This window comes from Schistosoma haematobium, chromosome 3 (assembly GCF_000699445.3).
Source record: "Schistosoma haematobium chromosome 3, whole genome shotgun sequence".
NCBI classification, from domain to species: domain Eukaryota; kingdom Metazoa; phylum Platyhelminthes; class Trematoda; order Strigeidida; family Schistosomatidae; genus Schistosoma; species Schistosoma haematobium.
In genome coordinates this window covers 45456378-45507271 of record NC_067198.1, presented here as the reverse complement: position 1 = coordinate 45507271, position 50894 = coordinate 45456378, and the positions used below count along the sequence as shown (strand labels likewise).

General features: G+C 38.7%; 1 protein-coding gene across 1 annotated transcript; it reads left to right on the top strand.

The window, feature by feature from the left end:
- Nucleotides 1–925: 925 nt before the first annotated feature.
- On the top strand, nucleotides 926–30197 carry RWDD1_2 (RWD domain-containing protein 1; the record flags this gene model as incomplete). Its single annotated transcript, XM_035729509.2, has 3 exons — nucleotides 926–1107; nucleotides 18421–18603; nucleotides 28933–30197. Exons 1-3 carry the CDS (start codon nucleotides 975–977, stop codon nucleotides 30195–30197), a joined length of 1581 nt encoding a protein of 526 aa, XP_035586610.1. The 5' UTR covers nucleotides 926–974.
- Between the last annotated feature and the right edge of the window lie 20697 nt (nucleotides 30198–50894).

The following is a 50894-nucleotide window of genomic DNA, read 5'->3' as shown; positions in this document are numbered from 1 at the left end:
ATGACAAACATCAGTCTTACGGGAGGTCGCAATCAATTGTAGAGAAGTGTCGAGAAAATAGCACGACCCCCCTGATGAAATAGTTAAACGCCAAATAATTAGTCCCTAGTGAACGAAAAGTTTCGACTAAACCTGAACGCCGTAATTTGTCAATCAATATGAAATAAATTTTGGTGATTTTCTTTTTTGAAAAAAGCTTCCAAAATTTAAAAAATCCCCAAACACTTGCCTCGCCCATTAGATGATGAGACACGGTCCACGAGAACATGCCCCTGATATTCTAGTGAAAGTATTTACCTCCAAGTGAAAGATTTTTTGTCCGGGAGAAATCGGTTCTCAACTTATACGATTTTGTGAGTCAGATTTCTTCGGGCCATCGAAGTTGGTAGCCTCTGATAGATTCCCAAACTAGCTTGAAGGAATGTTATACATTGATGGTGTGTATACAGAGGTATGTTAGAGAGAATCTAGAACGTTTAAGATGTAAGTAGACGGTTAGGCAATCGTATAAGATACTCTTATCTTAAGGTATGTAAGCGGTTGATAACAGCAAGCAATAACGCACGCTTAATATTAAGGCCAACTGAAAATCGAAGAAAATGGTAGGCAACATGATTTCAGGTAGATTTTGTGACTCCGTATAACGATCAAATATCCACACAGTGTTTGTTGGAAATTTATTAAACTGATGTCAGACAAGATGAAAGTCTAATAAACTTCAAATTCGAATAAGCCATTATGCAACGCAAGTCCAGATAAAACATACTTATTGTAAACCTCGTAAATAACATCTGCTTACATTACAACAAGCTAAAACAAAATAAGAAACTTAAACAATTTTTAGGCATAAACGAAGCAAATTGATAAGCATGAACAGTGACAAGCTCAACGTAAGTGTGTTGTTGTTTTGAAAGGCTAAACGAATAATACTTCAAGGTTGTTAGAGGGACGTCTCGAAACGTTGCGCACTTTAAATGGCTGATGAGAAGCCACGAAGAAAACTAATTTTACATTTTGATGCCAGGAATACTTTGTTTCTGTCAGATAAAAGTTATCGTTTCACTATTGAAGAGGCACTGAACAGTTACATTTCTGGAATTGTATGGGGTAAGCAAAATGGTAATGAGTTTTTACCCGTTATTTCTCAAACCTCAGTTTGCTGACTTTTTGAGAGTTCAAAAAATTTTTAGAAATATTTTGGGAAACAAGCGCCATAAACCTCAAGACATCTATCATTGACATACAAGAAGAATTGCACTGGCCCCAAATTTGTGCTCTTGGCGCAGTCCACTAATCACAGTTTCCCAGCTAGATAACTTTGAGTTCACCCGAACTCTTTGCTGACGCCCAACTAGGAAGTCTTTTATCCACATCAATAAATTGCCTCCAATCCCGACTTTTCTTAACTTATATAACAGCCGGTTGTGCGGAGCTTTGTCAAAAGCTTTGCTGAAATCAAGGTAGGTTACGTCTACAGGTAGCTTCTGGTCTTTAAGAGCGCACCAGCTTTCACGAGCCACTAATAAGTTAGTGAGACAAGAGTAACCTATTCTGAAACCGTGCTGCTTCTCCGAAAGTATCCGGTTTTTATCGAGATACTTAAACAGCTCCTTCCGAATAATCTTTTCTAAGATTTTAACAACCACACTAGTTAGGCTAACGGGGCGGTAATTCTCAGGTTTGTGTTTCGTACCTGTTTTGAAGACAGGACTTACTATGGCGTTTTTCCAGTCTTTGGGTAAACGATCCTGAGTTACGGATAGGTTAAAGCACATACTTAAAGGGTTCGCAACGAATTTGGATAATTCCTTCAGTAGCCTAGGATGTAATTCATCGGGCCCCATGGATTTACCTATGTCGAGCTTATTTAGTAGACCAAAGACATCGAGTTCTTTCATGGTCACACTATCCAGTGTATGTGTGTAGGGATCTGTATGTGCTGATGGTAAGAGTGCTTCTATGGTATATACATTGCTGAAGTAGTTTGAGAGCACTTGAGCCTTATCAAAGTCGTCCTCCACTAGTGACGCGGCAGTACTGTCTCCCCATAGGGCAGGAATGTTTCCTCCTCTTTATATTTTGTTAACTCTATCTAGTCACTCATTTTATGGATCTCTTGACTTTAACGTCACCCACATGTAACAAAACTGAAAGGTGTTCTACCTTTTGTACACCGATTACTCAGACTAAAGCCAGTTTCTTGTTTCTTATTTATAGACTGAATTAGTTGTAGCGTCCTTCCATTTTTTCGGCTTTGATTGCCATTCGTTTGTTGATCGTATCGTTTTCAATGACTATATTCTTTGGGTAACCTGATTTAATATCATTCACAAGAACATAGGTACATCCGCCTTTTGTCCAACGCTAGAAACTGAGTTCCGAAATAATCTTAAACGTTTTCGTTTCTATGCTGATATTGTTATCAACTCTGTTACTATGAGAATAGTCTCGATAACTTTATCCTGCTGTGATAACGTTCACTGAGTACGAGAAGAGGTGCACATATGTGTCAGGTTTTAAGTTACATATAACTAATTAAATATATCCTCCAGATTTCGAATAGTTTGGAAATAAATCTCATCAAGACCACTGAAGCATCAGTAGCTTGTTTTTTAAGAGGAGTGTCTTGTGAAACGCCATTCGATATTTATCCCTAACTTTGCTGTTTAGTGTTTATTCTCTCCCATTTATTTGCCTGTTTAAGAAATTTACTGGTACTTAATATGCTAACTTTACACGGTTGGCCATACAAAACTGTAGCTTAAAGCCAGTAATAAAGGGTTATATATAGGATCACTATCATCAATAACAAATTCTACGAAACCTATGCATTCTCTCATATGTATTGTATCAAGTATATCATTTAATTATGTCTGTAAACACAGTATGCTATGTATATATGAGACCAGAATAACTTGAGGCTTTCGTTTAAATATAAAAGGATTAAAAGTCAAACAGGCAATTTACTTCTAGTCTAAATAACCAAATCAATTTAATAACTATTAAAGAATACAACCTAAAAAGCCAGGTTTAGGTGATATAAAAAATTATCATATCAATGATATCACAACCGTGTCTACGTTGAATCGACAAATAAACTGGTTTATTAAAAAACCAAAAGACAAATATACGATGGGATGTTTGAAAATCTTAGGCATCAAAAAGGATAGCGTAATGTATGATGAGTTAGAAAATGATAAGATAAAGCTCAAACGTATGGTAAATGACTGTCTACTTGATGAGTATGGAAAAGGCGAAGAATTTATTTGACAGCATGTGGGGGTGTTTATAACAGACGATTAAGGAATCTAGAAAAATACCGGAAAAAATACTAACAACTAATTTACAGAGTTTGAAAAATTATTTATTAGAGCCACTGTAGAATGGGATTTGAGATGCAGCATTTTGCAAACAAAATTATGACCTGAACGGATGGGTTTTTAACCTCTTTGCAGTGCATACGTTATCGAACCACGCTCCATTTAGATGATTTTTAAAGGTATGTCGTGACCGAAGATTGGATAATTTTTTAATATTGAACCACCAACCGTTCTTCATCATCCGTTTGAAAGCCACGCAAAACAATACCCAAACATTTGTTTGAAAAGTGCTTGGTTTCTTTAGCCAATATAACCTGCTCCACAAGGTCGAATGAACTGATGTAAATTTTCCAACTCTTCGTGAGGCTAAAGTGGCTATAAGTAATCTAAAGTGATGGGGAGCAGAAGGACTTGACGGATTAACCTCTGAGATTTTAAAATGTGATGGTCCAATTTCGGCAGTTAGATTAACTGAAATCTTAGCTAACATTTGAGAACTGGACGAAGTCCCATCTTACTAGTCTCGATTGTTGATCGTCCCAGTCTTTAAGAAAGGACAAAAATCGCCCAGTAATAGTCACAAAAAGATAATTTAGTGTCTAACATGTTAACCTCACTAATACTTCGACGCCTATCTAGAACTCGTGAAGAGCAAACTTGAGCAAAAGAGTATGGTTTCAGACCTAGACGTGAACGTATAAACCCTTTGGCAGATTCTGAAACATAAACAAACTTTTCAACGCCTAACTATATTCATCCTCTTAGACCTCAAGGAGGCGTTCGACTCTGTTGATCCTAGAGTTCTGTGACAGTGTTTGTCGTCAAAAGGCGTAACAAAGAGGTGTACATTGATTTTGTACATTCTCTCTACTTGAACACTAATGGTCGAGTCAGAGCTTATAGAGAACTGTCACCGGAATTGTTTACTTTAAGTCGCGTTTGTCAAAGTTGTCCGCTTTCTCTATTTCTATTTAACCTTGTCATACATATGGTTTTAGGAATAACACACTTATCATCTGAATTTTTGGGGTTGATCTTTTACCAGAAGATTCATCTATTCACTTCAGTAATGACTTGCGTCACCGCATGAATTAGTGATGGGGAGTGAAGTAGCTGAAAGCATCGACCCCTCCACTTATCATCGATACTAATGGTCTGGTATCTGACAAAATCTTGGCACGACTTCGAAGGGCTCGATTGTCTTCTGCTAACTTACGTCACTTGTGACGTAGGCGAAGCATCCGTCTTTCAAACAAGGGGATAGTTTACTGCGCAGCACTTTGTTCCGTTCTATATTTTGGATGTGAAATAGGACCATTTAGAGTAGAGAATATCTTGGGTTACTGGCATTTAATCATAGATGTCTACGAACCATTACTCACGTATTTTAGGACTATGGAGTAATCAACGTCTAGGTTAAGAATAAAGCACCAAATAAAGGTGGGAAATTGATCGGTGAGGTAGTAAGTCTTCATCAATTAAGGTGTTGGGGACATTGCCTACCTCCACAGGCGATGTTTTCTCGTGTAGAATTAGACTGAAAGAAAGATAGGGACGGTCAAATCAAAACATGGTCTCAGTCCATGAAGTCGTTGGCAATCGGGCCTAGCCATGTAAATAGGTATTGACTACCTGGTTGAGGTCTGTACGGTCATCGTAACCAACGGTTAGGGACTTTGAAACGGCTCATAATCGTTTGCAATGGCTCACGTGCATCCATTCTTTGTCTTGCCTCAGATTCTAAGCTCTTGAATCCCTCATAATTTTCTTATTGTTTTTATTTCACCGATTTATATTTTCTCGAATTGTAACTTCGATGTCTAGTCTTTTCTAGTGCCACCGACACTGCTACTACGTCTGCTATTCTGGTATATAGCCCGAAAACTTCATTTCGGGTTCGGCAACTTGAGCCGATATACATACTTCCCAGGTTATACGATGATGCAAACTGACTGATCGACTGACGTACATTACGTCACCTTTTCAAATTCCTGAAATTTCCAAACACTTCGTATACTTCATTTTTCAACATACCAATTCATTCGTTGATTTAAAGTAGAAACGATTAAATAGCTTAGTTGAATAATATCATTGACAAGAACGTTTTTTCGTTGAACGGTCTTTTATTCTAATTTAATGATATAACAAGTTACTTTCGTTGTGTGATATTTAAAAGGAAAGCGTTTCAAAGAATGTACGAATTTCAAGAAAGTTCACATCTGAAATGACTATATCTCCATTCTTTCCCCCAAGTTTATATCTTAGTAGTAATACATTTTGCTTAATACTGTTCGAGCTATTTTTAACCTTCTATGACTTGAAACTTTGGATTTGGTTTACTGTTATTTACTGAATAAGTATAACTGAAGGTGTACAAAATAAGTCTATACTCTGTAAATAAGTATTATAATGACAGGCATTACACGTAATTAACACTTGTATAACCAGAACTAGAGACCTTAGATATTATTCATTTGTTTAATTCGAATGTTTGTTGTCAATTTAAATGTGATAAAGGGTTTCTTTTTAGCAAATTTTGGGTTACGATCTATTGACTTGAGTATGCTTAGTCATATATCAGTAGATTGTAGGGTATTTTTTGGGAATTTATTGTAATTTTTAAGTTATATTCGCATAAATCGATCCCAGTTGAGGTATCGTTGAAAACTAATGGGCATCAAACAGCTGTCAAGTCATAGTATACAAACCCTGGATAGTGCAAACGTACGACTCAACGGGGAATCGGCAAATGAAGAAGTTCCATACTAGTAAGGAAAAGCTCTGTAATGTCCCATGGTTTTCAATCGTATCAGACTAATATCGCGTATCACTTGTATTATAGACAAAAACATATGGTGTTGGATTCCATGTCTTGTGTCACTGAAAGAATGTTTACACTTAGGTGCCACCCAAATATCACCAATTCAAGCTCTAAATTTTAGTTATATTATGGTCGCGTAATTTCGTGGGTTGGTTGAGGTTAGACATTAACACCATTGGATGCGGCTCAGTAGGTTAAGCGTTCGCGCGTGAGACTGAAGGCCCCTGGTCTGAAACCCGCGAGCGGGATCGTGGATGCGCACTGCTGAGGAGTTCCACAATAGGACGAAACGGCCGTCCAGTGCTTCCAGGTTTTCAATGGTGGTCTAACATCAATCGGTTAATGATCTCAATCAAAAACTTATATTATTTAGTTTACTCTTTTGAATTGTGTTTCTAAAGATGTTAACATTTATACGCTTCTCGCTGATTAATTAAGGAGATACCTGTATATTTATATTTCATCAGATTGATTCATTAAATCTATTTACGATCCAAATACCTTTATTAGGTACTATTTCGTCACTCAGATTGTGATCTGTGATCGTCAATGAGTATTTCAGAAGAAAATCTAGAGTGTTTTAGGTTCTGTCATTGTCACTACTTATTGATAAGGAAATTTTATGTTTCAAGAAACATACATAATAAGTTAAAGATCTAAAGATCTTTCTCTTTATTATAGTTTCGGTTATTAATCATGATCTCTTACAGCTATGAATGTTTGACTTTATAGCTTAATAAATCATGAGTGATATTCCCTATGAATACAGAAACTAAGAATTTTTGGTGAAATATATGAAATACTAATTAGGGATTGTTGACTTTTGTTTAAGAAAGTACTTTATTGAGTAGAATATCTTCTATCAAATGAATTAAGTAAAGTAATAATAGATATAACAAGTTCTTGAAAGCTCTTGTAATGTTCGATATTTGACTTACTACTTGAATAATTGTCAATGAACTAAATTTAGAAAATTCACTTGGTATTGTTTGCTTGAATCTTCCTGTTAGCGGGACATAGACTGGATTAAAGCATGCTCAATGCACGATTGCTTTCGTGCACGCTGATTGACTAATTCTTGTCCAGTCAGCGTTAGTCAATACTTAGTGAACACTCTAGAAATCGTCTCATGTGAAAAACTATAAATATACTAACTTTTTCCCTATTGTACTTACTTACTTGCTTCTTACTTCCATCTAACCTTGTTATTTGGAATATAATCTCTTTCCTGTTCAACCGTGTTCTGATTTGAGGACTTGTCGAGCGAATTGGTGTTCGAGAATACTAAACAGTAACCGTAAGCGAAAAATATAACACTTCCCATTGATGGTTAGCACTGCAATTGATCAGTTTCTTATTGGTATATGTGCATACTGTGCTTATCGCCTCGATGTAACCTTAGTTCACAAGCATTATATACAAAGATGGATAGTGGCTAACAGTGGAATCTAGTTTGACACACGTTTCGTTCTATTTGGGGCTCGTCAGCTGGATGTGTCAGCATCTCAAAGTTGATGTTCACTCTTGGACTCGAACCTAGTACCGTTCGCTTGAAACACCATAGCGTTATCCACTTAGCTACTGAGTCTTGATAGCCACTTATTTGTGCAATGGGGTAAAGTTTAAATTCAATTGTTATTGTTTGTTTGAATCCTCCCATTGATGTTTAGCACTGTAATTGATCAGTCTCTTATTGACATATGTGCATAGTCTGCTTATCGCCTTAATATAGCCTTAAATTTAGAAAAATATCAGTGGTAGAGCAGAAATATGAAACAATTAAGCAGTCAAAAACACAGTCTAATCTTTGAAGACTTTCAGTAGTATTTTTTAATAATGATCATGAATATGGAATAAGTCTAGTGAATGTTTAAACACACTAAAAATGTATTTACTGTAAAACATACTACTTATGAATCAATAATCATTTACTTATGGGCTAAGAATAAATAAATTACTAAAACGTTACAACTTGACTATCAGTTGTTTGATAATTCTGTATTTGGATTGTTTATTGAATTACTTATGATAAACTAATTACGTGATACTAAATATTGTTATATTTCATATTCTAAGGTATTTGTATACATGGATATATAGACTTAGTTTAAGCAACCTTTAGACCACAATCACGTGTTCGTTGTTTATATAATAATTAGTGACTGACTAAATGTCATGTCTTGTGTTTAATTCAAGAGGTTTTAATAATTTATACAAACTGCATATTTAACAAAACAATATTTATATACTTAGGCCTGTTACTCCCAGTGGAGCATAGGCCGCCGACCAGCATTCTCCGACCCAATCTGTCCTGGGCCTCCTTTTCTAATTCTATCCAATTATTGTTCATTCTTCTCGTCTGACCATATGGCAACTCGAACTGATGCACGTACGTACGAAGTTCTACGTTGCTGATGACAGACTGATTAACTCATACTCCTTATGTCTGTCTTTATTTCTCGGCCTAATGTGTTCTCTGGTCTTCCTCTTCACCTCCTTTGGTCTTGAGGATTCCAAGTCAGGACTTGCTTTGTTATGCAGTTGAATGCTTTCCTCAATGTGTGTCCTATCCACTTCCAGTGCTTCTTCCTTATTTCCTTCTCCACTGGAATCTGGTTTGTTCTCTCCCACAGTCGATTGTTGCTGATAGTATCTGGCCAATGGATCCGAAGTATTTTGTATGGACAACTGTTAATAAACGTGTGTCTTCTGGATGATGGCTCTCGTAGTTCGCCAGATTTCCGCCCCATACAGCAGAACTCTCTTCACATTTGTATTGAAAATTCTGACTTTGGTGTTGGTTGACACTTGTTTTGAGTTTCAGATGTTCCTCAGTTGTAGAAATGCTGCTCTTGCTTTGCCGACCGACGCCTTCACATCTGCATCAGATCTACCGTGTTCATCAATGATGGTTCCCAAGTATGTAAAGGCTTTTACATCTTCCAAATCTTCTCCGTCAAGTGTGATTTGATTGGTGCATGTTTTTTTGTATCATAGAATCTTGCTTTTTCGTTTGTGCATGTTGTGACCTACTGTTGCTGAGGCTGCTGTTACACTAGTCGTCTTCTCCTGCATTTGTTGTTGAGTGTGCGATAGAAGATCCAAATCATTTGTGAAGTCTAGATCGTCCAACTGCATCCTAGCTATCCACTGTATCCCGTGCTACCCCTCAGATTTTGACTTCTTCATGATCCATTAAATTACCAAGAGAAAGAGAAAGTGTAAGAGTAAGCAACCTTATATATATATATATTTGACATTGTGGACAGGAGAACATTATGAAAACTTATTCGACATTATGGAGTACCTGAGAAAATCGCCAACATCACGCAGAATTCATACGACGGATCACACTGCAAAGTGCTGCATCGAGGACAGCCGACGGGTGCATTCCAAGTAAGGACCAGAGCCAGACATTGGCTATCTACTCTCGTTCTTCCTCTTTCTTCTGTTGGTTGACTGGATTATGATGATCTCGACATCAGAAAGAAAATGGAATAAAATGAACTTTGCAGATGACCTGGTCCTTCTAACCCATACACATCAGCAAATACAGACGAAGAAAACTAGTGCAGCAGCAGACTTTGCATCATTAGGCCTTAGCATACACAATGGAAAAAGCAAGATCCTCAAATACATCACAGAGAACACCAACACAACCACACGTGATACACTAACTCTGAGAGATTTGGAAACATTCACGTATCTGGGTAGTATCATCGATCAACAAGCAGGGTCCGATGTCAACGTAATGACAAGAATTGGCAAAAAAGGATAGCACTCCTACAGTTGAACAACATATGGAACTCAAACCAACTATCTGAAAGCCAACATCAAAATCAAAATTTTCAATACTAACGTCAAGACAGTTCTAATGTACGGAGCTGTAACGTGGAGAACTACCATAATCATCATCAAAGAAGTACAATTATTTATAAACAATTGTGCACGTAAGAGACTCAGTGTCCTTTGATCGGAAGAGTACAAACTAGCTTTCAACTGAAGAAGAAATCAGGATAGAACGCTGGAAGTAGTTAAGGCATACATAGAAATCATTAACCTGCATCACAAGGCAATCCATAACTCAGAATCCTGAAGGGAAACGGAAAAGAGGAAGATCAAAGAACACTGCGTCGAGAATTGAAAGCAGACATGAAAAAGATGAATAGTGACTAGACACGACTGGATAGGATTGTCCAGAACAGGATTGAATGTAGAATGTTGGCGAGCGGCGTATGGATTAAGTTGAATCACAATACATAGTGCAAATATATTCTTTTGGGCTTACACTTTATTTTCTTACCACTTTCGGAAAATTTTATGTAAATAAAAATGTGGTGTGTGCTACTCATGTTGACATAAGTATTATATGATGTTAGTCGTGAACAGGTCTGGCAGCAGGGAGATAAGAGGATCGAACAGTAAAGAATCGAAACAGAATGCAATTTGTATGAAAATGCAAGGACAATAAAGTCCGAGTCATTTTAAGACAATTAGTGGACATTTCGCAAATTATGTATTTACTTTATGATTGTTAGATTTTATTAACACAGTCCTGTAATTTCGAGTCAAATACATTCGATTGTTCCCACTGGTGTTCTTGTTCACTACAAAAAGTGTTGATGAACTGTCGATTCGTTCACCACTGTAGAAACGTGAAACTTTCCCCAAGTATGCTTCATACACATGCGTGAGTTATTAAAGAGGAAGAATGTATTTATAAATTCTGAGCAAATGAACTTTCAAGTACATTCAACGTTTCACCTAACAATCTACTTCAAGCTTTTTCAAGGAAATTTAATCAAACATCATAATTATCGAATATAAATAGGTACCTTGGTGATATTTATGATAAATTCATTTGATAATAAAACTCTTATTATCAGAAGGGGTTTTGTGGAGATTTTAGAAATTTCAGCGACTGAAATCATGAGTCAATTGAAGCTAGACCACCATGGAAAAACTGGCGCGAGACTGATAGGTCCTGGGTTCGAATCTCGCGGGGTGCGGGATCGTGGATGCGCACGACTGAGGATTCTTATACTAGGACGAAACGGCCATCCAGTGCTTCCAGGTTTTCCATGTTGGTCTAGCTTCAATTAACACATGATTTCAATCAGTGAAATTTTTAAAATCTCCACAAAACCCATTCTGATAATAATCATCTGCTCACTAGTGACTGATCTAAGGTAAATTAACGCCCATACATGAAAAAGAAGTCAAATTGAGCGTTATAACAATAGGTATATTTAACTTATTCAAATTGATTACTTTTGTTTTTATCAAATAATGAGATCATTCCCATCAATTATATTTTAGGCTTATCTATATGTGTATGCAAAATATTGTTTAATAACAATAGTCAAGTATATTGTATGCATATATCTGTATATTTCTTCATTTGACATGGAACAAAACATGGAATTAAACAAATCTTACGAGCGGGGTCGTGGATGCGTATTGTTGAGGAGTCTCACAATAGAACGAGACGACCGTCCAGTGCTTCCAGGTTTTCAATGGTAGTCTAACATCAATCGGTTCATGATCTCAATCAAAAAAAGAAGTACATGTACACATAAATATAGATAGTAGTAACGTTGAAATACTAAACCTGAAGGATAACTAAACTGACCTTCAGAAGATTTCATCCAATCTGATGTTTGAACTGACTCAAATTTAATTCTAACCCTAAATTGAACATTAACTGTAAGTAAACTCGTATCAAACTATCATTTCAAACAGAGATTAACGGTGGATAGCAGTAAAATCCAGAGAACGGGTTTCTTTCGATTTAAGACTCGTCAGTTGGATCTACCTGCATGACAGCGTTGATATTCACTCCGTGACTCGAACCCAGTACCGTTCGCTACAAACACATTGCCACTGAGTCCTGATAGCCACTTAGTTGTGCATTGGGATAAAGTTTAAAATCATTACATATTATTTGTTTGAATCATCCCATTGATGCTTAGATCTACAATCGATCAGCAAACGGTACTGGATTCGAGTCACAGAGTGAATATCAACTTTAAGATGCAGTTACATTCAGCTGACAAGTCACAAATAGATCGAAACCCGTATTCTGGTTTCCACTATTAGGCGACTATCCATGTTTCCTTATGAATTAAGGAAATATGATCACAATATGCACAAGATGCTTATATACCAATAAGAGACTGATCAATTTCAATCTTAAACATCAATAGAAAGATTCAAGTCAAACATAACCAAATATATTTTGTAACTATTTTCAACTGATTCAATACTAAGTTGATCTTGGTTAAATTTAGACAAAATGAATAGATTGAAGTATCTAAAAACGGGTATATAATTAGTCATAATATATTATGTTTATATTATAAGATTCAGACTAAATCTGTTTCAAGATGAAATCATTCAATTACTTCTTCTTCTTCTTCTTCTTCTTTGGTATGAATTCATTTCTTTGTCATTGAAATATATTCAAACTTATGTATCAAGGATGTTATGGTAGTCACAACCTCAGAGTTATTATTTTAGAATACTTGAAGTTATAGTGTAATGTATGAGAACACACATGTTAGACGAATTGAAGTCTTTGTAAAATCTAAGATCCATACAGACTTGATTGTACCTTCGGTCTAATATCAGTTATTCCCAGATCTCGTTCTACTCTTACCCTTCTGGCAACAGTGATCTCATTATTGCTTGTTAACTCGTGTACATCTCAACACAACATTGCAGAGCGTCTTACTAAATTCTGATAATCATACAGTAAAAACTTAATTTGCAAAATAACAATAAATTGTCTCAAAATTGACTGTTTCTTTAGTAAATGTCAATCCATTGTCTCAGATTTCATTGTTCTTGCATTTTCATACTAATTACGTTTTGTTTCTGTTCTTTCCTGCTTGATCTTCTACTGAATTACATTCTATTCCTGACTATCGTTATATACTACTTATTTAGCAGTATAAAGCTAAAGTTGACGGTTTGATATTCGAAGAGATTAAGTAAAAGATTCTCTGAAAGAGTTCATTGTTGAGTACTACATAAGATTTTATTGACTTCATAAGCGTTACAAGTTTGAAAAACCGACAAATATACAGGAAGACTATACATCATACTTAATGTATTTCTTTCAGTAATATATATAGTATTTTGTATATACAGTATGTTGAATAGTGAATACAAAAAAATGAATATAGTAGATAGAGATTACTTGATATACAGAGATCTTTATAATTAAAGTCACTTGAAACTAGACCACCACTGAAAACCTGGAAGTACTGGACAGCCGTTTCGTCTTATTGCTTGACTCGTCAGCAGTGCACATCCAAACTTACTCAATGAGTTTTCAATGTGAAATCAGAAAGTGAAATTTTCTATTGAAAATACTTAACATCTATTTTTTATAGACTCATTAGTATGTTGTGATTTAAAAACCGTCTTAAGTTGCTAACATACTTTTAAAATGTTTTTTTCTGGGAATTTTCATCGTTCAGCATAATTATACAATGATTATTATCAGAAGGGGGTTTTGTGGAGAGTTTTAGTAATTTAATAGTTAAATTTATGAGTCATTTAGAGCTAGACCACCATGGAAAACCTGGAAATACGAGACGGCCGTTCCGTCCTAATATGTGACAACTGAGAAGTGCGTATCAACAATCTCGCTCGTGGGATTCGAACACAGGACCTGTCGGTGTCGCGCACAAACGCTTAACCTGTAGACCACTGAGTTGTCTTTCAGTTGTGCTAATGCCAAACTTCAATCAGTTCATGAAACTGCGCCACCGTCCATCATCCTCTTCAGTGAGTTACTATCTCACAACACACCCAGTTGAACTCCACTGGTCACGGCTTCTCACTAGAAACCCAGGAAATACATCTTGTAGCCAGTCACTAGTGAGCACATGATGATTATCATCAGAAGGGTGTTTTGTGGTATTGAGGACGAAACGGCCGTCCAGTGCTTCTACACTTTCCGTGGTGGTCTAGCTTTAATTAACTTATGAATTCAACTATACAATGATTGATAAATTTGAGTAGTGGTAGATTGTAGTTAACTTCCACAAAAAAATGTCCTTACTATAGGTATATCATTTGAAAAAATTTTGATATTGAAATTGTTTGATTCCTATTCCCTTATGATTGGTAATAAATTGCTTTGGTAAGAATCATCTCACAATCTTGGTTATTAAATTACGTGAGAAAGAGACCTTTTAGTTACAGAACTTCCTCCTACTTTCAAAAAAATGTGAACAAAAATTACAACAGAGCCACTATTAGCTTTTATTTTAAGCTTTGTCGGTAAAGTCACAAGCAACTGTGTTACATCATCTTTAAGAACCTACCCGAATACATAATACAGATGCTTCACAATACTAACATGGTGTTGCCACTGAACGTTAGCAATACTTCATGGACAACAGTGATCAAACACAGAGAGTGGCTTAACACCCTCAACACGAGGAGGCTAGATTTCACAAGTATAGGGCGAATTCTTCCTACTTAAACATTTTAAACCGGACTTTTTGCAAGTGAATTAACATGATGAAGATCACAAAGATATCCCAAATTGGTACATGCTGCTCTAGTTACCATTATACACAAAATGATCTTATTAGTCACGTCACGACAAGCACTTACACAGCAACCGGAAACAAAAACTTCTCAACCACTATTAACTCCTGACCACCAAGACTGAGTGAAAGCTCAGGCACCTTCCAGTATTTTAAAAGTAAATTCCATCTGTAGAGTGAGATGTACATACCACACCTACATATACTGACCGCCAACTGACTAGGCGCGGTATGCATAACTTAAGTGTCATCTCAACATCGTCCGTATGATCATAGTTGCATAGATTTTCTTCAAGTAATAGATATATATAATCAGTGCCTACTTCCACCAGCACTGCTTCCGGACTGTCATCAATGGAAAGTAATAGAGAGATTGGGCAACACTGCCTACCACCATTACTTGAATGAAACAATGGAAACCGATGCTTGTATCCCAATCATTTGAACACAATCAGAATTAAACTTATATGACATAGACTTTTAAGATTAAACAAAACTAGAAATCATGAATTAGGTAATTTTTAAATGAAAATTTCAAATCAATGTCTAGCCATTACTAATTAGGTTGATTTGTTTGTTTGTTTTTTTCAAAAAACCCAAAGTTTTCTAGGTCACCTTAGTGTTTGTTTTTTCGGTCTTTTCTAAATAAACACAATGAAGATCCGTGTGAACGTTTTTTTTAAAAAAAAAACACCCAGTGACAAGGTTTGTCATGACATTTTAAGATAAACATCTTAGTTAAATGAATAAGGTTAGAAAAGGTGTGTGTGTTTTTTTTAATTATAAATATTAATAAACATCTAGTATCTACATACACTAGTATTGTGGTGTGAGCTACTTATATCCACATCAGTAGTATATATATTGATGTTCAGGAATAGAATGTATTTCAGTAGATCTGATAGGAAACAATGGGAACGGAAAGTAATTGGTATTAAAATGTAGGGAAAATGAAATTTGAGACCATGAACTGATATTTGAAAAAGGAACAGTCAATTTTGAGATGATGGATTGATATTTTTCAAATGAAGTGGATACTGTTTGGTGGAACTTCATCAGTTGAGATGGCTGGGACACGTGTTACACATGTACGACCACTGACTGCCATGATGTGCAGTGTTTTGTGGTGTAGGAGTAGGTTGGAAAAAAGCTAGAGGCGGCCAGACCAAAACATGGCACAAATCCATGGAGTCACTGACAAGTAGACTGTGCCATGTTGGTAGGTGTAGACTGCCTGGTTGGGGACCGCGAGATGATAGCACTCGGTGATTAGAGATCTTGAATGACATGACTCAAAATCGTTTGCAAGGACGCAAGTGCATCCACTATTTGTGTTCTCTTAAATTCTAATCTTCTGAATTCTTGATGTCCTTTACTTTCTTTCCAAGTTTATTTCACTGGATTGTACTCCTTGAATAACATCTCCAAACTCTAATCTTCCCGATTACTGCTTATACTCTTACCGCCTCTACCAATACGGGATTTGAATCGACAGCTGCATTTCTGTGCTAGTGCAGCATGACAACTTGAACTGATATACGTACATACGAAGTTCTACGTTGTTACTGACTGACTGACTGTATTGTATAGTGGTTAACATTGGAATCGTGAATATGTATTTCTTTCTATTTGCGATTCGTCTGTTAGATCTACCTGCATCTGAAAAATTTCAGTATGGATTCAAAAAGCTCGTTTGACTATAGCAAACTTACGTCACCTATGGCAAAAGCAAGATATTCGTGTATGAATTAAGGGATGAATATACTGTGTGATAGTTCGTTCTGTTCTACTTTACGGTTGCGAAACGTGGCCATTAAGAGTAGAATATACTCGTAAACTAATAGTATTTGACCACAGATGCCTTGAAAATATAGCTCGCATCTACTGGGTTCACCACGTAAGTAATAGTGAGGTTAGACGCAGGGTATTATGGATTGATGATAGTAAATCAGTTGATGAGATTGTGGATCTTCATCGACTGAGATAGTTGAGCCACGTGTTACGTGTGTTTGAACACTGGTTACTACGATGCGCAATGCTTACTAGTGTCGGAGATGGTTGGAAGAAGGCTAGGGGCGGCCAAACCTAAATGTGACATCAGTCCATAAAGTCACTAAATTCTGGTCTGAGCTATGTTGGTAGATGAAGACTACTTAGTTGGGGTCCTCGTGACTATCGTAACCATTGGTTGGAGACTCTTGGTGACATGGCTAAGAATTGATCAGAATGGCGTCGGTGTATACACTCTTTGTCTTCCCGTAAACTATGAGATTAAAACGACTTTATATGTCCCTTCCTACCAACAAATTCTTTCTTCCTGTACTATATCCTTATATGCAATCTTTCTTCTCTATATTACCATCACTGAAAAAACTATTTACCTCACTGCTATGACTTTATGTCCGGCTTTTTATCACGTGATTTATCCACCAATCAAACTACGACTTATACAATCTTAGCACTGTGCCAGACCAATGACGTTCGACCGATATGAGCAGCCTAGCGTCATATTTGGTCTTATGTCTGCCTAACCCGTCCACTTGTGTCCAGAACACTAATACCAGCTTCTAATATGCGAATCGAATCGAATCTTTTATTTCACACATACTGGGTTTCTATATCAATCAAACAGACCGCAACGCACCATAAAACAGGAAATAACATTTGTACACAATAAAGCCAAAAAGTGGCTGTGAACGTGGGAGGCAGTAGTCAATAAACCGACCATAGCTTAAGAACAGTAAATCGTACAATAATAAATTATAGGTCAAAATTAAGCTTATAATAAGAGGAATATAAATATATATAATCTAATTATTGAATAGTTATACCATAAGAATATGCAGATGGTATTAGTCCATCAATCGGTCTCAGAAGTTACTCGTGATTTAATCTTCACTCGGATATAACACTCACAGATATCAGTAACATAGGAATCCGCTGAAAGCTCAGTTATCGCATATTACAATCCCCGATGGTTTGAACTAACAGTCATTCCTCAACAGATTAAAAAAGTGAGTATGACATTTTATCATATTTATCTGATGACCATAATCTGCATATATAAGCAGGGTGTTATATTATACCAAGAATTACCCTATTCACCTTGTTTAGTGTTATTATCTTTTTTACATCAGTCAACGGCTAACATCAATAAGACAGTTTCATGAGCATTTGTCATTCAGCCACAACATATTATTGCATTAATCTATAGATCATTATTTCACTGATTGATCTTGATCATTGAAAATTCTCTCACTATTCATGAGAAACCACCTTAGTGACACTGATGGGGTGATCTAAACAAATTTCTCGCAAAAACCAAGCAAGGATCAGGAAACACTGAGATGCTTTTCATCCAATCAGCGTTCACTTGAAGTTTTAGCCAGAAATATCAAGGAAGCGAATCGTCACATGTAGAGGTTCTGATTGGCTGGCTGCTATACTGCTACTGTGTTTAGTAGCATTCCAGAATCTTCGAGCAACCTAACGACATTTAAAATATTATAAAAACCCTATATTTTCTGTATTAAAATGAACCTTTAGAGTAAACTGCTTCTCGCATACTTTGAGTCTTCTCTCTCGTGTTCAGGTCGCTGTCTAGTTCTAGTTTGGGGGTTACAGAATACCTTAGGAAACGAATATAGCGCTTAATTTCCAAGACTTATCAGACACCATAAAATTATAGTTTATCTTTATATCTATTCTTTGATAGGTCAATTAAAAGAAAAATCTGAAAAAAATGAAAGTAATGATGTACAAAACAATTCTGAAACTATCTTACCAATGGATTGTAATCAAGATCATTCAAGTGATATGATTAAAATAAATGAAAGTCAAAGTGAAAGTATAAAACCTGTAAAGTATCAAGTTCTTAACGAAATGAATCCAAATCAAAGTAAGTTACTTTGTGTGTGTGTTCTCTCTCTCTCTCTCTCTCTCTCTCTGGAACACAGAAATATTTTCGTTTCTAAGAGATTGGAATTTACTATTACGTTAGCTATGAGATCTTAAGGTTCAATGTCGTATCTTTACTTTTATTCAATTATTCTTAGTGTTGCTAAATATTTTGCTATAAAGAACTATGCATATTATTGGCATTTACCTCTTGTACATACTTTATATATACATATATATAAACAAAGACTTCAATTGTAGGTCACATTGGCATACACTATCTTGTCTTTCATTAGACTATTGTATCTAGTATGTTCGTTATGTCACCATATACACTAACATAGATATAGAGTTACATAGATTTATAAGTTGCTAACAGTATTTTAGAAATGGTTTACACTGAACGAATACAAATTAGAAGGGTTTTTGTGGAGATTATAGTAATTTCAGTGGTTGAGATTATGAATCAATTGAAGCTAGACCACCATGGAAAACCTGGAAGCATTGGACAACTGTTTCATCCTATTGTGGAACTTTAGCTTCAATTGATTCATGATCTCATCCATTGAAATTACTATAACATCCACAAAAACCTTTCTGATATGAATCAATATATACTCACTAGTGACTGGCTTCAAGAGTTATTTCCTGGAGTTCTAGTGAGAAGCAGTGAGCAGTGGAGTTCAACCGGGTCTGTTGTGAGATGGTAACTCACTTAAGGCAATGTTGGATGTGTCTCTCAATGTCGTGGATTAGTTGAAGTTAGACATTAACACCATCAGATGTCAGCTGAGCGGTGTAGTGGTTAAGCGTTCGCACGCGAAACCAGTATGTCCTGGGTTTGAATCTCTCGAGGCGAGGTCGTGACCACAAATTATATGGTATATTTTAGTAGAGTGTCCGTCAAATGAACAAATGCTATTCAAATGTTCTCATATAATTTTGAGATAGTGAAGATGATTTGTAACTCAGATGGATGATCTTGGTGAAGTTTTGTTCCCTGAAATAAATGGTTTGGTCACGGAGCTTTCATTGTTCTTATGAACAACATCATCAGTATAAACTTCATATAGAAGTGAAGTGATCAAATTTCTCCTGTTTTAACTGACAGCTTGTCCTGTTAACTTCACTTTTGACTGGTTATTATTGGCCGTTGACCTCTTATTATCTGCCTCATAATTTTGGTTCTATCTCCCATTGAATCAATTCTTGGTCTTATATGTACTCGTGATTTTTCTGATTGATGGATGGATAGCTAATCAAGGTCAAGGTCAACAGGACAAGCTGTAATTCTAATGAGGAAAAATTCGAACACTTCACTTCTACCTGAAGTTTGTGCTGATGATGTTGTTCAGAAGGAAAATAATGAAAACTCTATGACCAAACCATCCAGTTTACAGTACGAAACTCCGCCGTAAAAGTAGCTATTCAAAGTTGTTTCATAGATTTTCCTAGAACATTATCACCAATCAAATTCAAGAAGAATGTTTCAACTGAGTAACCTTGTTTACAATTCGAAATAATAAGAAAGAGATAATTGTACACCTTCACTTTGACTAATGTGTTGTTGCATAGCACTTCTAATAAATAACTGGATTAATCAGATAGACAATACAGATCATATGCCACTACGAAGTCAAAATCGTATATCATTTACACTAGGTCAGATAGCATTGTCAATTAAAAAATAATCTAAATTAAATCCTTTAAATATCACTAATACTTCACCTACTTACTTACGCCTGTTACCCCTTGTGAAGGAGCGTAGGTCACCCACCACCATTCTCCATCCAACTCTGTCCTGGACAATGCTTTCCAGTTCTTTCCAGTTGCTATTCATCCTTTTAATGTCTGCTTTCAATGCCCAACGCATTGTGTTCTTTGGCCTTCCTCTTTTTCGTTCCCTTTTAGAATTTTGCCTTTCTGTCTTCTAGGGTTACTGACGATTCCATGATCAAGGGAAGGAGTAGGATCGGGTATGAAGTCAGCAGCTCCATCCCGTAAAAAACAACCTTGTTAAAAAACGCTAACCAGAATAAACAAATTAAACCATTTAAACTCTGCCCTCTAATTTGCGAAGCCTCATGATGGAAGCCGAAATTCTTCGGAAATCACTAGACCGATGCCCCTTCTAACAACCAGAGCTACAATTAGTATAAGTATATGAAATGTTCGGACAGTGTGGGAGACCGTGAAGACCAGTCAATTAATTTTAGTATTTAATTAAATTGAAGACACTCTGCAATTGAGTTTTTTAACACAATATAAAATCAGTTATTAAAACCATCCACTTACTCAATTACGACCATAGGCCGTCCACCAGCATTCTCAATCCAATCCTGTCTTAAACAATCCTTTCCAGTTCTTTCTAGTTGCTATTCATTTTTTCAATATCTGCTTCCATTTCCCGACGTAATGTGTTTTTTCGGCCTTCCCCTTTTTCGTTTCCCTTCAGGACCACAAGGGAGTGCTTGACTATTGATGCAGTTTAATGATTTCCTCAATATATGTCCTATCCACTTCCGACCTCTTTTCCTAATTTACTGTTCTGCTGGAAGCTAGTTTGTTCTCTTCCATAGTAGGCTGTTGTTGATGATATTCGGTCAACGGATATTGAGTATTTTGCATAGACAACTATTTATAAGTACTTGTACATTTTTAATGATGGTTTTCGTGGTTCTCCAAGTTTCAGCCCTGTACATTGAAATTGTCTTGACATTCATATTGAAGATTCTGACTAGAAACCATTCACTTAGTGAATTAATTACCCAACATTTGTATAGATTGATTAATACCCAATAAAGAGAACTGACTAAAATTCATAAAATATAAGTTTAGTTCTCAATAAATCAGCCCAAAAACCAACTCACTGACTGTTTTATTTATTAAAATTTAATCATGAATGTATACATTAAGTGGAGGAGTCTCAGACTAACAAACATCCAGTAAAATTAAACGTTGTTAACTGATTTTTTTGTCCCCCAATTTATGGTGTTATTTTACAATCGAAACTATCATAAATCACATGTAGTCAATCATTGAGAGCAATTTTCAATGACAAATTTATTTACTTCTAAATTCTGGTCTATTCCTGTTGATTAAGTGATTTGATATTGTGTGAAGTATTTGTTGATATTCGTCAGTCAGTCGGTAACAACGTAGAACTTTGTATGTACGTATATCAGTTCAAGTCGTCATACTCATTAGCACAGAAATGCAGTTGTCGATTCAAATCCCGTATTGGTAGAGGTAGAGTAAGAGTATAAGCAGTAATCGGGAAGATCAGGGTTTGGAGATGTTATTTAAAGAGTATAATACAGTGAAATAAATTTGGAAAGAGGAAAAAGAGACAAGGAGGAATCAGGAGATTAAAATTTGGGAGAGCGCAACGAGTGTATGCATCTGTGCCATTACAAACGATTTTGAGCCATATCATTCAGGGTCTCTAACCATCAGTTGCTATCATCTCGCGGTCCTCAACCAGGTAGTCTACACCTACCAACATGGCTCACCACACTTGTCAGTGACTTCATGGACTTGTGCCATGTTTTGGTCTGGCCGCCCCTACCTTTCTTCCAACCTACTCCTATACCATGAAACATCGCACGTCGAGGCAATCGGTGGTTGGGCATACGTAACACGTATCCCAGCAATCTCAACTGATGAAGTTTCACTACGTCATCAATTGATTTTCCATCCTTACCTAGTACCCGTTTCCTAACAACTGTGTTACTTACTCGATGGTCCCATGATATACGAGCAATGTTTCGAAGACACCTATGATCGAATACTAGTAACCTACGAATACCCTCTACTCTTACCGGCCATGTTTCACTGCCATAAAGTAGGACGGAACGAGCTGCTGCGCAGTAAACACGTCTTTTGGTTGGTAGACGGATATCTCGCCTACGCCATAAATGACGCAAGTTGGCAAAAGCTAGTCGAGCCTTCTGTATCCGTTCTGAGATTTCGTCACACACCAGACCACAAGGGCTGATGAGACTTCTAAGATAAGTGAAGCGATCGACACACTCAATTACTTCACTCCCTATCATTAGTTCGGGTGTCAATGCAACCCAATCCTGAAGCAACATTTTGCATTTCGAGGGAGAGAATCGCATCCCGAACATGCTTGCATTGTTGCTTAGAGTGGTCAGAAGACTCTGCATTTTGTCAGCGTCTTCACCAAATAGAACTATGTCATCGGCATATTCTAGGCCAACAAGTGAACCTCCCAGTAGAAGTTCAACCCCTGGAAATTTAGATGAGGAGAGTGTTATCTCTAAAAGTACGTCAATGACAAAGTTGAACAAGAATGGGGAGAGTGGGCAGCCCTGACGAACACCAATTGAGGTAATCAATTCTGATGACAGTTCGCCATAAGCTCTCACTCTACCAGTTGTGTTCGAGTAGAGAGCCTTTATAAGGTTAATGTACTTCTTTGGTACTCCTTTCAGTGACAAACACTGCCATAGAACCTCACGATCAACAGAGTCGGATGCCGCCTTAAGGTCGAGAAATACTACCATTGTGGGGCGTCTGAACGTGTGTCTGTGTTCTAGAACCTGACGTAGTGTGAATATCTGATCTATACAACCACGTCCAGGTTGAAAACCAGCCTGATTTTCTCTAATCTGCTCTTCACGAGCTTTGGTTAGGCGTCGAAGTATTATTGAGGCTAATATTTTAGACACTATATTAGTCAAACTGATTCCTCTGTGACTGTCACAAGAGGACTTTTGTCCTTTCTTATAGACTGGCACAATCAGTGATTGAGACCAGTCAGATGGGATTACGTCCGCTCTTCATTATGTTCAGAGCCAGGTGGAATGAGTTTCCGAGCATCAATCAGTGCGATAGATGCTGCTGAGATCCAATGTTGCTCCCTAACCTTACGGGTTACCGTACTAGTAGATATCACTGCTGTTTCCACAGCTTTTCGGATGTCATTCCACAATGCCTCGGGGTGGGCATCACCTATATGGCTGCCTAACTGTTTTCCTAGTTGTTCCTGAAATATACTCTTAGCTTGACTATCATTAAACAGGACCCTAAGAAGTTTCGTTCCAGCGTCTTTCCTACGTCCAGTAAGACGCAGACAGATACGCGCTCGTACTAGAGCATGATATGAATCTAAGTATGTGCTCCAGAATGAGCGACAGTCTTCTATCGAGCCCCTCTATCAGTGGCTGATAGCGATGTGATCTATTTGGGTCCAACGTTGGGACGAATCAGGGGGTCGCCATGTTAAAAGACGTTTTTGCTTATGCTTGAAGTTAGTATTTGCAAGAAAGAGGCGGTTATCTGAGCATAGATGCAACAGACGGTCGCCATTATCTGTTCTTTGAGCCACGACACCATAAGATCCACCTAGGTGTCTTACCCTTTCGCTTAGTTTACCCACTTGAGCATTAAAGTCACCAGCTACTATTACTACATCAGAGCGCCTAGCTTTTCGGAGAAGGTCGGAAAGCTTTCTGTAAAACTCATCTTTTACATCCTCTGAGCTGCAGTCAGTGGGAGAATAGACAGAGATGACGAATAGGCAACGACGAGTGTCCCTATCTTTCCGGATCCTTACTGTTCCGTTTAGTCGGACAGCGCACAAACGACTGTCTACTGGGATCCACTCTATGAGAGCTAGTTCTGCCCTAGGACTCAATGCTATACCTACGCTGGCGAGGCCACGGGAAGCATAATCAGGGCTTCCAGATACACGAAATGTGAATCAAATCGGTTCTTTATTTTGGCATGGTGAGGTCAAATGAATGACGCTACTCGGATCCTGTATGCGCGTTTCGGAGACGCAGCACACATCGATTGCACGGGATTCTAAAGTCCTAGCTAAGGAAGCCTGTTGTCCTATTTGGCACAGTGTTCGGACGTTAAAAGCTCCTACTTGTAGTTAAGAGACCGGGAGACCAGGAATAGCGTTCCGCGTACTCCAATCATTTGCCCTAGCAGTGCGAGATGATAAAGAGACGTGAGGAGGGTTAGTCATGGAGATAAGAGAGGTATTAGGAGGTGTAGGAAGGATTTGAATGTGACCAACTTGGTCTCGTGTGTTGTTACGGGTATGAGGGCGGTTATCACTTCCCGGCTGCCCACACCGTGGAAAGGTATTTCTTGAGGAACCTGAAAAGGAAATTGGATTATTGTTGGTCTTAAAGACCTGGGAGCGTGACCGCAGAGCCCAAGGGACAAATGCTTGAGGCCGGTCGCGCACAGCTTTTTCGTGAAAGGTTTTTAATGTGTTAGCTCCGTTATTCTAAGGGCCTTACCGCCGAAGAGGGAAATCCGTGAGGTAAGGTGAGGTGTGACATTTTTAGGGTCGACCTTTTCTAACCCCACCCCTCCTTGTGAGAAGGCAGCATCGCTGCAGATGCTGGTTGTCCGAGGGAAACACCTTACTGCTGTCACACGCCTCTACAGTCAGCAGTACGTCCTCGCCCTCAGACCTTGAGTTGCTGCTTTTAGTCTTACCGTTCTCCAATCGACCTGCCTGGCATGGTAGAACCTACAGGAACATATGTTCCAGCCAATATAGCTCGGTTGGGTCATCACGATAGGCAAGCCCGACCACCGCGTCAAGGTAGCAGCTTCGGTCGGGACCAGGAACATATGTACATAGGTTCAAGTTGTCATACCTCATTAGCACAACAAGACCAACATCAAATTCATAGGAATAGTTATTTCAATGGTGGTAATGTACACATATACTTATTAGGAACATTTATATATAAAAAATAAAAGGCTAACCAGACTGGAAATGGAGGGTAAGACGAGACAAGGATAATAAAGAAACAATATGAAGGCCCTGGGTTCGAATTCTGCGAATGAAATCGTAGATGTGCACTTCTGATGAGTCCTACAATAGGAAGTGTTGGCCTTCCAATGCTTTCAGGTTTTAAATGATGGTCTAACATTAATCGATTCATGATCTCAATCAAAAACTTAATAATGTTCACAACCCCATACTTATAATATGAAAACAATCTGAAACTTCACTCTGAATAAAAATAAGCTAACATCACCGGGGTAGATTTAAGATGAGAACAAACTTTTTTTGAATACACAAAGGGGGTTTGATTTATCATATGACTAAGGTTTCAAGTGAGGTTTCTAATGAAGAGTAGTGACTAGTGGAGTTCAACCAGGTCTGTTGTGAGATAATAACTCACTGAAGACAATGTTGGATGTGTAGCTCAATTTCGTGGATTAATTGAAGTTAGACATTAACACCATTGGATGCCGGCTCAGTGGTCTAGTGGTTAAGTGCTCGCGCGCGAAGCCAGTAGGTCTTGTGTTCGAATCTCGCAGGGGCGGGATCATGGACGCGCACTGCTGAGGAGTCCTACAATAGGACGAAACAGCCGTTCAGTGCTTCAAGGTCTTCCATGATGGTCTAGCTTCAATTGACTCATGATATTAACCATTGAAGTTTCAATAAACCTTAGTATACGCCTTTGTTGTTAGATGTATTTCGCTAATATATATATCATCACATAGTTCTCATAATCTTTATCTTCTTATATTACACTAACGAAATTTATCAAATGGACTAATTACTTTAAGCAAAATATTACCCATTACTTAGTAATTGATCATTTATAGATACCTTAGTACTGTATGATTACAACAGAGGTGTCTAAGTTATATATTAGTAATGTCTTAGACTTCAAGACGGTGTAACATACTTACGAGTGCTATCTAACAAGAAAATTATGTAAAACTAGTTTTCTTCCAATGAACTAGCATTAAAAACTATCATGATAATTAAAACTGACCAACAACAACAACAACAACAGAAGATTGAATAGAACGAAGAAGAAGAAGAAGAAAACGGTGTAAACAGTACAGTAGAAGAATTTAAGGCTAGAATGATGTACATTCTACTTTATGTATCTTAATCTTGTATAAATATTTTAATTAATCACTCTTTTACTCATTACACTATTTGTATCAAACAAGATCAACACACACACACACACAGACCTACACATACACACGCACATAAATAAGTAATGCAATATGATTTATCAATTACACTCTGTATACAATAATGAAGAAGGTCATGCTCATTTATATACATGCTTAGTTAATTAATGATACATAGTATAAAGAAAAATATGTTGTTTACTTTGATTAGGACGGAATTCTGTGTAGGTGAAGTATTGTTACTTTTAAAACAAACATACCGAATATACTAATCATGTCTACATATACTTATATGTATTAAAGTAATAAGTACTTATCTCGTGGTGTATTGTGTACTCATCACTAAAAACTGTACTATAAGGTGAAATCATTAAGTTTCATGAGTAATCATATATATATATATCAGTATAGGGTTGTGGAGATCAATAAGTTTTTGATTGAGATCATGAACCGATTGATGTTAGATCAACATTGAAAACCTGGAATCACTGGACCTCTGTTTCGTCCTAATATGAGACTCTTCAGCAGTGCACATCCACGTTATATGTATATGGGTGAGACATAGAGGTTGAAAATTTACATAATAACTGACTTACTACTTATGTATAATTAAGTATAAGCTAACAAATAAATGAAATAATTACCTTTCTTACCTAATTTATTCGTCCAATTTCTTCAAACTGTTTCAAATTATTAAAATAATTTTAATAGTTGAATTCATGAGTCAATTGAAGCTATATTACCATTGAAGACTCGAAATAATTGGACGAACGTTTCGTCCTAGTATGGGACTCTACAGTAGTGCAAATCCACGATCATGTGTGCGGGATCCGAACCCACAATGTATCGGTATCGCGCGCGAACGCTTGATTTCAAGACCACTGAGTCGGCGTCCAACGGTGTTAGTGTCCAATTTCAATCGATTCACGAAATTCCTCCACCGTCCACCATTATCTTCAATGAGTTACCATCTTACAACAGACCCGGTCGAACTCGGTAGGCGGGATCGTGAATGCTCACTTCTAAGGCGTCACACATTAGAATGCAACGACCGTCCAGTGTTTCTAGGTTTTCAATGGCAGTTTATCTTCAACTGAATCATGAATTTCACTATTAAAATTACTATAATATTTACAAATTCCTCTCTGATTATCAAAATAATGTTTCAAGAGAAGTGTTCAAATGACAAGTCAATGTTATTTTAAGTTCTTTAGGGTCATTTTAGTATGTGCAGCTCCATACTTGTTTTTAAATAAAATGTCAATGTGTTCATTGTAATCTGTTATGATGAAATTACATATTTCAATAATTACATTTATTAATGATTGACGCATTACAAAGAGAGATAGATTTTGATCAGTTCACTTGTTCATTTTGATTTTCTGGTACACATCACTTGGAATTGTAATCGTAAATGACAGACTTTAATTAACATTCTGAATAAGGTTAATACTATAGCTTTTGTCAATCTATACCATAATTGTTGTATATATAGTTGATTCAATGCTTAATCAAAAAATGTGAGCACTACGTTTCTAAATAGATTTACATTCTACAATAAGTAACTAGATATTCATTTACTTTTTAACAATTACATTTTCCACTTATAAAATTGAATCATTGCCAGTAAAGACAAATTTTTCAGTAAACAGTTGATTCATAAGCAAAGATAGATAGTGGCTAGCAATAGAATCCGCGGCACGCGTTTCATCTTATTTGGGACTCGTCAGCTGAATGTACCTGTATCTCAGATTCGATACTCACTTTAGGACTCGATCCCAGTATCGTTCGCTTCAAACACTATCGCATTATCCACTTAGCTAGTATTTCAAAATATCAATTACTACCTCGCACATTCACAGCCACTTCTGGCTAAATCTTCTACAAAGGTTGTTTCCTATTTCATGGTACTATGTGGTCTGTTTTGGTTGGTATATAAACTCAATATGTTTGAAATAAATAATTCATATCATGGAAGCTCTGATTGGTGTTCTGGACTCTAACAAGCAGGGCTAGATGGGAAGCAAGACCAATCAAGACTTTATACAGCTCATACTTGTTTTATGCATCAGTGGTCCGGTCAATAATTCACTGTTCCCTAATTGGCGGTATCATTACGCTGAACATTGATAGGGGCAGGAACCCATAGTTTATAACACAAAATCAATATTTTTTCACTAACAAATATTATCAATATAGGGAATGTGAAGATTATTTCGTTTTTTTATTGAGATCATCAACCGATTGATGTCAGACCACCATTAAAAACCTGAAAGTACTGGACAGCTGTTTCGTCCTAATATGAGACTCCTCATCAGTGCACATTCACGATCCATTTCCATTTCATTAATCAATAACTTTTTTTTCTTTTTTATTTCAAAAAAAAAAATAGATCATGAAGTTAACTCTTGTAAAACAACAATAACCACCCCCACAATAACAACAACAATCACAACTCCAATGGATACTCGTCAACCATATGAAGGTGAAAATTTTGAAAATTTAACATCAAATGAATTAGCTAATTTTAAATCAACTTTAGCATGTTGGAATCGTTTACCAATACCATTATGTATTAAACAACCACAACCGAATGCTATAAGTATATATAAATTATTAGAGAAACAAATTGTTAAAATAACATCCGATAGAGGTAGAATAAGAAGATATTTAGGTAATTTTACTCAAACACCAGAAGGTTTACCATATCGTAATTTATTTAATGAATATTTAGAAATGTTAAAATTAACACCAATTGAATCCATTAATTCACCATATTGTTTATGTGTAAATAGTGGAAATATTAATAATCACCATGGCAACAACAATAATAATAATAATAATAATGATCATATAAATGAGAATGTGGATAATCATTATTATCATTATTTAATGCCAGCTTTTTATCGTTTATTAACATGGCTTATTGAAACAAATCGTCAATTTGCTATATTTATACGTACCTATGGTAAAGATGGTGAACATATTTTATCAGCAATTGAAGCATATATTCATGGTAAACATTCACAAGAGAAAGCACCATTCAATGCTAAACAATATATATCAATTGATTATACTAAATGGTATTTAAAACGTTCTGATCATGAACCATTATTTCAATTTATTAAAGAAATTCCACATAAAGATCTATTAGATCCTGATAAACAATTTATCAATATATCAAATAATCCTAATGAAATTTATCAAATATGGTCAAAACAAATTGGTGTACTTCATGTAATAGATGATTTCAATTATTGGAAATCACATAATTATCATTATAAATCATCGAAACCTTTATGGTTTAATCCATATGATCCATATATTCAACATATATTATTTGATGATAATATACGATTTGAAGAAGATGGTTCTAATGTCATTGATTTATATCAACTTAATACTACTACTACTAGTAGTAGTAGTAGTAGTAGTAGTAATAGTAATGGTAATAATAATGATGATGATGACATAACCTCCTCAGAATCTAATCATTATCATCATCTTGATAATAAAGAAGCTATGAAATGGGAAAATATTTATTATGTACAAGCGGATTTATTAAATATAATTAAAAATAGAAATTATTTTATTGAAAAAGTTAATGAATGTGAATTCAATTTAGATCAAATACAAAAACAATTCAATGTCATATGATCATTTTGGATTATTTTTTTTATTATTAAACTTGATCTGTACATAGAATAGTACAGTTGTAATTTGTTTATTGAATACATTTTATATAGAGATATATAAATGATGTTTTTTTTTAATAAAATTCATTTTGTATTCATGTTTTCATATACTACTTAAATGATACTTATATATATATATATATATATATATATATATATATATATATATATATATATCATTAGTGAGGTGAGACTATCATTTATGAACAAACCAATCAGGTATAAGATAAAAGGTTTTGAATTTTAGCGCGAAATTATTCACTTATTCATTTGACGAAATAAAGTTTTGACATCATTATAACTGATATTAGTTAATTCTTAATCTTAATGATTAAATATAAATCAGAATTCGAATTGTGCACATGAATTTATAACCTTGATTTGGTGGAACCTTTCTCAAGGTTAGTTTAGTGTCATTTAAAGGTTGTTCATAAATTATAGTTTCATTGATTATTGATTGTACCAAAGATGTTACATGTACAATTATACTCAATTTGAAATGTTTTGTTTCGTTTTCTTTTTTCTTTGGTTGTTTTTAAACGTAACATCTATGTAGAGAAACTTTCTTTTATGATATAATAAAAAGTTTAATTATGATGATGATGATTTGTTTTTTTTGTTTTGTTATTCTATTTCTTTGGTAACATTCATATCAATCATATGTGTAATATTGAAATGATTTATATGATTGATTATCGTATAACCAACAAGGATTTGTTTGCTCCCCCCCTTCCAGTCAAATAAGTTGATGAAGCCTAGTAGGCCCTTCTGGAGAGGAACAGGCCACGTCAAAGCACGGCACAACTACCAGGGCTAGAATAGTTGTGTTCTGCAATCCTTAGGAGTTTGCCCAATGACGAGCAACTCCATATGATACATGCACCACTTTCGAGAAAAGTTTTTTGTCTTTTTCCATTCCAAATGTAGTTGTGCTATGTTTATCTGTGGAGTTCGTAATCAATTGATGGGTATAGGTAAGAGTGGGTGATTAGCCCGATCTCCACAACCCGGGTTACCGCTCACGTTAGCTCATGAGTCATTCGTCTCATTATCCAGGAGGCACGACGCGGACGTGTGAGTCGAATTTTGCCTCTCAACAAAGATTTGTTAGAGAAAATAAATGTATATTTTGAAATGAATAACTAGATAATATTATTGTCACTTTTGACCCGAGTACCCTGTTTATTGTATAACGTAACGATACCGCTAACTAGGGAGTAGTGAATTATCGATCGGACCAATGAGGCATAAAACCCGTACGAGTAGTCTAAAGTCCTTATTAGTACTGCTATCCGCCTAGCCCAGCGAGTTAAGTCCAGAACACCAATCTCAGACTCTGCAGTATGTTACATTATATTTCAAACATACTGAGTTTATATACCAACCACATAGACCACATCATACCATAAAATAGGAACTAACATTTTTACAAGATTTAACCAAAAGTGGCTGTGAATGTGGGAGGTAGTAATTAATAGACAGAGCATAATTCAAGAATGGTAAATCATGTAATAATAGTTCATAGGCTAAAATAATGCTCAAAATATGAGAAACACGAACATGAATAGTTTAGTTAACAATTATACGATAAAAATATACGTTTAGTATCGGTCTATAAATGGATCCCAAAAGTTACCATCCATTATTCTTGTCGGGACCTAACAAATATCAAAAGGGAGTTTGGTGGAGATCTTAGTAATTTAATAATTGAGATCGTGAGTCAATTCAAAACTAGACCAACATGGAAAACCTGGAAGCACTGGATGGTTGTTTTGTATTACTGTTGGACTCCTCAAAAGTGCACGTCTATGATTCCGCCTCGCGGGGTTCGAACCCAGGACCTATCAGTCTTGCGTGCGGACACTCACCATCAATATGTTGAAGAAACGAAGAGAGCATGATAACAGTTAAATAGAGAAATAAAGGTTTTTACATCTCTATTTAATTTTGTAGAATAATGAACTATTCATAAGTAATATTCCATGTAAACTCATAATGTTGCCTTTGCTTAAGTGATCTTATCCTGAGTAAATCAATATCTGCATTTCATAGCTGCATTAGTAAGTGACCCCATAAATCAACTTGTTTACAAGTAGTCCTTGTTTTAATAGTGATATTTACTCATATCTCATTTAATAACTCCATGCGGAGCACCTCTGGGGTACTGCCGGTCTCAAGCCCGGATAAAAAAGGAGGGTTGGGTATGGGGTTAGCGACCTCATCCCGTAGAAAACTAAATCGCTAAAGCAACGCTGACCAGAAATAATAATTCAAACCATTTAAACTCTGCCCTGGTATTTAGAATGTCTTCATTTAGAAGAGTTATAACGCCTCATGTTGAAAGCCAAGTTCCTTCGGAAGTCACGAGGTTGGTGCCTCTCCTGACAACCAGACCAATCAATAATTCAAGTACACAGAATGTTCGTACAATGTGGTAGACCTGAAGAGTCATCCAAAATGCTGCAAAAATGAAAAGATACGACGTGGAGTTGCTTGGAATCAGTGAAACACATTGAAAGCAGGTTGGACAACACATTTCATTTATTAGGTTGACATTTATTTTTTGAACGGAGCAAGGTTTGCAAAATAAAATGAATTCAACACTCCACTTTATGGTTTCTCAGCAGCTGCATACAACCTAAAATTCTAACTAATAATATAAATTATCAAATAAATCCATGGTATCTTTTGATATGTATTCATTATTTATGGGTATACCATAAAAAGAAACTATTAATATGATTTGCCAACAATCTGAATTACTTTTTTGGAGCAAAATGAGTTGAGAAAATTATTAACAATGAGGTTCATTTTTAACTCAACTATCAACTATACAAACCAACCGATCGAGTGGCCATGAGATTACCATTGGAGTCTAGTTAGACGATATGTTAATGGCTAACCTAAAACAAACAAAACTGAAACATGAAATCTAAAACACAACATACTACTCTAGATATGTTGATAACGCGTTCTTCATTTGTTATGATATGGACCACACTTCTCGATTACTTTGTCACCTCAACAATTCTCATGTAGAATCATGCTCTTCTAGCGTGGCGTCGAGTTCCAATCGACTAAGAACACCGCTACCAAGAAACACGGCCAAAGAAATCAGAAGGCGAAGGTTGAACGTAACCAAATATATTTCGTTGGCGATCTCGCGGTATCGAACGAATACCAAGATCGTGCCAAGAAATGGTACAAGCGAGAGCAGGAAAGCGGAGTACGTGAAAGCAAAGCCAAAAACCACGGAACAATGATGGAAAGTAATGGAAGCACAAAATGGCTGAAATTAGCACAGTTAAACAAAAGCAAGTTAAAACAAGCACTGGTAAAGTTGGGTATAATAATTATTGTTTTCAATAAACCAATCGTTTTCTCGTGATAAAATGAGTCACTACTGGAGCCACTCGCTAGAAAGGGTTTACACTTTCGACAAAAAGCGGCTTGAATCGTAAAACTGATCGGCTGAAGAGCGATTGTAAGGCGGAAGAATTGGTGGAGCAGGAAAGCGATCGTTGATCGTCGAGTTGCCAACGAAGTTCTTTTTCGGAGAACGGTACCAGGGGCGGTGTGCTGTATTTGTTGCTTGAGTTGGCATACTACACCAGAGTGGTTTGTATCCAGAAACTGAAGATTGCGTTCGTAGTGATGCGGACCAGAAACGCTGCAGACGTAGGACGGAACCACGTTAGGCCGAGGAACCAGGAGCGACCATAACGAAAAAGTTCGAGATCAAGCGTGTGCCAAGCATTCGAAACCAAAATATCGACTGGGTGCGTTGACAAGAGCATGGGTGGCCAGTCCAGCTTTCGCCAAAGTTGACTGAAGTCGACGGTACCAAACGGAGGTGGTCGGAGGCGTGGGCTCAGGATACAGAAAAAAATCAAAAAAGAGAAGAGTGTAGCATGCATGTAGTATAGGAATAGTCCTACACCGTATCGGTTGTTAACTGTGCGGCTAGTCGCGGAAGCGTACAGACAACCGTACTCGGCGACTGGAACGTGAGACGGTAGTCTCGTTCGTATCGCGTGAGCCTGCAATCTCATCCGAAGTCAAGGGCGGCGTGGTCTGCTGATCTGGACGTGAGACTGTCGTTTCGTCCGTAGATGATGCAGATGACGCGCGCTGTTGACTGGGACGTGAGAATGAGGTCTCAGGTGTATCTAGCATGGGATCTGAAGAAGATTTAAGGATCCCGCTAGTAGGTTGTATAGGTCTAGCCTTGAATCTCAAGTTATCAGATAGGGCACTGTCATCGACGTGTGCCGGTTTGAGACGATCAATGCTGGCGATTTCAACGCGGCCATGTCGATCAACCTCCAAGGTCTTTTCGTGGGAAGCGATCACGTGAAAAAGGACTTCGTAAGGCTGTTGCAAAGGTTTGCGTACCGAATCTACTCGTATGAAAACATGTGAACAGGCAGATCACTCTCGAGGGAGGGCAACCTGTCGATGTTGTATTCGAGTTGACACCGGAGGCAGAGTTCGCATAAATGCAGACAGTCGTTGGACGTAGTCTGATTTGCCGAAATCAGGTCTGCTCCGTGGTGTGAAGAATTCTCCGGACAGACGCAATGTCGTGCCGTATACAAGTTCAGCGACGGAAAATTGGATATCTGCCTTCAAGCTCATTCGAATACCTAAGAGGACGAGCGGTAAGGTTTCGTACCAATTGTCGTTTTCGCGTGCTTGAAGAGCACTTTTAAGTTGGCGTGGAAACCTTTCAACTAAACTGTTAGAAGCTGGATGGTAGGCGGTAGAGCGTATGCGTTCCGTACCAAGCAGTCGAGTAAGTGAGGAGAATAATGCGGACTCAAATCGTTGTCCTAGGTCAGTCGTGACCGTCGAGGGACAACCACATAGAGCTATCTATCGTTCTATGTAGCGGTGAGCAACTGTCTCCGCCGTGATAGACGTGATGGGTATAGCTTCGGGCCATCTGGTGAAACGGTCGATGCACGTGAGTATGTGATCATACCCATGCGATGGTGGCAGTGGTCCCACAATGTCTAAGAAAACGTGATCGAAGCGAGCATCAGGCGTAGCGAAAGTACCAAGGGGGACGGCTACGTGCCTGTGCACTTTTGATCGTTGACACTGTAACCATTGCTTCGCCCACATACGAACATCTTTATTCATGGACGGCCAGACGTATCGTGCTGCGATACCTGGATGAGATAATCCATGCAGGGCATCGAGTACGAACTCCGCCTGTAGCTCTTATAGGGTTACTGCCGGTCCCAAGCCCGGGTAAAGGAGGAGGGTTGGGCATGGGGTTAGCGTCCCCATCCCGTAGAAAACTAACTCGCTAAAAAAACGCTTACCAGAAAAAATAATCCAAACCATTTTAACTCTGCCCTGGGAGTTAGAAGGTCTTCATTTAGAAGAATTATGACGCTTCATGGTGAAAGCCGAGCTCCTTCGGAAGCCACGAGGCCGATGCCCCTTCTAACAACCAGAGCAAAAATTTTTATAGGTACATGGAACGTTCGAACAATGTGGGAAACCGGGAAGACCAGTCAAATATCAATGGAAATGAGGAGATACAACTTAGCAGTACTGGGAATCAGCGAAACCCACTGGACCCAAGCTGGACAGAAAAGGCTAAATACGGGAGAGATGCTGCTATACTCCGGTCACGAAGAGGACAATGCTCCACACACTCAGGGAGTCGCTCTTATGCTGTCCAAAGTAGCACGAAATGCACTTGTAGGATGGGAATCTCACGGATCCAGAATCATCAAAGCATCATTCAAAACAAAGAAGGAGGGGATCTTAATGAATATTATCCAATGTTATGCACCCACCAATGATAGCAACGACGACATTAAAGATCAATTCTACGAGCGGCTGCAGTCAATCATTGAGAAATGCCCAAGAAAGGACCTAACTATTCTGATGGGAGATCTAAATGCCAAAGTCGGAATAGACAACACTGGATATGAAGATATTATGGGACGACATGGACTAGGAGAAAGAAACGAAAATGGAGAAAGATTTGCAAATTTGTGTGCATTCAACAAATTGGTCATAGGAGGCACAATATTTCCACACAAGCGTATACACAAGGCTACATGGATCTCACCGGACCACACTACAGAGAACCAAATAGATCATATTTGCATCAACAAAAATTCCGAAGGACAATGGAAGATGTGAGAACCAGGAAAGGTGCTGACGTAGCTTCAGATCACCACCTAGTTGTAGCCAATTTGAAACTGAAGCTAAAAAGAACTGGACAAGTGGACAAACAGCAATACAAAGGTTCAATACAGCCTTCCTTCGAGATACTGTCAAACTCAATGAATTCAAGATAGCTCTCAACAACAGGTTCCAAGCCTTACGAGATCTACTGAAAGAAGAAGAAACTACTATGGAGGACAACTGGAAAGGCATCAAGGAAGCATTAACTTCAACGTGTCAAGAGGTTCTGGGCCTAAAGAAACACCATCATAAGGAATGGATCTCTATAGAAACACTGGACAAGATCAAAGAAAGGAAGAACAAGAAGGCAGCAATTAACAACAGCCGAACACGAGCAGAGAAAGTCCAAGCACAAGCTGAATACATAGAAGCAAACAAACAAGTGAAGAGGAGCATTAGAGCCGACAAGAAGAAATACGTGGAAGAGCTAGCAACGACGGCAGAAAAAGCTGCTAGAGAAGGAAATATGAAACAGCTTTACGATACAACGAAGAAACTATCAGGGAAATACAGTAAACCAGAGAGGCCGGTCAAAGACAAAGAAGGCAAGCCAATCACCGAAATTCAACAACAGCGTAACAGATGGGTAGAATACTTCGAGGAACTCCTGAATAGGCCGGCTCCAATGAATCCGCCGGACATCGAAGCAGCACACATAGATCTTCCTATAGATGTCAATCCACCAACTACGGAAGAAATTAGAATGGCCGTCAGACAAATCAAGAACGGGAAAGCAGCAGGACCCGACAACATACCAGCTGAAGCACTGAAATCAGACATCGAAGCAACCACAAGCATGCTTTATCTTCTATTCCAAAAGATTTGGGAGGAGGAACAAGTGCCGATGGACTGGAAAGAAGGACACCTCGTCAAGATTCCAAAGAAAGGAGATCTGAGCAAATGTGAAAACTACAGAGGCATTACACTACTGTCAATACCAGGGAAAGTCTTCAACAGATTGTTGCTGAACCGGATGAAGGATGCAGTAGACGCCCAACTTCGAGATCAACAAGCTGGATTCCGTAAGGATCGGTCGTGCACAGACCAAATTGCAACACTACGGATCATCGTCGAACAATCAGTTGAGTGGAACTCGTCACTATACATCAACTTCATTGATTATGAAAAGGCATTCGACAGTGTAGATAGGAGGACGTTATGGAAACTTCTTCGACACTACGGAGTTCCTGAGAAGATTGTCAATATTATCCGGAACTCATACGACGGACTACAGTGAAAAGTAGTGCATGGAGGACAGCTGACAGATGCATTCCAAGTAAGGACTGGAGTCAGACAAGGCTGTTTACTCTCTCCCTTCCTCTTTCTTCTGGTGGTCGACTGGATTATGAAGACCTCAACATCTGAAGGAAAACACGGAATACAATGGACAACTCAGAATCAATTAGACGATTTGGACTTCGCAGATGACCTAGCCCTCCTATCACGTACACACGAACAGATGCAGACAAAGACAGCCAGTGTAGCAGCAATCTCTGCATCAGTAGGCCTCAGCATACACAAAGGGAAAACCAAGGTCCTCAAATTCAAAGCGGAGAACAGCAATCCAATCACACTTGATGGCGAAACTCTGGAAGATGTAGAGTCCTTCACATACCTGGGAAGCATCATCGATGAACAAGGAGGATCCGATGCAGACGTAAAGGCGAGGATCGGCAAAGCAAGGGTCGCATTCCTACAATTGAAGAACATATGGAACTCAAAACAACTTTCAACCAATATCAAAGTGAGAATCTTCAATACGAACGTCAAGGCAGTTCTACTGTATGGAGCTGAAACTTGGAGAACTACAACAACCACAATCAAGAAAGTACAAGCATTTATAAATAGCTGTCGACGCAAGATACTCAACATCCATTGGCCGGATACCATCAGCAATAGCCTTCTGTGGGAGAGAACAAACCAACTTCCAACTGAAGAAGAAATTAGGAAAAGACGATGGAAATGGATAGGACATACATTACGCAAATCGTCAAACTGCATCACGAGGCAAGCCCTAACTTGGAATCCTGAAGGGAAGCGAAAAAGAGGAAGGCCAAAGAACACATTGCGTCGGATAATAGAAGCAGATATGAAAAGGATGAATTACAACTGGACGGAGCTAGAAAGGATTGCCCAGGACAGGGTTGGATGGAGAATGCTGGTGGGCGGCCTATGCTCCTTCACGAGGAGTAACAGGCGTAAGTAAGTAAGTAAGTAAGTAAGTAAGTAAGTAAGTAAGTAAGCATCGAATACGAGACGGCGATAAGCAGAGGGTAAGATAGGTCGAGGAAGACCGGTAGAAGTTTAGCATAGGATGGTGCCAGAAGTCGTGGCTAAAGATGCTTCCTGATACAGAAGGGATGTAGAGTGTGGTGCTTTTGTACAGCTGAGATCGTTTGCTTGGGCGGCGAACATAGCGGGAAGATCGAGCACCGGCAGAGTAACTGCATTCGTCTGGATTCGTGATAGAGCATCGGCAACACAGTTCGACTTCCCTTTGATGTGACGAAGGTCTGTCGTGAACTGGGAGATATAGTCCAAATGTCTGCACTCTCATAATGAGTAGCGGTCAGACTTGGTATGCAAAGCATACGTTAAGGGCTTATGGTCGGTGAATAAGATGAATTGACGTCCTTCCACTGCGTGCCGGAAATGTTTGATGGCGCAGTAGGCTGCTAGCAGCTCGCGACCAAAAGCGCTATATCTCGTCTCCTTGGGAGTAAGGCGTCGTGAGAAAAACTCGAGGGGTTGCCAACTACCGGATACATTTTGTTGCATGACTGCTCCTATAGCAACATCGGATGCATCAACCGCTATACTAAGCGTGGCTGATGGATCGGGATGGGCGAGAAGAGTGGCTTGCGCAAGAGCCGTTTTGATTTCAGTGAATGCAGTACGTGCAGAATCGTTCATTTCTGATCTGCGTGGGTTGCCGCGAAGTAAGTCCGTTAGTGGTCGTAACCGTTCTGCTGCGTGTGGGATGAAACGACGGTAGAAGTTAACCAAACCGAGAAAAGCCTTCAGTTCCTTGAGTGAGGATGGCACGTTGTACTCCTTTATTGCTTGCACTTTGTCCACGCAAGGTAGAATACCCTCTTGCTTGATAACATGACCCAGAAATATTATTTCTCGTTTACCCAACTCGCACTTGTCCAGGTTAACTACTATTCCATTATCCGAAAGGCGTTGGAATAATAGCGTAAGATGTTGATAATGTTCATCTACGTTTGATGATGCTATTAGCAGGTCATCAATATAGACGTGAACAAAATCTAGGTCTCGTACAATGCTATCGATAAACCTTTGAAGAGTTCGAGCAGCATTCCGTAATCCAAAAGGCATTCGTAGGAACTCAAACAAACCGAAAGGAGTCGTGATAGCAGTTTTTTCGATATCTTCAAGAGCGACTGGGATCTCATGATATGCTCGTACCAGATCGATCTTAGAAAAGATAGTCGTGCCCTTGAGCGATGCCGTGATGTCGTGTATGTGGGGGATAGGGTAGCTATCAATGCGCGTATCTACGTTTAGAGCTCGGTAGTCATTGCATGGTCTCCAGCTAACCCCATCTTTTCTGCGCACCATGTGAAGAGGAGAGGCCCATGGACTGTGAGAAGGAAGAATAATACCAGTAGCTAGTAAATTGTCAAACTCACGTTCAACGAAAGCTAATTTTTCCGGTGCCAGTCGGCGAAGTCGTGCCGTGAATGACGGGTGACTATGTGTTGTACCACACGATTGGTCACCGATGGAAGCTCCTCGAGTGGTTTAGTGAGTACGGGGAATTTCTCGAATAAAGCGTGGAATTTATCGTCACGCGAGTAAAATGTGCCAAGGATTCGGTACGCGTTCATGTGGGCTTTGCAGCCCATGAATTTACTGTTCGAAGAAGCATCGACTAGCTGCAGCTTACGTGAATCAACAAGCAATTCATAGTGCTGTAGGAAATCGATACCTAGTATGGCTGTGGGAACATCAGCAATGATGAGCGTCCACATATACCGTCGTCGGTTGCCCAGGTTAACCGCGAGTTGTCGTGTACCGTAGGTAGGAATGACTGGGCCATTTGCAGCGCGTAGTCGAGGCACTGTGGCATGTGACTTGCTGCTACCTCGTGGTACGACAGAAACTTGGGCCTCAGTGTCTACTAGGAACCTGGCGTTTGTGCGGTAATCGTGCACATAGGATAAGCGACCAACCTGTGGAGAAAAGTCAGCGAGTACGGCCGCTTTTAATCGTCGGCGTTGGCGTTTCCCGTCTTGTATGAGCATGGAGCTCGACAACGGCGGGCGCCAGACCCGAAGGTCCTATGGAGTTACCACCAACTTTCACTCGCTTCGGAAGCCGCCTTTCGGCGTGGCTTGGAAGATACCCTTTTTGGGCGAGTGGTGACGGGTTTGAGAGAACTTGAGCGAGCTCGTGGGACTTAGGGTTGAGGTACGTTACAACGGTCTCGAAAACTAAGACGTGTGTGAATACACATGTCCCTGTCGCCATGAGCTGAGGAGTGATTGGCGTCCATGTCTACTTTAGGACGTGCCGTTGAAGCAACTATATAGCTGTCTTTAGTACTATTCCTCGCTAAAATTTTGTCGGCTATGAAGGCTACCTGGTTAAGCGGTGCGTCCTCGAGCAGGGCTTTCACAGAAGGTTGGATGTGAGCTAGTAATGACTCGAGCCACAATTCCTTAACTATTTCCGAGTCAGATGCTGTTGGTCCTGCAAGAGATTGCAGGCGCGTGAGGTGGTGGCTTGGTTTAGCATCACCCAGGGGGTGATGTGCTAACAATGTCCCCAATCGTTCCTCCCTCAATGGGAGGAAGTGTCGGAGAATCGCCTCTTTGAGTCTATCGTAAACATTAGGCACGTTGGAATTGAGGACAAGCTCACGTACAGCTACTAAATGGTCCCCGGGTAGTGATTCGAGAGCGAAGGCGTACTTTTGCCTTTGGCTCGTATTGCGACGCGTCTCAAACTGAGACTAATGCAGCAAACCAAACCTCTCGGTCGTGGGGAATGAATGATACAGGTCCAAAGTGAATGGCCTGTACGTCTGAGCCTATGACATTAATAATAGTCTTGTCGCTATCCGTCATTTCGAGTATATTATATAATAAAAAATAATACGGAAATATACGACAGACGTGGATAGATAAATAATAGACTCGCCAAATTGACTTCTTTGGGGGATTGGATCAGAGGTTGCGGCGTGTTCCGGAATTCGGATCACTAGTTGTAGCGTGGTGTCGAGTCGCGGTTGACTATGAACACCGCCACAGAGAAACACGCGCTAAATAAATCCATAAAATCCCCCGGAAGCGAAATATCAGAAGGCATTTAATGGACCAAGTCGAGATATATTTGCTGGCGATCTCGTGGTATCGAAAGAATACCGAGATCGTGCTAGGATACAAGCTTGGTTACAGAGCGTAACTGGATTCGCGCGAGTTCACAATCAAAGTGTGAGAATAATGGATGCCTTTTAGCACAGTTGAAAATAAGCACGTTAAAACAAGCACGGGTACAGTTGGTTATAATAATGATTGTTTTGATTAAACCAGTCGTGTTCTCGTGATAATAGTGAATCACTACAAGGGCACCAATCTTTACGAGCTACTTATAAGTTATTGAGACACGAATAACCTGTTCTAAAGCGATGCTGCTTTTCCGAAAGAATCCGGTTTTCATCGACGTACTGTGATAATTAGGAGTATTTAAATTATTGCACAAACTGAAAATTCCAGAACTAATGCAATTTACCCAGGAACTACTGGGTGAACACGAACAAACGTATTGTATCTTAAATTTTAAATCAGGCAGTCATCAAATATGATTAAAATATTAGTTCATATAAACACTACAGGTACTTAAAAAACTCCTTCCGAATAATTGTTTCTAAAGTTTTGACAAAAACTCTTGCTAGGCTTACAGGATGATATTTTTCTGGATTATGTTCCGTACTTGTCTTAAGGACAGGACTTACTATACGTTCTTCCAGCCTTTTGTTAATCGACGCTAGGTTACAGACAGATTAAAACTTGCTTCAAGAGTTATTCCTTCGCGCTTCTTTACGCTCCTGGATCCTGTTGGATCATATTAATTTGGGACTTCCAAAGCCAAGTTCCTTACTGCTTCTAGTATTTTGACTGTTCTTATCAGTAAACTTAATCTACTCTCGAGCCTTTTATACTTAGACGACCAACCTGTGAAACAGTTTTTTCGCAAGTAATGCGAATGGAATATTCATTGTTGTCCGATTCCCAATCATTTAAGAAGTTTTGGATATATCATTTTGGTGTTAAATTCTTAATCACCTTTCGGTTTTCTCGATGCCTATCTTAATCTATGTCCATTTTTTGGTTAAACAGATCTGGTGAATTATCATTGTGGCATTTCTAAACGTGTTTTATGTTGAGAATAGAAATTAGTCTGATACGTCGAACAAGTAGTACCAATGAACGTCTGCTGGACCCATATAGTGTCTTTTGAGCCATATTCATAATGACAGCGTCCAGTGTGCTGTTTCACGAGATCCCTGGTGGTATTCATGGGACTGAGTTACTGAATATAGTTAGAAGGCTTCCATGAAGTTATTAGCATACTTCAGATAGATGAACTCTAACCTTTTCTAGGTAGGTGAAGTAATATTTTGGGGTTTAATTCGATCCACCGTCATTATATGCATTGTTTTATCATAAATCCATATATAGCTTGTTTTCCAAGCTTTATTCCGGCGTATAAAAGGTCGCGCCATGTATGATCATCATTTTGTTTGGTCATGGTTTTAATTCTCAATTGCGACTTGTCGTTTGTCGAAGTCGGTACTTCTAACGGCTGGGTAGTCATAGATCCTGGCGAAGATCAAGCGATGAGTAATTTCTGGGATCTGTTTATGGACAAGCATTATACGTATATTCTTATTATATAACTGTTTAGCAACTAGACAATGTATACCTATACTCCACTTATTTTACGCTTTACTTGGATCTTCAGACTAATATGGTACGATTAACTACTCTTAAAATACATACAGTTAGTTGATTACAGTCTCTCACGACTACAGCCAGGTTTCGGTTTGATCTTGTACAAATGTTATTTCCTGTTTTATGGTGTGATATGGTCTCTTTGGCTTGTATATAAACCAGATATGCTTGAAATAAATGATTCACAAGGTGGAAGCTGGTATTGGTGTTCTGGACGTAACTGACAGGGCTAGGAATGAAGGACCAATAAGGACGTTAGGTTGTTCATATACGTTGAGCGTCATTGGTTTGACAAAATGCTAAGATTTTATAAGTCATATACCGATTGGCGAATAAACCACATAATAATTAGCCAGGCTTAAAGTCACAACAAAATAGTGACGGGGATTTTGCGCAAAAAAGACACAACAAGTTCATTGCTACTGTGATCTGTCGAATAGATGTCGTGGTCCGTTTCAACCCATGAAAAACAAACCTGTTGACGAACAACATTGTGGACTGAAGAATAAAAAACTCATTTACATATATTAGTGGGAGACAAATGCGGTCAGATTAAGCAATTATATAATCAATTAAATAAGTTGTTTATATCATACATTGTTACAAAAAAGGAAAAACACGACCACTCCTAAACAAAGCCAGAGATCAGAGGTTTTACTATTTCCTTGCTTACTTACGCCTGTTACCCCTCGTCTACCAGCCTACTCCATCGAGCTCAGTGCTGAGTAACCCTTTCCATCTCTTTCCAGTTTCTATTCAACCTTTTTACCTTTGCTTCCAATTCCCGATGCAGTATCTTCTTTGGTTTTCTTGTTTACTGTTTACCTTCATGATTCCAGGTAATTGCTTGCTTCATGATGCACTTTGACGATTTCCTCAATGTGTGTCCCATCCACTTCCAACGTCTTTTCCTAATTTACTCTTTAGCCGGAAGTTGGTTTATTCTCTCCCATAGTAGGTTGTTGCTGTTCGTATCCTGTCAATGAACATTGAGTATCTTCGTAGACAAATGTTTATAAATACTTTTACAATCTTCAGCTTCGTACAACAGAGCTGTCTCGACGTTCGTATTAAAGATTGTGACTTTGAAATTTGTTGACAGTTGTTTTGAGTTCCATATGTTCTTCAGTTGTAGGAATGCTGCTCTCACTTTACCGGTCCTTGCACTTCCACCCTTGTGACTATACAGGCTTTTATTAAAGTAGTTTTATGGTAGAAAAGTGAAACACGTATAACCAGCAATCGACAGAATTTCACTTTATAACAACTTGAATATATTTGACTTCTAAAATCAACACTGTATTTATTTATTGGAACTTGCCTTTTTGCAGTTACATGAAAAGTGAAACCAGGAGCTACATTGATCATCATCAAATTATGCCTTATGAAACATCTTAAATAGTGTACTACTGATATGTGGAAACATTTCTACTCACTGACAATTTGTTTTTAAAGACTTTTCATATATATATCGGACTATCTAACAGTCTATTTCAAAAGACAACCAATCATTGTCTACGTTCGTCTACTTGGATTAATGTAATTAGCACAATTTTGTGATAAATGTCATTGAGTATCCAATTTTTATGAGTTGCTTTACCAGAACAGACAATTTTTCATTTGTTTTGTCATTTGAGTATAGCATCCCAGTCCTACTGAAGGGGTTTTGAAAAGACACCGTTTGTAAGTGATAGGTTGAAATCTGTTATAGTTCAAATACCGTCTTATCCGTGCTTCTTTGCTAAGTATAATCTCATCATTTCTTCTTCTTATAATAAGATCTAAAGAATTGAGTTGGTCATCTCTTTCATATTGATTTGTAAACGTTATGTTGGTGTGAGTGTAGTGACATTGGGCTATAAACACACACCCCTCAAATCTGAACACGAGACAGTTGGGGAAATTGATATTCAACATTTAACGCGTGGAAAAAGCCGATGATGGAGAAGGTGGAAAGAATGAATTCGCTTAATTCGAGATCGAATTCATCGGATGGCATGGCTCGGCCTTGCAGGCGTGGTCATAGTTATGTAGAATAATTTTATCCATATAGAATATATTGTTATATCTCCAGCCTAAATGTATTCTTTACCACATATTGATGGTTGTTACAATTCGATGAATCAGGATAGACAATGCTGTGACTTTCACGTAAGATCTTATAGATTAGGCAGTTAAATCATGACAAATCTACAATTTTAGCATTATGTTCATTATTAGAGCAGTACTAATATCATAGTAGAGTGTAGTGACTCAGTTTTATCACGAGGACACGACTGGTTTAATCAAAACAATCATTATTATAACCAACTGTACCCGTGCTTGTTTTAACGTGCTTATTTTCAACTGTGCTAAAAGGCATCCATTATTCTCACACTTTGATTGTGAACTCGCGCGAATCCAGTTACGCTCTGTAACCAAGCTTGTATCCTAGCACGATCTCGGTATTCTTTCGATACCACGAGATCGCCAGCAAATATATCTCGACTTGGTCCATTAAATGCCTTCTGATATTTCGCTTCCGGGGGATTTTATGGATTTATTTAGCGCGTGTTTCTCTGTGGCGGTGTTCATAGTCAACCGCGACTCGACACCACGCTACAACTAGTGATCCGAATTCCGGAACACGCCGCAACCTCTGATCCAATCCCCCAAAGAAGTCAATTTGGCGAGTCTATTATTTATCTATCCACGTCTGTCGTATATTTTCATATTACCTTTCAATATATGATATACTCGACATGATGGATATAGGTAAGAATAGCATTAATATAATAGACTCCCATGTACGTGTACCGACTCCTTGGCACTTTTTATTCGCGTGATGGTAAATTCCACGCTTTATTTGAGAAAATTTCACCTATTAACTATTCTCTTCGCTGATCCGGCAACTGGGTACGGAACGCATACGCTCTACCGCCTACCATCCAGCTTCTAACAGTTTAGTTGAAAGGTTTCCACGCCAACTTAAAAGTGCTCTTCAAGCACGCGAAAACGACAATTGGTACGAAACCTTACCGCTCGTCCTCTTAGGTATTCGAATGAGCTTGAAGGCAGATATCCAATTTTCCGTCGCTGAACTTGTATACGGCACGACATTGCGTCTGTCCGGAGAATTCTTCACACCACGGAGCAGACCTGATTTCGGCAAATCAGACTACGTCCAACGACTGTCTGCATTTATGCGAACTCTGCCTCCGGTGTCAACTCGAATACAACATCGACAGGTTGCCCTCCCTCGAGAGTGATCTGCCTGTTCACATGTTTTCATACGAGTAGATTCGGTACGCAAACCTTTGCAACAGCCTTACGAAGTCCTTTTTCACGTGATCGCTTCCCACGAAAAGACCTTGGAGGTTGATCGACATGGCCGCGTTGAAATCGCCAGCATTGATCGTCTCAAACCGGCACACGTCGATGACAGTGCCCTATCTGATAACTTGAGATTCAAGGCTAGACCTATACAACCTACTAGCGGGATCCTTAAATCTTCTTCAGATCCCATGCTAGATACACCTGAGACCTCATTCTCACGTCCCAGTCAACAGCGCGCGTCATCTGCATCATCTACGGACGAAACGACAGTCTCACGTCCAGATCAGCAGACCACGCCGCCCTTGACTTCGGATGAGATTGCAGGCTCACGCGATACGAACGAGACTACCGTCTCACGTTCCAGTCGCCGAGTACGGTTGTCTGTACGCTTCCGCGACTAGCCGCACAGTTAACAACCGATACGGTGTAGGACTATTCCTATACTACATGCATGCTACACTCTTCTCTTTTTTGATTTTTTTCTGTATCCTGAGCCCACGCCTCCGACCACCTCCGTTTGGTACCGTCGACTTCAGTCAACTTTGGCGAAAGCTGGACTGGCCACCCACGCTCTTGTCAACGCACCCAGTCGATATTTTGGTTTCGAATGCTTGGCACACGCTTGATCTCGAACTTTTTCGTTATGGTCGCTCCTGGTTCCTCGGCCTAACGTGGTTCCGTCCTACGTCTGCAGCGTTTCTGGTCCGCATCACTACGAACGCAATCTTCAGTTTCTGGATACAAACCACTCTGGTGTAGTATGCCAACTCAAGCAACAAATACAGCACACCGCCCCTGGTACCGTTCTCCGAAAAAGAACTTCGTTGGCAACTCGACGATCAACGATCGCTTTCCTGCTCCACCAATTCTTCCGCCTTACAATCGCTCTTCAGCCGATCAGTTTTACGATTCAAGCCGCTTTTTGTCGAAAGTGTAAACCCTTTCTAGCGAGTGGCTCCAGTAGTGACTCATTTTATCACGAGAAAACGATTGGTTTATTGAAAACAATAATTATTATACCCAACTTTACCAGTGCTTGTTTTAACTTGCTTTTGTTTAACTGTGCTAAAATACATCTATTATTTTCACACTTTGATTGTGAACTCGCGCGAATCCGGTTGCGCTCTGTAACCGAGCTTGTATCCTGGCACGATCTCGGTATTCTTCCGATACCACGAGATCGCCAGCAAATATATCTCGACTTGGTCCATTAAATGCCTTCTGATATTTCGCTCCTGGAGGATTTTATGGATTTATTTGGAGCTGCAACAAAACGTATGGGAGTACTCGGAGTTGTTCAAGTGGGGACCTGTTGTTATTAGGGTGCCTCAGGGTTCGATATTGGGACCACGGTTGTTCCTCGGTTGCTTATCAGTTGTAGTGACCTATTTTATCAATAAAACGCGATTGGTTTAATGGGAACAATTATTATTACAACCGATCGTGCCAGCGATTGTCTTACTGTACTTGCTTCTTTGACTGTACTAAAGACATTCTTCCTTCCGTTGATTGTGACTTTGCACGCGCTTACGTTTGCTGAGCTATCCCGCTCGTACTCTTTAGGCACGATCTCGATATTCTTTCGGTACCACGAGATCGCCAACAAATATATCTCGCAACAATCTTCAATCGCCTTCTGATATCTGGTACGCAACCTTCTTTTAGTGGTGATCATAGTCAACCGTGACTCGACGTCACACTGCACAGTCTTGCTAGATATTGAAGATATCAATATATATAGAGCGATTACGAGGAAAGGTGATACCTTATAGCTTCAAAATTACCTGAATAAAATTGGTAGTTGCCGATAAGTACTTCCGAATGTATTGTGATATATATTGGTCATCAATGTACTAATACATAACCGGTGAATAACATCGAGCCACCTTTTCATCAGGATGCACAATGTCTAAAGAGCCATTGTTGGCCAGAACTTAAAAACTACTTCACACTGCTGTACAATATCTGACAAATATCTTAGGACCCTATGTTCAATACGTAGAATCTTTAGTCATGTCGAAACTGAGACCTTTTTGACTTTGTATACAATGTCCGTTCGACCTAGACTGGAGTGCTGTAGACAAGCAGCTAGCCACTGCCTAAAATGAGACAGTCAATTGTTGGAACAGTATCAAAGAGCCACAGCCAAATTGATTACCGGAACAGCTTAGCTCTTTATGATGCTCGACTGCATAAACTCAACTCATTGTCATCGTCATTCAGAAGAACTAAAGGCGACTTGATCACAGTTTTTAAATCGCTCAAAGGTAAATTTGCATCTTATATGTACTCACTTTTCTTGTATTCCAAAACAGAGAATTTACGAAGACACTCTAAAATGTCCACAAGCTTAGAACACATTACTTGTCAACTGACCAATGAGATTCTCGTTGAGTCAACGAATCGAATTCATAACCCCAACGCGTTATTGAGGCTCCATCTGTCAAAGATTTCAAAGAAAGTTGCTTCAAGCTGAGAGACCATCATTGCCAGGACTGACACAGGCCACCCGGCATTTCCAAATTGAAAGAATAAACTGATATAACAAAAAGTGAGCTGATGACAGTGGAAGTGTGAAAAATTCAATTACAGTTAGAAATAATTTTTCACATGTCAGAAGAAGACGATACTACTATTACTACTACTAGAGCCTCTTCTCTTCTTGATCTACATAAATGATCTTCCTCAACAGGTGACGTCAGACTTATTACTTTTTGCCGACGACGTGAAACTTTGGAGAGAGATACGCAACCAAGACGATACACAGGCACTTCAGGAGGATCTGACCCGACTTCAAAGTTAGGCAGACGATAACGGACTTACCTTTAACACTTCAAAGTGTAAAGTGGTCCATCGGCGACATGTCGCAAACTACAGTTACAACTTAGGAAACTCCTCTCTAGTAGTATCCCAAGTCGAAAAAGATTTAGGAGTCCTGGTGCCCCATGATTTAAAGTCTTACGCTAACTGTGACAAAAATGCCTTCCGAACAAACTTTGCACTGGTAACGTTGAAGCGCATTTTTTGCCAGTTTAGCGGAAGAACTTTCCATACAATCTTCAATAGTTTTATCCGTCCTCATTTAGAGTACGGAAACATAGTACTCCCCCCTCACTCCAAAAGGACAAGGTCACTTTGGAGCGTATCCAACGGCGAGCCACGAAATCAGTTCGAGGACTCAAATCTAAGCCTTACGAAGAACGCCTCCATTCACTAGACCTTTACCCATTAGAGTATAGACGTCTTAGAGGTGACCTTCTGATGGCTTATAATATTCTTAACACTTCTGAACATCCTCTTAAACACCTACTTAAGCTTAGTTCGAATAATAACCTAAGGGGTAACACCCAGAAACTGGGAACACAACATAGCAAGACGGAATGTAGACACAGCTTCTACTCCTTAAGATTTGTCAAAAGCTGGAATTCGCTGCCGGCCGAGCTAGTCCAAGCGACTTCTCAGGAGTCCTTCAAGTGGCAACTTGACCTATTCTTGAGGACCAAGGATAGTATCACACCATGATTTACCAATTTCTTTTCCTCTTTTATTGTTAACATACCTAGGTTCCTGCCTGGAGGATTTGGTGACCCCCTGTTACTAGACACGGAAGCCTGTTAAGCAAAAGCTTCTTCTATTCCGTCCACAACCATTTGAACCATTTATAAGTTACATTCAACACGGTGGAAGAAAGGAACCTGGTTCTAAGTAATTCACGTAAACTGATTGGATCCGGAATATATGTCCGTGAGGACCTCAGCCTAGCTGATCGTATTAAGAGAAGAGCTGCAGAAGCGGAAATAAACGAGCATCGCCGAAACGGTGAAAGAAACCTCGTTCTTAAGGGTTTTCAGATTGTAAAAGTTCGAAGCAAAACGATCCCCAAGCCACTCTGGGTGGCAAGGGAAAGCTCTCCACAGACTTGAAAGTGTGCTACACAAATGCTCGCACCCTACTAAATGAAATGGCGGAGCTGAAGTCAGTGGTGGATAAAGAAAAACCGGACGTTATCGCTGTCTCGGAAACTTGGTTAACGTCAGAAGTATTAGATAGTGAAATCCAATTGACCGGTTTCATAACCAGTACGGCTGATAGATTAAACCGAAGGGGAGGCGGGGTTATTGTGTACACGAAAAGTACCCTAACCATAAGAT